Here is a 72,089-nt window from a genome sequence, read left to right on the forward strand (position 1 = left end):
TATTTAGAGAATCTAAGGTTCTAAAACTGATTCATAGTGACTTGGGTGATTTTAAGAATTACATATTTAGAAATGTAAAAAGATACTACATAACATTTATAGATGATTTCTCAAGGTACACTAGGGTATACCTACTAATAAGTAAAGATGAAGCCTTGGAATTCTTTATCAAGTATAAAATAGAAATTGAAAACCAGATAAATAAGAAAATCAAGATAATTAGAACAGATAGGGGAGGTGAATATGAATCGTTACATTTTAAGGAATTTTGTGAAAAGAATGGCATTATACATGAAACCACTACCCCTTATACACCTGAACAAAACGGTATAGCATAACGAAAAAATAGAACTTTAAAAGAAATTATGAATGTAATGTTGAATAATTCTGGTTTACCCTCAAACTTATAAGGAGAAGCCATTCTTTCTACTTGTCACATCCTAAATAGAATACCTTATAAAGTTACAGGTAAGACACCCTATGAACTATAAAAAAAACATCCTACTAGTTATAAATATCTTAAAGTGTGGGGATGCTTAACAAAAGTAGGGTTACCGAAAACTAAGAAAAGAAAATTAGGTCCGAAAACAACATATTGTGTGTTTATCGGATACGCAGAAAATAGAGCAACCTACCAATTATTAGTTTTGAAATTTAATGATAATATCCTAAACTCTAATATTATCATTGAGGCAAGAGATGCAGAATTCTTGAGAATGTTTTTCCAATGAAATCTACATCTAAAGAAATTGAAAATAATGATGCTTTAAATATTGCCTCAAGTAGTAAGAATATAGAAAGAGAAAACGTAGAAGAAATATAACTAAGGAGGAGCATAAGAGTTAGGAAAGAAACTAACCTGCGAGATGGATTTTGTACATTTGTCCTTGAGGATGATCCTTTAACATATACAGAAGCTAACAATTCAGCTAATGCATCCTTCTGAAAAGAAGCTATAAATGATTAATTAGAATCCATTTTGTCTAATAAAACTTGAGAACTAGCAGTCTTGTCACCTGGGAATAAGACAATAGGATGTGTTAATGCGGAAATCTAGCCACCCTCGCTGGATTCCCGAGTACATGCACACGATGGAGACAAAGGAGACACTAGCTATAGCAAGGGGATCCTCTGATGCCTAAGTCAGAATCAAGCAAACTGAGTCCAGTAGAGTTGAGGGTTCACTGGTGCATACCTTTCACTGTAGATGGGACCTCTATTTATAGGCCATAAGTTAATTGTGTAGAGAGAAATGCTTCCTAAATCATAAGCGCTCATTTAACAGACATTTCTCAACCGTTTCGAGAGATCATCTGTGATGATAAGATCAAGTAATCGAGATCTGAAATCACATGGTGGGAGACCGAGACTAAGGTCAAGCAGCCAAGTTGAGCTTCACAACCGTCCCGATAGAGAAGTCCTTGAGCTGGCCCTTTGGCAAACTATAGTCAAACGTCTTGATCAGATCACCAACCTACCCATGAAGGTTGTGTTCGAGCACTGAAGCCGAGCTCCCTTCCTTATTGGATAATAAATGACATCGGGGATCACCATTATATTCATCTTATCGTACGGTGCAAGGACTCCTTTGTAGGTCTCCGATCAGGGTGCGCTTGGTCCTGTCCGAGATCATGCTTCGGAGGCTTCTCTAGGAGATTTGAACAGTAGCTCGGGCATGGATGGGGCCATGGGAGAACTTGGAACCCACCCTTTTCTAAAGGAAGCAGAAGTATTACATCTCCCGGTTAGTAGGGCCGTCGAGTGAACAGATCTCATACAACATATTACTGTTTTATAGCCGTTGAGGAGCTCCTTGGTCATGACTAGCACTAGCCAACCAAGCAACACGCACATATGTTTGAGCTGACCTCATACTCCTGACCAGTTCATTTTTACCAATAACAATAGGTTGGGAACCAAACAGATGCCTTGTCAGCAGACGTCGCCTCAAGCGAGATGTACCATCATTGCATATCCTCCTCAATCTCCGCACCTGCCACCTCTGTCTGCGTTAACGACGAATTGACTTGACCTCCCATGCATAAGATATCATTGGTCGGATATCACTACACCAACTTCCCGACCTTAGACGGTCAGCTCGAAAGTAGGGGCTACTATGATAGTTAGGGGTTGTACGCTAGCGCACTGGAGGAGTATTTCGGATTGCTCATGGTTATGAACTTTGCATTCATGGATGGGAAGTACAATGGGAGTACACTTTCGGTGCTTGGGAGGAACAGCGCAGAATCGATGGCTAGGGAGATGCCAGGGGGAGGGAGTGGCTTGTTTAGGTTCGCCTCAAATGTTCAACCCTGACAATGGAGACGCCACTATAGAGTACAATGTCTTTGTCATGCATTACTGATGCTGGTTTCACTTGAGAGTATAAGCATCAGGTGGGCCACATGCAATAAAGAATTTGAAGCCACTTGTCAATTTATCTTGACCGTTCATTTGTTAGCACAGGGTGTGGCCCAGTGATGAGCAAAGTGGAATTAGCATTTCTCTTTTTTATCGTTCCCAAAGAAAAGATGTTGCTTTTTTTTTTCCTCCTATGTACTTTTTTTTTGGAATGGACCCTGCGAGGTCCACAACCAGTAGTTAGTGTGGTAAGAATAAGATGCGTTCAGTACAGTCTTCACGTGTGTACAGGGTAATCCATCTAGATGACGCTACGGATGCTGTAATCTCACACGGGTTTAAGATGCGAGCCGTCCATCAGGTGGGTCTACTGAGAGAGTATTGCGTCTAAAATCAGAGCAGTCCACTTAAGTCAAGCATAGTTTAGGTGACAAATGGGTGGCTGGAAAAGTTTTTCTTCGCCACCAGCCTTGCACGTTTCTTCTTTGGTACTTTTTTCTTTTTTCTTTTTTCTTTTTTTATTTTTTTTTCATCAGCCTGTTTCTAACACTGGGACCCCCCGGAAAAAATGTAATAACCTGATATTGGACGAAATCATCTACATGATCGGAACCATCTGATTGATAGCTTGGGTCTTGCTCGGATGAGCCAAACAAGCACAGGTATTAGCGTGTGGACAGGATGCCTGGTACAAACATGTTGCCTTTGCAAACCTCACAAAAGAAGTTGGAGGAATCTGCACTCAATGACAAAAATACCATCAACTTAGAAGGTGTTTTTGCCCACTTTACAAACAATGTCCAATCAACTCCACGATATTTGCTTTTTCTTTTTCATGTTATAATTCACCTTGAATATGCTAAAATGAAGTAGAAAGTAATTAATATGAGATGGATTATCATGCTCTCATTTATGGCTGTGCATTATTTTCCCATTATCAACAATGTTAATGTGGTGTTCTCCCCAACTTTCTGGAAAAGTTATTAAAAAAAAGAAAAGAAATTTAAAAAAAAAAAAAGAGAGATAAATTACAATGCTTTCATATATGTCCAACTTGAGTGCACTCACGGAAGAAGCGAGGTCAGACATCTTCATGATCCGCTACCTGATATTCTCGCCTTCATTGTAATTTAAGAAGATAAGTTCGCTGAGATGCATTATCATCTCCACCTTTTCCAATTTAGGACTCGTTTGGCACCTTATATTTGGAATGCATTGGAATCCAAATCACAAATACACTGGAATAGAAGTGATTTGGATTCTTTTCTGGAATAGAATGCATTGGAATCAAAATCACAAATACACTGGAATAAAATTATGTTTAGCGGGTTAGATTTTGGATTAGCCTGAATTTGATTTAATAAATCATACTTAATATTCCAAAGTGGTGCACATGTGCCAAATTATAGATAATCATTCTAATAAGCCCATTGAAATATATACTTTGGGTAAAAATATATGTTCAAGATTATGAAATGGCTCTCCTCTAATGTGATGAATAATATGTTGCTTTTCCTCCAACCCAAATATTATATAAACTTCATAATATAAAATTTTATTATTTTAATATGAGAGTGCATTAGGCTTGCAAATGAAGGTCGGCCACACCATTGGAAAGAGCCCACTCACTCGTGGCCCACCCATTACTGTATAGTGTGCTCGTTATTGTCAATGGGCAGGGCCCAAGCTAGGCAAAATCAAAATTTTCAATAGATCTGGCTCCTCAAGCCTAGTTCAAATGGTTCAAAATCCAACCCTTTACCAACCTAAGCCCAACCCATTGATAACCCTTGTCCTCATTAGCCTTTTCTATAAAAAAAATTTTTTAAAAAAAAAGGGAAAAAAATAAGTAAAAGAACAATGGAGAGGAAAGGTGAGGAAGGAATACCTGAAAGGGCTAGCTGCATCAGAGGATTTTGGAATCAATATCTATGATCACCAGTGAGAGGAAGGTAGAGGTGGGAAATCAATATCTATGTTGCCAAAATTAATTTCTATGCTATCTGAATTAATGGAGTTAGTCACCGATGAGAGGGAGGGCTTTTGAGGGGTCGTGAGAGGGAGATGGGCCATGAGAGGGAGGCACACTGCCAGAATCAATGGAGTCGGTCACTAGTTAGTGAGCTTTCTAGGGGTCATGAGAGAGAGAGAGAGCTGTCCGCTATAAATGAGAGAGGTAATGGTCAAAACAGGAATTGTTGAGGGGGCTTGCATTGAAATCTCAGTGAAATGTTGTGTTTACAAAATCACCGGAATAGGGGATTAGGGGATTCAGATTACCTCTGAATCCACGTACCATCAAATCCAACCTACCAAATGCACTCAAAAGCTTCAAAAACCCATAAATACCGACTCCTCACTGCTAAACGAACTCTTTGGACCCTTTTGTTAAATCTGAAGTCTAAAGACCAAATCTTAAATCTGAAGCCTGAATCTGAAATCTGAAGTAAAAAAACTTGTTTGATAATTATGGCTGAAGTCTAAAAATTAAGTACTGAATCCGAAACATACTATTTGTTAACAAACATCTTAAATGTCTGGAATATGTTGATTTGACACATTTGCCCCTATCTCTCGTTTGGAAATGTTTTATATTATAAAGAAATTAATTTTTATTAAATGAAAATAAAATGATTATATTTAATTCAAATAAACCAAAATACTTAATAAAAAACTAAAATATCATCATAAGGCCCTCAATTCCTCTTTTCGGGAAGATTGTCACTATCTATTGTATAGGATTGAACACCATGAGCAACAAAACCTTCAAATAAGGCCCACCTTATATTTATATGTTATCAAAACCGTTTATAAGATCATTCCCAATTGGATGAAGTGAAAACACCTAAAATATAGCTTGATACAAAACTTTTGTGGCCTATTTAAGTTTATTTTCCATCCAACATGTTTATAAGGTCACAAATACCTATATGAAGAGGGAAAAAAAATCATATTGATTTAAAACTTCTGTGACCCCAAAAAGGGTTTCAATGGTAGACGTTCGATCCCCCGCAACTTTTTGCGGCTTATTTTTCGTCTCAAGCTTTAATACGAGCTCACCAAATGGACGGATGGTTTGGATATAACACATACCTCATGATGGGACCCTCAAAACTTGCTAACGTCAATACATCAGCTATATGGCTGGTGTGACGTACACCAACCAATCCGCATCCTACTTAGACGCAGATTAGCTATTGACAGGTTAAATAGCGAGATTTGCTGCTACCGAAGTGATGTCATCAAGTTCCATGGGCCCACTATGATGTATGTGCTTTATCTACACTGTCCATCTATTTGGAGATTTAATTTTAGAGCATGAGTTAAAGAATGAGGCAAATCCAAATATGTAGTTGAACCCACCATGAAAAATAGTGGCGAGATTGATGCCTACCAGTGAAACCTTCCTAAGGCTCACTATGATTTTTATTTGATGTACGTGTTTCATCCATGTCGTCTATCTATGTTTCTAGATCATTTTATGGTATGGGACCAAAAATGAGGTATATCCTAATCTCAAATGGACGACATTACAGGAAAACAGTGTTCAATGAACGTAGATCATTAAAAACCTTCTGGGGGCCATAAAAGTTTTAGATCAAGCTGATCTTTGTTTTTTCCATTCATCTAGGTCTATATGACCTAATCAACAAATTGGATGTCAAATAAACAGTGTATTGGGCCATAGGAGAATTTTAATGGTGGATATCCAATCAATATTGTTTTCATGTGGTATGGTCCACCTGAGATTTATATTCCTCTCATTTTTGGTATCAGGCCCTAAAATGATCTTAAAAAATGGATGAATGGAATGGATGAAACACATACATCATGGTGGGGCATAAACAAGTTTCACAGGTTAAAATTGATTTTGTACTGCGCAAACAATTTAAAGAGAAAAAATTGTCTTAGTAATGTGAAAAGGGGTAATTTTGGAAGCAAAAATTTTTGTTTAATGAAAAATTCACTAAGCGCATTCTGCATACACCATTAAGCCATACTCCTATCACGGAAAGAATTCAGTGAAAAACCACTTAGTGTTTTCCTTCTTCCGCATTAACTACCCATTAACAAACATAGAGCTGGGCATCGGACCAAGTTGGATCGGATTGGGTCCAACCCGATTCGATCCAAAATGAAAGTAGGCTGATCCGAACCCGATCCGATCCGGGACCGGGTCCGAGAGATCTGACTCGATCCGATCCGTTTCGCGGTTGGACTGACCCGAACCGAGTCCGACTCGATTAGGGAAACCGAGTCGGATCAAGTTGGGCACGATTCAGATCAAAAATTTTAACAGTAAAAATCATTATCCTCACTGCTATTTTCGGTGTGGTCCATTTGATAGATATGATTCAACTTTTTTTCAAATACTCTAAAATGATCACCAAGATTGGATAAACGGTATGGATATAATAAATACATCATTGTGGGGCCCATGTAATTTTCATCTCATTTGAGCCCTTCGTACAATTCAGAGCTCGAGGAGCACACTCCGCTCACCTTTGCACGAAACGTGGTGCAGACGTGCTGTGCACGAAAGCACAGTGGCGGTGGCAAAATCGAATTGCGTACTGAGTTACTCAATACTCTTTTATCGTACTGAGTAAACTCAGTTAGGCTTACTATGAATGTATGAGGGTTAAATTCACACCGTCCATCCGTTTTTCCAGCTCATTTTAGTGGTTGATTCCAAAAAAGAAGTATGCCCAAAGATCAAGTGGAACACACCACAGAAAACATTAGGAATAGTGACTTCCACCGTTGAAACCTTAGTGGGGCCTACAGTGATGTTTATTTGTCATCCAACCTGTTCATAAGATCAGACAAACATGGATGAAGTGAAAACATAGATACCAGCTTAATCGAAAACTTCTGTGGGCCCAAGAAATTTTCAATGGTAGAATTTCAATTCATATTCTTTCCCGTGGTGAGGTCCACTTGAGATTTTGATATACTTAATTTTTGGGCTCAGGTCTTCAAATTATATTTTAAAATGGATGGACGGAGTAGATAAAACATGTAAATCAGGGTAGACCCCATAGAGTATACTCAGCATGCTTAGGGTACTGAGTTACTCAGTACGCAATCCACTTCCGGCGATGGCTTGCTTAGCAAGAAAGCACACAGCGTGCATGGTGCATTGCACTGTATTCACATTAGCAAGTTCTGTGGATTTGATCATGGCCCATGGGGTATGTGTTATATCCAAACCGTTCATGCAGTAGGCGAGCTCGTCTTAAGGCTTGAGACGAAAAATAAGATAGGTCTAACTATCAAGTGAACTACGCAAATTATTTAAGGTGAAAATCATTATCTCTGCTGCTATTTGTGGTGTGGTCCAGGTGATCTTTGGATATTATTCATTTTTTGGATAATGCTCTATAATGATATCTAAAAATATATAAATGGTGTAGATATAATAAATACATCACTATGGGTCCCATATAACTTTGATCTCCTTTGAACCATTCGTACAACCCGGAGTTCGAGGAGCGTCTGACGTCACTTCTTCGCATCGCAGATGCGGATTTCCTGCAAAAGGCTTTCGCAGGAAGCTCTTACGCAAGTATTCTGGGTGGGGCCCATTGCGATGTTCATGAGAAATCAAACCCATCCATTTGTTTTTCGATCTCATTTTAGGACACGTGAGAAAAAATAAGGTGGATCCAAAACTCAAATGGCCCATAAGAGATGAAAAAGTGGGAATTTATTTTTCACCATTGAAATATTTATATGGCCATTAAAGTTTTGTATCGGTATAAGTTTTTGGTTTTCAGTGTTTTCACTTCATTCCAGTAAAAATGACCTTATAAGCAATTTGGATGACATATAAACATCAAGACAGATCCTAGGAAGGTTTCAACGGTAGGAATTCCTTTTCCCACTATTTCATCTTGTATGGCCCAGTCAAGTTTTGGATCCTCCTAATTTTTTGTCACATTTACTAAAAATGAGCTCAAAAAATGGATGGACGGGTTGGACTTATTACAAACATCACAGTGGGACCCACCTAACATCCCAAGCAAGAACGTGAAAGGCTTGCTGTCGTCAGGAGAGCTCTGCTCGAGGCACCTCGAGCCGTGTGAGAAGATGTATTGGCTACTCCCCATCCCACCCGTCAAAGATGGTAACTCGGTGCTCTGTGGGCCCCACCATGATGTATTTACTTCATCCTTGCCGTCCATCTATTTTTCTAGATCATTTTATGGTATTAAAAAAAAAAAGAGGTATATCCCAATCTCAAGTGGACAACATTACAGGAAACAATGGTGAATAAACATTGTGCAGATCGAATCAAATCGGATCCAATCGGATCGGATTCCAAATCAAGTCGGTCCAGGTTGACCATCGATCCGATTAATGGTCGGATCTTGCCGGGCCAACTCGATCCGACCCGATCCTGACCTTTGGTTCGGATCTGTTTGGGTAAGATCGGGTCGGATCGGGTCAGATTGGCCGGATCAGTCCCTTTCTGCCCAGCTCTAAACAAACACCACTTAACACGGAACATTTTCCCAATTCCGCATTAAGTGCAAAAATTCAGCGTTAACAAAAAGGCCCTTAGTGAATCTTTTTCCAATTTTGGTTAGGAATTCTTTCACATTCTTTCTCTAGTATATTTCCACTAATAGATTTGGATATGAAATGCCTTATGATCATTATACTAAACGTATTTGATCATTCGCACTTCTTGTACTTATTAGTATCTTACTTTGTCAATGACGTGAGTTAGAGTATCTTGAGTCAGTTGAACCTCTATAGGAAGACATTGAAGACCAAAGACTTGAAGACTTGAATCATCAAGGTCTGAAGACTCAGGTAAATATAAGGTGCCTTGGTAAACTTATTCTTATACTCCTTAAGTCCCAAAACAAACTACCCCTAGATGTTTCATTCCATAGGCAAACATTTGATACATCTAACCCAACCCGTAGACCTTAAATGAACATGTTTAATTAGGCTTAAAAGAGGTACAAGGCTGTTATGAATCCAAATTATTTTTAAAAAAAAATTCAAGTTTTTTCACTGTCGATCGAATCAAGAGTCCATCGATTAGACTCGATCGATTAAAGGCTCATTACTCGATCAATCGAAAATGGTCAAAAACATCTAACAAGCAAACTGTTTAAATATGGAGTGTCTCAATTGTATCGAAAGTACAGTCGTTCGAAGATCTATCCGTTATATATATATATATATATATATATATATAATCTAGCACCCTCGTGCATTTCAAGCTTTTCTAACACTTCTAAGCTATTACCCAAAGATATCAATGTCTTCCTCATTGTGATTCATTACTCTAAAGAGCATTCCAAGCTTCATTTGAGTAAGAACAGGTATCTTGCATTCTTTAGAAAGTATACATTAACCCATAGGTAAATCTTAATGTCTATCATCCTCTAGAATGCCCATCTAGGTAAATCCTCAATTGGAATAAATTATCCCATAATTGTAGGTGATTCAACCTCTCTTCCATTACCTTGGTATAGCAATAGGAAGATCATTGCCGGTAGCTGATTTAAAGAAGCGGAAGAAGATCGACTTTAAAGATTGAGGGAGTACAAGAGAAACAGATTCAAGTAGAAAAGATGCATCTCAAGAAAGGCGCGTCAACGGGGCTCGAACAAACAAGTAAGGTTGTTGTTTTAGATTCCATTGAGTTTGATATCCAAACTCATATAGGTCCTTGTGTAGGACTATCTCCGATGAGAGTATATGTAGATTCTAATGTAGGACCACCACTGGACATGGGTACTTACATGTTAGTCTCCATAGGAGCCTCCAACGGGAGTATATGTAAGTCCTTGGATTAGGACCATAGTAGATCTTGATTAGTCGATAGAAAACTAGGTCTCCACGAGAGCCACCCGTACAGGTGAAAACATGTTCCACCAACACGGTTGAGTACGTGTAGGTATTTATGTAGAATCATCACTGACTTGGGTATGTACGTGGTCCACCAACATGGGTGCATACGTGTAGGTTTGTGGTGAACTTGTAAAATGATTGTAAAAGTTAGAGGTCGACCTATTAAAAATCTATGATATAGTAAAATTCGATATACTCAAGGAGAGTGCGTCCACCGAGAGTGGAGTAGACAATTAGCCAAACCATTATATATCATTGTGTTTGCAATTATGATTTATGCACATTTTTATTTATGCTTATGAGTTGAATTGTTATATATGAATGCATTACTAAATTGTATGTTTAATATTTAATTCAATTGCACACACGATATATCTATATCACATGGACTAGTTGCTCATATAATTATATTATTTGCAGTCTATGTACTTGAACCAAATTACCTTGGAAGCCTAAGTGTTAATTGCTTTTAATTGGCGTATATTATTAATTGGTCCCCCCCCCCCCCCCCCAATCAATACGATTTAGCCATAATTCTAAGCCCTATAAGCTTCCATATAGCATGTTGTCATATTAGACAACCGATGTAATTTCAATTGGTATCAGAGAAGGTTGTTTTTCAAGACATAACCGTCTATAATAAGATTCATAGGAGCTTTAGAATCATGTTTACTCGTGAGGGAAATGTCGTCACACAATTGCCTTATTTTGGTGGGTCCAACTATGCCTATTAGAAAGTTAGGATGGTGGTATTCTTGAGATCCCCTGACCTTACAATTTGAGCTATGATTGAATAAGGATAGACTATGCCCGTAGAACAAGTTGTGATTGATGGTGTATCCATTATCACTACCAAGGATAAATTCGAATGGAGTGCTAATGAGAGAGCTCGATATGTCTATGATGTCAAAGCTCCGAATACTATTTATTATGTTGTTTCTCCCAATAAATTTAAACATATTTGTACATGTGCAATGGGAAAGGAAGCGTGGGACATTCTAGAAACCACTTACAAGGGAACTAGCAAAGTAAATCATTATAAGCTTCAACTCTAGACCACATAATTCGAGAATATTAAAATAGAAGAGTCTGAAACTTTCATAGACTTTTATAATGAATTGAATGATATTTGTAACTCCATGTGGAGTTTAGGGGAGAGAATTTTGGAGGGCCGTATATATAGAAAAATACTTAGATCCCTCCCGATAGGTTCACCTTCAAAGTAATCTCAATAGAAGAGTATAAAGACATATATGAGATAAAAGTAGAAGAACTTGTAAGGTTCCCTATATACATTTAAACTACACTTTAGAGAAACTCCCTCTAGTAAGAAGAAGCTCGCCGCTTTTAAATCTTCACACAAGCACTCATATGGGCAAAAGAAAATTAAATTTGAATATGATAGTGATGAGGAAGATGAGGAGGAGGAAATGGCTAGAAAATTTAAGAAATTCTTCAAGATCAATAGAAAAAAAGATTGTGACAAAATAGAGAAATCTCTTAAACCTGACCATACAGGTAAACCCTTCAAGAAATCAAGAGAAATTTGATGTCACAACTATAAGGATTATGGACATGTTGCCTCTGAATGCACTAGCAAAATAAGATTAAAAGGTAAGGATATGGCAAAAATATGAGATGATACTGAAAGTCAAACTCAAATTGTGATGACTCCCAAAGTGATGAAGACCTTAGATCTCTTATAGTTCTAATGACCTCCACCACTACTTCTCTCCGTAGAGACTTGGGAGGAGATTTTGACCATAACACCTCGGAACAAGACGAAGATATAGAAGAGTCCTCATCCAATGAAGAAGATGAAGATAGAGGAGACGGGGACTTGCAAGAAGCCTACAACCAACTATACACCAAAAGTCTGGAGATTCTTTAAAAGTTGGGTTAGGTTAAGGCGGAAAAGAATCAATTGGCTAATGATCGAGAAAATGTAAAATATGATCATTTATCCCTAGCGCAAGAAAAGAAAAATCTCAAGTCTGATTTAGATGAGACTTTGGAGAGATGTGTAGGTCTTGAATGTGAGCTTAAAATAGTTAAATCTATAAATCAATGCCTAAGACAAGAGGTTAGCCAATTTGAATATCTTTTTGCCGGTATCAAGGCTAAGGTTAGTTAAAAGGATCAAGTACGTAACTCGGTTAGTATGGGTAAGCCTTTGGGGGAAAGAGAGGTTTTGAACTTAATAGTCACATCTTTGCTACAACCTCTACCCCTCCGGTAATCTAAAAGGACTCGCCTACTTCAAGAAGCAAATTGAGAGCCTCTTATGTGGGTCATGCTTGTGGAGAACCTCTACCCATACGCTCATAGTTATTCAGCTATTGTGACGTATACGCAACCACTTTCTCTTCTTGCATAAGTATACAACCAAGGCCTAAGATTAATGCGTCAGTGTATAAAACAAACTTCACTCCCTCCTTAAGAAGAGTAAGAATATGAGTAAAAGTCAGTAGACTCTTCAACTTAGCGAATACATCTTCACATTTATCACTCCATGTAAACTCTACACCTTTTCGAGCCAAATTGGTTAGTGGACCCAAAATCTTTGAAAAGTCCTTAATAAATCTCCTGTAATACCCAACGAGTCCAAGGAAGCTTCTAATTTTAGTTAAATTCTTGGGTTGTTTCCAATTTATCACCACTTCTATCTTAGCTAGATTAACTGAAACACCATCTTTGATTATTAAACACCCTAAGAATTTAACCTCCTACTTCAAAAATTCACACTTCAAATATTTTGCGTATAGTTAATTTTCCTTCAAAGTTTGCAACGCACCATCTTTGGTTATTAAACACCTTAAGAATTTAACATCTTACTTCAAAAATCCACACTTCAAATATTTTGCGTATAGCTAATTTTTCTTCAAAGTTTGCAACACAACTCTCTAATATGCTTTGTGGTCCTCGCAAGTTCTTGAATAGATCAATATATCATCAATAAATACGATAATAAATTAATTAAAATATAGTTGAAATACCGTGTTCATCAAATCCATGAATATTGTTGGGGCATTTGTTAGTTTAAACAACATAACCAAAAATTCAGAGTACCCATATCATGTCTTGAAAGCTACCTTGTAAACATCCGACTCCTTGATGCGCAATTAATGGTATCTTAACCTTTAATTGATCTTAGAGAATTAACACACTCCGTTCAACTGATCAAATAAATCATCGATGCGTAGAAAAGGATACTTATTCTTAATCGTCACTTCATTCAGCCGACGATAGTCTATACATAGCCACATACTTCCATTTTTCTTCTTCACGAAGAGTTCCGGTGCTTCCCACGATGAAATGTTGGGCCTTATGAAACCATGATTCTTCATTCCTTCTAATTGTCCATCCAACTCATTTAGCTCAATTGGAGGCATCCTATATGGTTGCATAGAAATTAAAGTAGTGCTTGGCAATAAATCGATATTGAAATCCACTTTTCGTCAAGGTGGCAGACTGGGTATGTCCTGAAAAACTTCGTGATACTCTTTCATGACCGGAATTAGCTCCATATCCAATTCTGTTAATTCATTTTCCTTTAGTATCATTATGCGCTCCACATTTATATATTTATGTACCATCAAAATTTGTAAAGGTTCCTTTCAGGGATAGAAAATATAATAGTCTTTGCATAACAATCGATTTTTGCATGGTTAGCGATGAGTCAATCCATTCCAAGGATTACGTCATACCCCTTCATATCTATCACCACCCGATCAACTAGCATTTTCGTACCACAAATATTTACTTCACAGTTTTTACATATTTGGGTCAAAGTAATTGTTTTCCCCACCAATGATTCTACAATGATCAATTTACTAAGGTTCACAAGCTTCAACCTAATTGTTTTACTATGGCGCTTACAATAAATGACATAGTAGCTCCAGAATCAAACAAAGTAGCAATAGGTTTCTGATGTACATCGATTGTACCTTTAATGAAGTTATTATCAATTTTTGATTCTTCCACAGATGTGACGGCATGTACTTTAGCTTGAGTAAGTTGTTGCCTAAAGACTTGCCCTCTTCGATTCTAAGATACTGAAGGTCGCTCTGATGTATGAAGCCGGTTCTGTGGATACTATGATGGCCTAAGAGGCTAAGATCGTGATGCATGCAGATATGTAATTAATAGTGTAAAAGCTTGTGAAGACTAACCAGACTAATGAGACGATGCAGGAAGTTGCACCTTAGGAGGAATCTGTTGTAGCAGCTGAATCTATCCAATCTCTGAGTCGGGTTCTACAGTTTTGGGCTTTATGTCCATTCTTCCCACAATACGTGCAGTTCCCGACAAAGAACTGGTTGTGACTATTAGGCTTACATGACAGCTTAGCAAATTTTTCTTAGTGAATTTTGCTTCATATTTGGCTATTATCATCATACCATGTTATAGCTTTGAAAATGCAACCATCTTCTGATTATGATAAACTTAATATATATATATATATATATATATATATATATATATATATATATATATAAACTTGTCTTGAAATTCATTCCAAGTCCTTACATGACCTGTCGCAGCCATTCATTTGGCCAAGCTCCACCAAACATCCGCTTCACTTTATAAAACAAACAATGTTAAGCAAACCTTCTGATTCTCAATACAATTCATAGCTTCTAATATCTTTTCGACATGTTTCATCCAATCACCCATGATCGTAGAATCCATGACACCTTTAAATATCACAGGATGAAGTTTTGTAAACTTTTCGAGCTAGTCTACCTAATACATCTGTCCGACCCTAACTGACGATGCCTGTGGATAACGTTGTAGTACTTGGTTACGATTTGCCAACAGGTTCCATTGAATCATGAATTGATTATGTTGTTGTTTCATCATAGGCGATATCTGATTTATCAATCCAAACGTGGTGTCCCAAGAGTGCGAGTTAGCTCGTACAAAATTGGCACGCATAGCATTCGGAGACAAAGGCAATTGAGTACTTCGTCCAACCCCACCTTGATCCGCAGCAAAAGGAGTATGCACAAGAAACTGTGGCACCTCTTTGTCCTCATCTTCATTCACTACATTTTTATCTTATTCTCTTTCTGTCAACTCTTCTTCAACCGAAATAGTGATGTCTACCACTGGTTCGAAAGGAATGGTGGCACTAGCAAATGGGATTATATCTCGGATGTTACGCATCTTTTTAGATATCATAATTTTTCTATAAAGAAGTTTAATTAAGATGTAGTAAGATTATAAAATAGGATTTGAATATTAACATTTTGATTCGAAGGAATTTCAGCAAGAGTATTTTACTTAATTAATTTTTTTATAAAGTTCAAACTAAATAGACCAAATCGTTGTCGTTGGTTACTGTTCTAATTAGTAGTTCACCTATTTATAATTTCTGTTTTTGCCCAAAAAAATTCTAGGTACATCTACTTAAGTGTGTAATGCAACGGTAAAATTCTAGCGAGTTTCTCCAACTACAGAAATTCTAAGAATTCCTATATCCGAATCTGCCCAAAATTTGTCAATTTCTGACCAGCCTACATTAACTCCCTGAATTAATATAGTGATTATCAGATCCGATTTTTCCAATCATTTTTATTTTAATTTAGACATATTTATCTTCGATCAGGCTTTTGAATCACCTCGATCTGAGTAGTACTTTTATATTTATAAATTTTACAATCTACTTAATTCTTGCTACCCATCACTGTTGAGCAGGACTTTGTGGACTAAATATTCTTAAAATTTATTTTGGTTCAAACTAAACCATCTCAATCTAAATTGTATTAAAATCAGAGTGCAAGGAACCTAAATCTTAATTTATACGTTCCATAACAATTAATAGGGGATCTAGTTTTTGTTCTTTATGTTCATCATTCTATATATCAATTAAGATGGAGATCTAGATGTCATGTTTCTAATTCCAAGGGCCTATAATTTATGAAATTGAGTGGGATGTATAACCCACAAGTTACTTTAGGTTTTAGAAAAAACCTCTTTCTGATACCATTCTGTCACACCGCATAATTCAGATACAAAGCGTGCACCCTCATACTCGAGTTACGGACTATGACTCATACGTCAAATGTACTAAAATTATATGTTCATATTGTTTTCTAAAGGCTTAGTTTACATATACTCTAAGTCCACAATCTCAAACATTCAAAAAAATATCTCACATTCAATTATTCCAACCATTCACATTTACCAACCACTAAAAATATTTATAGGCATTTAGTCTACATGTTTATAACATTCACAAAACCTAACCATTGTACTAACTAATATATTATCCAATGATTTACATTAGGAGTTTCATTTAATCAAGGTATAATATTTGATTACAAAGTTTAATGGATAAAATTGTTTTCTATTGTGGCACCATAGGAAGTGTGTTTTTTAAATGTTTGAATCTAATAGGATTCTGTTTTGCAAAATCATTCATTTAAAAAAATGAATCACTGAAAAAGTTCACATATTATAATTATATAAGCTAAGTAGGAAAATATTGGAACATATAAGGATTGGCCCATATGACCACACTCTTTGTATTCCAATGATGAGTATTGCACGCCCTTTATTTTCTGAAGATGACAACTTATATTCCGAAGTGAATTTATATTTTGAGGACACATTTCAATAAATGCCTTTTCAAATTCCAACACTCTTCATATACCAAGATGTTTTTTTTTTGTATTCCAAAGGAAATACCTCCACATTCTAAGAATGTCTTTTCACATTCAAAAGATATGACTTTTTTTATTTTTAGAAGATTCCATTTTAAATATAGAAACTTTTGGAATTACATAATACCATTGAATTTTCTAATTAATTGACGAAGACTATGAGTTACATAATTAATTGATTCCTTTGTTGGGTTGAAATTAAATCACCTATATATACTAGGTCTCTTGGTCCCTTTTCTCAATATTGCAGTTGATCTACCATCTCCATTCACACATCATAGCTAGTTGAGGAGAGAAAATCAAAGTCTATTGATGTCAATTGTAAATCGAGCTAGAAGTGCTGCGTAGTTAAGATCTAGACCATTGAAAGCATTCAAACTATGGCTCATCACTATCAAGCTTCATTATCTAATACAATACAATGGTGCAAGGTATGCCATTTAACCTATAAATATTTTAGTTTTTATTGAATAAATCAAGTCAAGATCATATCAGTTTGTCGCTGAGAAAACCGCATAATTACTAACAAGCGGATCCCTCCCTATATATTTCCACATCCATATGGAAAGGAAAACTGTAAGCCAACTTCAACTCTCTTCTCGTGAAGTGAGGTGAGGTACTCAATGGACCTGCGTATTGTACAAAACCACGTCTGTATACGCCCAGCAGTCGCTAGCTCGACAATCCAAATCATCTAAATCCACTATTGGAACACAAGTGACACGTGCGGCCCATCATAATAAAAATGCTAACATATATTATATAAATAAAGTTAAAATAGAAAAACTTTAATTAAAATATTTATAATGCTTATATATGTGAACAATAATGTAATCCTTATGTGAATTATTTTGTCAGTGTTAAAAAATTTCACCGACTACTTATCAATGGATGGTGACCACCCCCATCTCTATTTTTTAGATTACCTCCAAATATTTTTTTTTAATAAAATATGTATTTTTGTCACTTATCAATGGGTGGCGACCACCCATCTCTATTTTTTAGATTACCTCCAAAAGTTTTTTTAATAAAACATGTTTTATTGACAAAAAAATTCGTGTTTAATTCGATTTGCCTAAAGTTTTTTGCGTGTCTTCCGCAATACATTGAATTTAAAACATTTTATTAGAGTTTAGAGTTTAAAATGGAGTTTTGGTAACAAGGATTAGGACTTCATTATTAACCTAGTGAGCTGTGTTTGGAAACCTTTTGTGCATATAGTTGCATTTGGACCCATTGGCATCCACATCACCTATCCAGACCTTTATGTCCAGTGCACTATTCATAGGCTGTCTTGAAAATACCATACTGGTTGGCTGATCCACACCATCCTATCAATGCTATTGGATTTGGGCCTTTTTCAGTTACACGAACCGTTTACTTGATAGGGGTACTCCTGATGAGGAATCCTAAAAGAAATTTGATTATACAAAGGTTACGTTGATCATTCATGTTCAAAGCAAAAGAGCCCAATTACAAAAGGGTCGAAAATTTCCAACTGAGAGTTTTATTTGTTATCTTTCCACCGAACAAAGCTGGACTTGTCATCTAAACAGTTTGAATCACCGGTGACTGACAGAAATTCAATGGCCAAAGTCCCGAGTTGCAATACATCAAGATGTATTCAAGCAAGCCTCAAAGAAAAATTAGTAAATGGTCCAATTCCAATAGTAAAATTAGACGGTTACCATCATCTCATCGATGTCATTTTCGGTTATACTCATTCCAGAGTTGTGTCGGTAATGAATTGCCATACCAACTATGTCATGAATGTGGTTCGCTACATGCACAGGTGAGGGGCTTGCAAGGAGATTTTGTGACCATGAAGCCAAAGGGTTATCGGCAAATCATACAGCCGGTGGATTTGAGCATCAAAGAACCACATTCAATGATTGTTGGCTTTAAGTTTAGCACATGTATCGAGCGGCTTGGTTGTGCATGCACAGGTTGAAAACCTATGGCTATGTGTATGGAAGACTGGCTTCCACAGGGATGCGTCTGGGCAGCACACAGGCCAATAGCTGCAAACACCATAGCCAGTCGCAGCTGGCCCAAACATAAGCCGGTCAGCTCATCAAGTGGACCATGCTTGAATGTTAAAGTTTTGACCATTGGAACAGAGGTGGCTGCTGGTCAGTTGACAGACCCTAGACTAACCAAGGCCGTGTACATTGGCAGCCCCATCCTCCACGAACATTAACCAAGATAATGACCCTTCTGAGGTTCTTAAAAGCATGCCAGAACACTAAATCCAGAGTTTTAACACAATGCAAGTTCATTTCCTCATGCATACAAGGAGTTTGACAATTTCGTCATTGTGAACACACCATACCATTTATCTTTGTATGACATGCCACTCCACGAATGGGTTTGGATAGATAACCAATGATCATGGAATCCCATCTACTTCAGCTCTGTTCTATTGCAGTTTCTTCTTCTAAGTGATTTGGAGTGCGTTTAGAAAACTTCAAATCTGACTTAGAATCCAGTGACTGTTTCTCTGTTTTCTCTGCCCAAAACCTTTGGGCCTGTTCAAGATGTTTTGTAGGAAAAGCAATTTGCTTGTCCCATTTTCTAAGGTAATTCCTACTGCCCCTCTGGAAATTTCATGAGGTCAGGAAATCGAATATAGGATTTGCACCCCAGACTTATTGTAGCATAGGTGGGTTTTTCGGCTTTGACAATCCTGGCCATTGTTGTTCTGTTGCATCCCACTGTTGATGGGCAATGCCCAAAAATCCCCCCAGATTGGAAGATTTTAACCACCAATCTCTGGACCTTTTCACAGTTACAGAGTGCATGATCACAGCCGCCAATCTTTAGACATTTTTCAATTGAATGCAGACGGTGGATAAATTTCACTCATCAACCGTCTATTTGTGGGCCACTAATAAGAAGACTATGATTGCTCTATCAAAGGACACTTTTTGGGCACACCATCCGTGGTGGGAATATTCCTGGGTTGCATGCATATCCTCCAATCCCCCAGGGAAAAAAAAAGTATCTGAGAAAATAGAAAATAGAAAAACCTTTTCTTTTTCTTCTAGTAGGACAGACTATTTAGAAGGTTTGAATCCATCCATCCAGCAGGCCATATCATCAGCAAAAAGTTTGCATTATAATCCCCTCAAATGTCATGAAAATTCACAAGATTGCTTAACATGTCCTAGCGTCATTAACAAATTCACAAGGGTGTTCTGTTAAAAAGACAGTGCCCATTTAGGCAACTGTCATTCACCCGTCAAAATCTAACAGGATGAAACAACAGAGAGACCCTCACAAATCACGGAATTTTCCATCAACAAATTGTCTTCTCTAAACTGAAATTTGTATGACGAGAGATCTGATATGGCCATAAAATCAGAACTAATCCTTGTGAGTCTGAAATGCCATCAGATACTTCGCCATGGGATTTCTCCAATTTCAATGAATTCAATGTTCAACGACTTCACTTTGCTGAATGGCTCCTCCCTTTCTGCTCCAATATTATGAGTATCAGTTGCTCGCTACACCTAGCCGATAGATAATTGATACAAAGGGCGTGCTCCAGTGGTGCCGGGGAGAAGTAAGGCACAGTGATGCATTCACGGTATCCAACCTGTCCACAAGATGCATCACCTCAGAAAACCTAGTCTAAAAAATCAGAACGATCCAAAAATACAGATGGATTGCAGAACAGAACATATTGAGTGGGAATGCCCACCAATGAGAAGCATGGGGAATCCACGGTGCTGTGTATGCATGATCAAACTTGTCCAGATGACGGATCATGCCAAGAATCAGGTTGTTCCGCAACTCAGGTGGGCCCACGTAATCAAGTGTGGGCATTCCCTCATAGCTTGTTCCCTTTTCTGTGGCCCATATTAGTTTTGGATCACGCCAAGTTTTGGGTGTTTTCAGAGGTGACACGTCTGCACAGGCCCTACATCTGCCTGGTACCACCAAAAGCTTCTAGTGGTACCAGTACCACTGGAGCACGCCCTTTGATACAATCATATGTACCCTTGGAAGATAGAGGATTCTTTTCTACTGAGTGCAGTTCATATGTATAAACATAATGCTACTGGTTAGAGCAGATAGTATTTACCAGATTTGAGCTCCAACTCTAGCAATTGGACTTGGAAATGAGTTCTTCCAGTTCATCAACAACGGCGGTATAGCAAAAGAAGAATTGATCCTGGTAATCATCAAACATGGAGAAAGATTGGTAGTAAACAGTTACTGGACGAAGTTCCATTATCCAATTTTTAACATGGACTCTATTCAGTAATAAGTTGTTCAAGCCACAGCAAAAAGAAACATGTGTTGGCTTCTAATCCACAATGACCCAAACACAAGACAGGCATATGGATTCACAACTAATATTAGGACAGCACCGATTGGTACAGGTACCGGATGAATGCAAGAAATCCAATTCATCCAACACGTTGCAGCACATCTTACCCAAGAGCCACCAAAAGACATGCTGATCTGCGACCCAACCACTTGTTCCCTTTGGTGTGCCACACCTCAGTTTTGGATTGGTTTGATGTTTAGAACTAGAGGGAAACATGAGGTCACCCATCTGATGGACAAGTTGGATGTCCTGCATGCATCACATGGGCCCCATATCTGCCCAGTACCACTGTAATCTTATGGTGGTAATGGTACCACTAGAGGGCACCCCTTAATATTAATGCAGTTTGTAGCCAGGCATGTCAATATGTGAACCATTCACAGTTCTTATTGCCATCTTTAGAGAGACAAAAATGAGGTTGCCAATGCTCTTGTTAGAGATGGAGGGCGAGAGAGAGCAAGCATCACCATCAGAGCATTGCTTATCTCCTCTCTTTCTGGTGGCATCCATATCTTTTTTTCATTTTAACAAAGTTTTAGTGATTTGCAAATATTACTGGAAAAAAGGACACAGCTGAGGTGATTTTTCAATTTTGCTTTCTTTCCAAAATGCCTATTCATTGGTCAGTATCTGTTGTAGTAGTTTTCATGAATTAGTATATAGAACATTGTGGAATTATCTGATCGTAAGTATCTACGGCGGCCCTTTGGGTTTTCTGGCCAGACTCAACAAGAGATGGGCTTAGGCCTAGTGACTGGGGTCCTTATCGGTATTACTTGGGCTGTGCATGGACCTAGGCTAGGGCTGCCCATCCTATATTTAGAATACAAAGCTAAATTAAATCCCTTTCTATAAAGGTGAAACTGGCATTAAATGGGCACAAACTTAGGCTCAAGCTCGGGCCTATTAACTGGGGCCCGGGATGATGGGCCCATAAGGGACTCAGGTATGAGCTCATCATACATGTCGGGCTTGGTCAGAACCAGCCCGAATCCATGATGTTGGAAGCCCAAATCCATGGACCTTGAGTCTTTTACAAGTGTGGCCATGGCTCAGTGTTCCTGAACACTGACCTTCATGGATGCTTACTGAAAAATCTCTTGGATTGGAAGATCCTAAATCCTTTCCATGGATTGTGGGCTGTTCTTTTCTTTTCAGAACCATCTATTAGCAGGCCACTGAGCAAAGAGGTAGGGTTTCCATCAAAGGAGATTCGTCAGGCATTATCCAGCAAGGGTGAGATCCAAACTCCAATCAGCAGTCTGGAATCCCAAACTCCAATCAGCAGTCTGGATATAGACCTGTAGGACATACTTGTACAACTCAAGGCCCAGGAAATGCATGCCCTCAGGCCAAGGATCATATAATTTCTAATAAAATCTAACCAACCAAGAAATGAAGCTTAGCTGAAAGGGAAGAAAGATACCATAGTTTGAACCATCCCGATACGCTGAGATCTGAAATCTGTGACCGTATTAACAAGATCTAAAGCTGACATGTCTCCAGTAAGGATTCTTTGGATTGTATGGTGAATTGTACAAAATGCACCAGTCCTCCCAATACCTGCACTGAGAAGAGACAAATGCAGTTTTAGATTTACATGAATAGAGGGTGCTTCTAGGAGGGATTCGGTTACGATTATGAATTAAACCTGCAGTGCACAACTATAGGGCCAAGATCAGGTGGAAGATGATATATCCTTTTCAAAATATCTCGAACAGCGAGAGTATCCTCAGGCACTCCATGATCAGGCCATTCAGGATACTGAATATGGAAAACAGACATGGGCGGCTCCTCTGACTGCAACATAGGGAAATGAAAGTGGGGAAAACATCAGAATTATTTTCCACTGATGAAGCCATCTCAATGTGACCAATCAATATAAGAAAAATGAAATTCTGATGATAACTAAACATCTGCTACATCGAACTAAATGAGAAGGTGAATATCCCAAGTGTGAACCATTTCTAAACATTCAATCCTTATGACAAAGATTTCATTTGGATGCATTGAGAACTCCACTTTAGACAGAGATGTCCAAGGGAGCTGAGGGAGCTTTCCAGCATTTTGATGCAGGCATGCAGCTACCACTTAAGATGGAGGCATCCAATTGGACAGGTTTGCCTGCAAAATTTGAATATTTTGGAATGGATCTGGGAGGCCTGAATGCAGTCGTCCTGGACAAAAGGCTTCCATAATAAATGCCCTCTACTATCATCCCTACTGCAACTATATTCAAGGAGATGCAAGCTAATGGTACATGCCTCATGTTTCGGGAAAGCATGTTCATATTTTATTGCCCAGTTATTATGGGGCCCAGATATCGCGCAAGTGTTCCATGTTGGGACTTGAGGGAGGGAGGGAGGGATGGTGATAACGATGTGAAACAATAGCAAACAGAATCTCTTGTAAAATTGGCCACACATTTTTTTTTTTTTTTGGTTAGCTTGTTAGTACACCCACTGTCAGTTCACACTTCACTCTTAGCCACCCCCTCTAGGGAATCGATACCAAGACCTCGGTGTTGAAACGAGGTATCTTTCACTCAGTCTACCACTTGAGCTATGGATCTGGGTGTAAAATAGTTTGAGATCATCACACGCCATCAACAAGTACAAATAAATAGATCCTTGTCCCAATGAGTTAACATTTTGAACTCAAAGTCTGCACATTTGTGCAAGGGTGCATGTGCAACATTGACGCATTTGACTCTCAAGATTCACGTATATGAATTAAAAAAGACACTCCACTCTGATCCATTAACAGAAGTAAAATGCTCAATTCACCTGACTCCACAGCAGTATAGAATGTTTGGCATGCATTTATAACCAATGGTCGGGCTACAACCATCATAAATTCGAACTTCTGTGCAAGATTTTCATTCCCACCCCTGTTACACATGAGATGCTTTTGATTACATATTTCCTATCAGGCATTCTCAACATAAATAATTAGTTCCCTATAACTGTGATAATAGGATATAAAATGTGTCATTTCCCATTTGCCAATGTGGCACTTTCTGTGGAGTTCAGGGATTAGTTTTATCAGTCAGCAGCATTACCCAAATCCCATGTTATCTATTGCCTTTCCAGTTGTCTTCTTTCTTTCTTTCTTTCTTTCTTTTTCCTTGGTTATCAATAGAAATGAAATTTCCCTGGGGTCTATTGATAACTTCTTGATGTGACATGGCGGGGGCATAGAGAAGATCGAGAGGAAAATTTGGCGTCTAAGTTTGTTAGCAGGAATCTGGGCTCTATGGTTGGGCGAGTAATGATCAATGTTCTAGGAATTGTAAGAGGCAAGTTTTGGAGGTCTTCCGAAGGGCTAAATCTCATGTATTGGAGTGGTCGTGAGCATTAAAGATCATCTCTTGACTGCCAGAATGTTGGCAGAAGGTGTAAATCTGTTTCATTTTTATACTTGCAAATATGTGGCTTCAGCCTTGAGGAATAAAATTGTCAATGTTAAAAAAAAATAGAAATGAAATTTGGCATTTAAGCCCCCCGTTGACTCTTTTTGAATGCAGATTTAAATCCTTTCTATGGAGAGGAAAGAATAAAGCCATTTCCTGAATGGAGAACACAATGAAATAAAAAATAAATAAATAAAATAAAACTGTCTAAAACTCTCAGAGTCACCTCACCTCCTTATATTTCACCTCCAATTTGCGCAAAACTAATGACGTGTCAGTTGTTTTCATGCCCTTACAGGTGAGAAATATTTTTCCAAATTCTCTAGGTCCATCCTCTGCTTGAAAATAATCATCACATTTTACCACCTGCACGAATGCTATGATATAAGAGGACATTCGAACTATTGGAAAACATGAGTACAAGAATTCTCTGTGCCTCAAAAAGATAGAATCTGAACAAATTTCAAGAATATGATGATGAAAGTTTCTCGTGATTAACCTGGGGCTAGAAGCAAAGAACTTCCAAGACTTGTTAGAACAGAAAGCATTAAGCATCAAGATAACCATGAAAGAGGGGGCAGGCAAGAGAATGCACACAAACAGCATTGTTCACATATTCTTCTACAAGATGATTTTAACCAATATCAAATAAAGAAGAAACTCCACGGTCGAGCAACAAATATGGTGCAGAGATGTAAAACAAGAGTAGACACAGGCAGAAATACTTTAAAGAATACTGAGGTGATCACTGTATCAATACTGCAGAAAATTGCCATAGTAGTATGCTAGGTGGGCCCACCTTGGATTGCTTTTGGTTCTCAAGAATCATTTCGCTTAGATGATGCTTACCATTTGTTTCTCTCTTTTTTTCTGTTTTTCTTTTTTTATGACGATAGGGTGTCCCCGCCCCATTAGAGGCGAGACTATTCCCTGCTTACCATTTCATTTATGGCTTCGGAAATGCAAAAAAGGGGCCAGAGGACGATGTTTAGTGTGACTTTTACAAGGTGGCCAATGAATTGGTGAGCCAGATCAATACCTGGACCATCCCCATGTCCAAACACAGTTGTATATGAGTAGTCAAGAGGATAGTCAAAGCTGTTTGTTTTTACTGGGCAAAAAGCTGTCAAATTTGAAAGTTTAAATATCAAAATGCAGGTTGTTTCTATGACAAAGGGCTGGAAAACCCACTACAAATAAACAAACTTTCGCTACTTTTCCAAAATTGAAGTCCAGAGAACACAAAATAGAATTCTTCTCTCCTTGGACTAGGAATCAGGTGATGATGCAGTATAGGAGCCATACTGGTACCTAAAACAGGTCTGACATTCGTACACAACACAAAATATATGCCTGGATAATGTAGCAAGGATCTGTATACTATGAGCAAACAGTGAAGTTTTTATTTTATGTTATTTTCACTTGGCATAATTTAACAAAATTTAATCAAGAACACTAGAAATTTTCCAATGGCAATGAATAAATGAGCTTCTAATGTTATGCCAGTGTGGTATAGATAGTTAGACCTTGTAAGCAAATGTAATGATCTTTCTGTCATTACATTATACATGTAAATATGGAACATCAAAACACAATATTGGTTGTCATGAAATGATGCACAACATTTGCTATATAGAGAACAGTATATCCAATAACTCTTTGATGTAATTGAGAGAGAGGTGGATATTGTACACATCGATGTTCTAATATGCATCAGAAGAAATTTAACTTCAGAAGGAATCGTTTGAACAACCTTTTAAAACAAAGCATCTACCCATCAACAGAACATTTAAAAAGACAGGATGGGAGCAACTTCAGAAGCAGTCTGAAGCATCCTTTACACCACTTGCTCAGGCATTTTAAGAATCGCACTACAAAACTATGGCTATCTAAGGAAAATAACCTTGAATTTCCAACAGTAAAGTACCTTGTAATTGTCAACCAGCCGCGTAAGCATCACAATTGCAGGGCATTGATATTGGATTACCATCTTCCAGAAGTCCTCGATTGTACACGGTAATGGACCTTGGGTGGCTATATACTGAGAAAGGCTTCCAGCGGCAGACTACATTAAAGAACGCATTCCTGAGTAGTCAGAACATCGAAACAGAGTCCCAAAAACCCGACAAATTCCTACATAGAGGTGATAAGTGCTCACAGTAGTTCAACCAATTCTCTAACATTGTCATAATGCATTTTAAAGTAAGTTTGTACCTTAATCAAACTTGCATTGATATAGCCACTGCCGGAAGATTGGCCATCCTTGGTAGAGTCGAGGACAATCCTAGTATTGTCAACTGAAATAAATGATAAGAAAACAATAAATCGATCAATTATTGCCTCTCCTATTTGCAAAAGGGACTAAAAAGAACTACGTTTATTTGGCAGGATAATTATTTTAGCACTCTCAGTTAGAGGAATTTTTGTGTAAATCATACATGGTAAGACATCTGTGAAGCGATTTTTATACAAATTGGTATTTTCAAGAGCCACTCTGCAGCTTCGTGTCGCATCACTCTTTCTTATCCTCTTGGCCTGGAATCAGGGAGCATAAAGATTCAGTACATAAACCAGATATTATGGAGCTAAAACCTTTTTAAAATTTTTTCTTTTTTTCTTCTTTTTTTTTTTTTTTGGTTGAATGATGGAGCTATGACAAGGTTCAAGACAACAAGATACCACCAGCCTGCGTTATGGGGGGGATAAATTAGGAAAATATGAAAATTCCAGCAAATAAATCTGTCATAAGTTCCAGAGCAAATCCTCTCACTGCTTTGATCCCAAAATTAATAATGGAAATAATGCAATAATCATACAGGTGACAAAGCATTACTTTGTTGTTGTTAGTAGCATATGAACCCAAAATGAAAGTTAAGGAACTGATGGGCACTCAAAAAGAACTTCTAGCTAGATACTTGTCTTCTCAAATGCAAACACTGAGGGCAATGAAGGACAGATGAATCAAAGCAATAGACTCTACCACCTTGCAGTTTTAGGTGGAACTTTCAGTTACCACAAAATAATCCAGTCACAAGGGATAAAATAAACATACTGTTTCATACACTACTCATCATCCAGCCATACTGCATCTAAAAATTGTGTATATATGAAGACTCAAGACCCTGATCAAACTGCTGTCATCCATTCAATCTAACCATCTATTTTCATAAAATATTAATAATAACTCAGATGTCCCTCCAATCATAAAATATAGCCATTTCGTAAATCAGTAATACTCATGTCAGAATCGGGCTCATTTGAAAGCCAATTCAGCAAGCTTCAAATGGGACAAATTTCATGTCATTCAAAAGTCTTTTAATACACAAAAAGTGGCCCACAAATAAGGGACAAAAAGTAATCCTTTAAATAGGTCAGAGTGACAGCCACTTTTTGTGTATTAGTGGCCCACTTTTTGTGGCTGAAACACGGAACAAAGAAGCTCCTCCTCAAGTTGGGCCTAGTGCATCAGTAGAAAATGATTCCGATCGAGATGTCCATGATTTCAATTTTATGTCGTTCTTACAAAATGAGAAAGTAATGGAACAGACAACTGAATCGGAATTAGACTTGTATCTTAAAGAGCCACATGTATTAACTCTAATTTAATTTTGATGTACTGTGATGGTGGAAGTAGAAACAAAGTGAGAAGTTATACCAGCAATAACGATGATGGCATGAGATATATTGTCAATTCCAATCTCAATTGGGCCATCAGAAGTTGCTTTCAACACAGGGAGTAAGGTCGTGAGCAAGCATCATAGCTCACTTACACCAAAAAGAATTGAGGCCCTCATATGTTGCCAAGATTGGTTGCATCAGATTCAGGGAGGTAGTAGTTATGATTTTGAGGAGGATGGAAACAAGCACGAGAGTCAAGGCAAGACTGCGTCCAGTGTTCGAGTTGTCGGTATCGCTATAAGTTTCACTGGCCAGAGATAAAGATATAATATCGTTATCGCCAATAATATCGTCGATAACCGGAAATAAGGGGAAAAAGAGAAAAACATGGGGAAAACGATGAAATTTTTCAGTGAAACTTCAGGACATGCCTGAATACACATAGTTACATATTCAGGAATGAAAAAATCATTATTAGAATGCATTAAATAATAAGTTGGGCCCAACGTGAAAATAAGTGGTTTATCCACACCGTCCATACGTTTTTTCAGCTCATTTAAGGAGTTGAGCCCAAAGTTGAACCATATCCAAATCTCAAGTGGATCATACCACAGGAAACAGTGGGAATAATGATTTCCACCGTTGAAACCTTCCTAGGCCCTATAGTGATGTCTATTTGTCATCCAAGCTGTTAATAGATTAACTGTGTAGATATTTCCACCGTTGAAACCTTCGTAGGCCCTACAGTGATGTCATCCTTGGATATGATTCATTTTTTGGATAATGCTCTAAAATGATCTCTAACAATATATTAACAGTGTAGATATAATAAATACATCACTGTGGGGCCCATATAACTTTGATCTCCTTTGAACCGTTCGTACAACTCGGAGTTCAAGGAGCGTCAGTGCTTGTCTTCGCACGAACACGTACAAAAAACAGCAATTATATAGCTGGTGTGAGGTACAATAGCCAATCCGTGGAAGTGACGTCACCAAGCTCTGTGGACCACCATGATGCATGTGATGTATCCATACCGTCCAACCATTTGTAGAGATCGTTTTAAGGCATGAGAAAAAGAATGAGATAGATCTAAAGTTCAAGTGGACCCACCACAGAAAACCGTGGGATCAAACACACCCACCGCTGAAACATTTATAGGGCCCACCATGATGTAATTTTTAAATCCAACGTATTCATAAGTTAACATAGAGATAGATGAAGTGAAAACAAAAATATAAGCTTAATAGGAAACTTCTGTGACCCCTAAGAAGTTTTGAACGGTGGATGTCACTGTCCCCACTGTTTTCTATGGTGGGATCCACTTGAACTTTAAATCTATCTCATTATTTTTCTCAGGCCATAAAATGATCACTCCAAATGGATGGACGGTATGGATACAACACATGCATCATGGTGGGGTCCACAGAGCTTGGTGACGTCACTTCAGTAGCTATTTGGCTACTGACCTTGTCCGTATCTAATCCGCGCCCCTGCTCAACCTGTTACGTAGCTAATCCACTTCCTCATGTTGGGGTCCATGTGGGGTCCACCATTATTTATTTATTTCATCCACTCCGTTCATCTATTTTAACACGTAATTTTATGGCTTTACCACAAAACGGAAGAATATAAAAAACTCAAGTGGACCACACCACAGGAAATGAACAAATGGTTTTAGATCTACCTCATTTTTTGGATCAAGCTCTAAAATAATATTTAAAAATGAATGGGAGGCATGGATATAACAGATGCATCATGGTGGGGCCCACGGAGCACCGACCTGCACCGTCAAAGCCGAGCGCGGATTGAGTAGCGAGACTGGCTATTGAAGTGACGTCACCAAGTCCCATGGGCCCCATCATGATTTATGTTTTGTATCCACACCTTCCATCCATTTGGGGAGATCATTTTAGGGCAATATCCAAAGATTGAGTTAAATCCAAAGTTCCAATGGACCCCAGCACAGAAAACAGTGGGGATAGTGACGCCCACTATTAAAAACTTCGAAAGGCCACAAAAGTTTTATATCAAGCCAATATTTGTGTTTTCTCTTATTTCATGTCTTTTTAAACTTTTGAACAGGTTGGATTTCAAATAAACATTATTGTGGGCCTTCGGATAGTTTCAATGGTGGGAATCACTCTCCCCACTATTTTCCGTGATGGGGTCCATTGCACATTTTTATCTGCCTCGTTCTCTAGCTCATGACTTAAAATGATATCTCAAAATGGATGGACAGTGTGGATATGACACATACATCATAGTGGGCCCCACGGAACTTGGTGATGTAGCCGACTCGCTGCTCAACCTGTCAGTATCTAATCCACGTCCGTCAAAACCAGAGCCTGATCCCCAATTTCAGCTTAAACACCAAAAATCCCTCTCCCTCGACCTAAATTTCAAAAATTCCTCTCCTTCCCACCCATATCTCCGGATTTTCAGCCCTAAAATCCCTCTCCCTCATCTCCAATTTTTTAAAAAAAAAAAACCCTCTAGCATCCGACAAGATCTCGAGATTTTCATCGTCGATAACCAGGTTTACCGAAATCAAAGATTTTTTTTTTTTTTTGTAAACTTTTTTCCAATTTTTACGTATTTATGCAAAGATACAGTCGATATTCTCGGCGAGAATCCAAATTATTGACAATATCAAAAATTTCACCGATATTTCGTCAATATTTCATAGAGAAACGAAAAATTGGGGTTTCGATTTCGCCAGTGCAACGACACCAATATTATCGGCGATATTTCGATAATATCACTGACAATTTAAACACTGACTGTGTCTGTATGAAGGTCCCTTTTTTACCTGCATTGATATGTTCCTTCCAAGTAATTATATTACTTTGGTCATGGCCTTCTGTGATTGGGAACTTTGAGACTCATATATGCTTGTATTTTAAGTCATAACTTTTTGTTCATTGTTATTGTCCTAAAGAGGATATTAAACTTCATCTTTTTTTTTTAATATTGTTACTTTTGTATTAGTCCTTTTTAATGTTATTTTGTAGTGTTATCTTTGTATATAAAAAAAAAAAAGTTCATATTATGTATATTGTTTATTTAACAATGTAAAAATAAAATAAAATAAAAAACAAGTTGGCCCTTGTTCGAAGTCGGCTCGGCTCGGCACGGCTCAAATATTTGGACAAAACTAAACCAAGATCAAGCTAGTATAATTTGGACCAAACCAAGCTCAAACAGCAGGGATAGGCTCGAAGCTCGGCTCGTGTAAAGCTCAAATAGGGGGTGTCACATAAACAAGCCAAACCAAACTTAAGTCAAACTTGATTTGACTCGGCTTGTGTACAACTCTAATCTTAAGGACTTTTTCGACCCAGAAGCCAAACAAAGGCCGCCACTCGAGGGGGGCACCATAGAACCAATGCAGATAAGGGTACAGCAGATCATAAGAGGAAGGCAATAAAGTAATTAATCCATGGAGCAAGCAAACTAAGAAATTGTCAGATCGATGTAACGATCATATCAACGAATCAGCTTCATTAATTGAATGATTATATAGATTGAGGCATCTACATCTTCGGTAAAGCCATTTAGATGTTGGAGCCTAATGGCTAAGTTCCGGAAAAGAAAAGAAAAGAAAAGAAAAGAAAAATTATTATGAGGATGGGGATGCAAATCTCATTGATGTTGGGGTGCAAGGCATAATCCCTCCCCATGAGTTAATTGGCGCTTCCTTTGGACGTTAATCCAAGAGCTTCCTTGATGCAGGACATGAAATTCAAATATGATGTAAAAGATTTTCAGGCTTAAGATCATGTTAGTTCAAAAACAATTACACAAATTTCATATCCCACATAAAAGTTCAACATTCAATCAAGGGGAATCTATGCGGGTCCAGACCTACACATGTTAGGGCTAGATCAATAAAAATTATGAACCAAACGATACTCAAAAGGAAGTAAATTCATCCAAACATGCACAGCAATCTTTCCCTAATCCAATGGATTCACAGGTTTTAGTTCAGAGAACCCTAAGATTAGAAAAAAGGGGCAAACAAATTGAAAATAATGCAATCTAGGGTTAGGGTTATGGAAAACAAGTACGAGAGGGATGAAACAGGTGGGAAATCTGACCCTTGCGACAGTCCACGCGCGCGGACAGTAGGCCAGACCTGATACACGTGCGCAGGGGCCTGGCCGCACATGCGAGGGGACCTCGAATCCGGAAACTGACTCCTTGAGTCTAATCGGCCGGGGGTGGGCTCCAAAACCCCCGAGTTTTGGCTTGTTTTGATGTGCGTTCTGTGCGTGGTGCTCTACCAAAGTTTTAGCCTCCTGCAGAGCCAGATTCTGGAATTCTGGTGTATATAGGAAAATCGCTGCAAGAAAGGACGGATTTGAAGCGTAGATGATTGTAAGAGATGAGAAGTATGGATGGTAGAAGATGGAAGCGAATCGGGATAGATGTGGCTTCGCACCACGGTAGTCAGCCCTTCAAGGAAGGGAGGGTTTCACACCCAATTGGATTTCCACAACTCAGAAGCTCAGACGAATAGAAAACGCGGGAATTTTTATTAATCTTCAATGAGGAAAAAAAACCTACAAGGGGTGCCTATTTATAAGAAAATACTATACTCCAAAACTCGCGCCATGTGTGCAACCTATTACTTGGCGATAAAGTAATCAAAAATAACAACTAATCAAAGTAATCTAAACCGTCCATGATACTCTAAATAACAATAATAAGCAAAACCTAAACTACGAGATTAATGAGACTAGTGGGCCACGATCATGAGAACCCATGGTGGGCTTTACATGGCTATCGGGCCCACTCCAACAAACCAAAACGCAGTCTTCTAAATACGAGGCCCTCCCTGGACGTCGTCATCGATCCAGATTGATGGTGGGGTCCTCCTCCTCCTTCATACGTGCGTAGGGGGCGTGCGTGTGCACGTGATGTCCCCATCAACTCTCCCCGGCTGTGAAGATTTCGCCACTGGCGAAACAAAACTCCTGAACTGCTTCAAGATGTCAGGATCAAGTCTCTGAAGATCCTCCTCAGTGAGTCACGTAATGTCTGAAGCTGGACATGACTTCCACTTAACCAAGTACTTCTGAAACCCGTCGTCCGACGTTGATACTATCTAATGGTCCAGAATATCCTTTATTTCCTCTTTAGGTATGAGAAGGTTAGATATGGGAGGTAGAGGCTAGAAAGAAAGGTCGGGAAGAGGCCAAAGGTTAAGGGACAGATCTAGGAAATCAGGATGGGTGGGCGAAGGGCTGGACAAAGTATCAGTGGTCCCCTGAAAAGTAACTAAATCATCCACATTAAATGTGGAACTAATTCCCATAGAAGGTAGAAGATCTACCACATACGCATTGAGACCGTTTCGTTTTATAATTTTGAAGGGTCCAGCACTGTGCACATGTAATTTACGAACGGCCCCCTGAGGATATCGCTCGGGCTTAATGCGGACCATCACAGAGTCCCCTACATTGAATTCCTTGAAATGTTTATGCTGATCTACAGAAAATTTGTAATGTTCATTACTAGTAATGATCTTTCGCCTAATTTCTTGATGCAATGAATGAATGTGATGCGCAAAAGACTCTGCAGACTCTGACGGCCTATAGGACTGACATAAGGACAAGATCAATAAGCTTCCTAAGCTTATAACCAGTAACGACCTCAAAAGGACTTAGACCTGTGGACCTATTGACAGAACTATTGAACGTAAACTCAGCTATAGGTAGTACAATGTCTCATATCCTGATGTGCTCCCCTACTAAACATCTGAGCAAACTTCCTAGGCTTCTATTGATCACCTCAGTCTAACCATCGATCTGAGGTTGGTAAGCAGAAGAAAATTGGAGCCTAGCGTTCATCATGTGTCATAGTGTCTTCCAAAAGTAACTCATGAATCGCACGTCCCGGTCAGACACTATGGTTTTTGGTAACCCATGCAGTTTGACGACCTCACTATAGAACAGCTTGACAACATGAGATGCGTTGAAGGTCTTAGAACAAGGAATGAGGGCCACTTTAGAAAAACGGTCCATGACAACAAATATGGAATCGTGTTTCCGAATAGTCTTGGGGAGTCCAAGCACAAAGTCCATATTGATGTCCTGCCAAGGGATGAATGGGACTGGTAAAGGAGTGTATAATCTTGTGTTTTGTTTCCTTTGCTTTGCCAGTTGAGAAGTACGACATCACTCTATAATTCTGGCCACGTCTCGCTTGAGGCTTGGCCAATGAAACCTATCCTCCACTAGGGCAATGGTCTTGTCTCAACCAAAATGACCCGCGACCCCTCCTGAATGTAACTCCCAGACAAGAAAATCACAGAGGGAGGTGCGTAGTATGCACAAGCGGTCACTCCTAAACAAATACCCATCTAAAATCAAGTACTCACTGCTAGCTCCCGAGTCCTTACAGACTCTCTAACAACGACACGTACACAACTACAAAATCTAGACACTCAGAATAATCTTCTTTGATGTGCTCGAAGCCCGTGACTTCAATACTCATGGAATTGAGTAACGCGACTCGACGACTCAACGCGTCAGCATGCTTATTCTCTACACCGACCTTGTACTTAAGCACAAAAGTGTACTCTTGAAGGAATTAAACCCACTTGGCGTGCCTAGGGTTTAATTTCTTCTGAGAGTTCAGATATCTCAAGGCCTTATGATCTGAGAATAAGACGAATTCTTGCGGCAATAGGTAATGACGCTAATGGCGCAGTGATTACACTATCGTATAGAACTCTTTGTCATAGGTGGAATATTTTTGCTTCGCCTCATTCAGTTTCTCACTAAAAAAGGCGACAATATGCCCTTCCTAACTAAGTACTCCTTCTATGCCGACTCCTAACGCGTTATAAGCAACTTTAAAAGCTTTTGAAAATTCCGAAAGTCGCGTGACTGGAGCTTCGATCATCTTGACCTTTATCTTCTTAAAGGCCTTCGAGGCTGCCTTTGTCCATTGAAACTTTCCTTTTTTATGCAATCTGTGATTGGAGCCATAATGGAATTAAAACCTCGAATGAACTGCCTATAAAAGGTGGCTAGGCCGTGAAAGTTGCGCACCTCATAAACATTGCGGGGTTCAGGGCAATTGACGATGGCCTTAACCTTCTAAGGATCCGCCGATACGCCCTCAGCTAACACAATAAAACCTAAAAAGATAACACTACTAGACAAAAACGCACACTTCTTTAGGTTGTCATACAATTTCTCGGCTCTAAGGATCCCACAAACCTACCTCAAATGATTGAGGTGTTGTTCCTTGGTTATGCTATAAATCAAGATATCATCAAAGTATACAACCAAGAACTTCCCCATGAAGGGCCTCAACACTTGGGTCATCACACGCATGAAAGTGCTTGTTGCGTTAGTTAACCCAAAAGGCATAACTAGCCACTCGTATAGCCCATCCTTCGTCCTAAAAGCCGTCTTCCACTCATTACCATGGCATACACGGATTTGGTGATAACCACTTTTGAGGTCAATTTTTTAGAAGATAGTAGTATTGACCATCATATCCAACATGTCATCAAGACACAGTATGGGAAACCGATACTTAGACTGTGATTTTGTTGATGGTCCTACTATCAACACACATCCTCCATGTGCCATCCTTCTTAGGTGTAAGAAGGGCAGGCACGACACACGGGCTCATGCTCTCTCGAATGAAACCCTTCTCTAGGAGTTCGTCAATCTGTCTCTTCAACTCAGCATGCTCCTTTGGGTTCATTCTGTAATGCGGGAGGTTTGGTAGAGTCCCCTATATCCCTCATAAGGGGAAGCTTATTTGGTAGATCAGCAGAAAAGACATCATGAAACTCATGCACTACCTGAATGGCCTCAGTGGGTAACTCTACGCTAGCCTCTGGTATACTCTCCCTAGCCATAAGGGCGTATACCATCGAGTACGCCTCCGTTTCTCACTCAAAGTCCTTGGCATTTAGAATATGGAGTGGTTTGGACTTCGACTTCGATTCCTTCAATTCTTTTGAGCCGCTCGCACCACTGTGTGGTGGACTCTTTTCCAAACATCATACCAAAGTGTGTCTTTATATGATCCAAACTGAATAGGAACAAGATAACGGTACGAAACTGAAATGGACGTTTCATCAACCTAGGAGACTCTATAGGGTTAAGGATGGGCTTCCAACTTTCAGCCCAAACGGCTCATAGTGCTAGTTGATTCCATGTTGACGCAAATACCACTATTCACGATCATCTTATAGCTCTTTTCCCCACATTTTGCATAAGTATAGAAGATCATGTTGCGGCGCCAATCATCAGTGTTCTTGGCCTGAACCAAGGCGCAACGTACAATCGCGAGGGTCGCAGACTCTTGCGCTCCCTCTTCCTCATCACTAGGGGTTTCTACTAGCTCATATTCTTCTTCTTCACCGTTACTCTCTGGGAGCACTACTTCTACTTGCCCATCAATAAATAATACTTTGGTGCCCTCTTTCGTGCCGCGCCGGTGGGCAAAGTGACCAAACCCCTGACACCTAAAAGACCTAGTTGCCCCACTTCCACGCGAGCTAGACCCAGTAATTTCTTTACCCTTATCATCTTTAGGCTTGGGCTGAAACTGCTGGAAGGTTTGTTCTGGTACTCAGTGTTAGGTTTAGCCCCAGAGGGGTTGGCCTTAGCACTAGAATCGCGAAAAGCAAACCACCTTCGCACAGATGCTTTGAGGTATTGCTCGACGTCTAACACTATTTGATACAACTGTTCAATAGTGTCTATGTCTTTGGTAAGCAATTCTCTCCTAATATCAGGATGGAAGCCAGTCTTAAAACGAGCAAGGGTGAGTACGGGGTCCTCATCAACCTCGCAACGGGTCAAGTACTCTTCGAACTTTTCAATATATTCAGCAACACTCATGAAACCCTGTCGAAGAGACTATCATTCTTCAATCAATCGTAAGCGATAAGAGAAATGAAGGTATTTCTCCTTAAGTGTTTCTTTCATTTCCCCCCAATGCACTATTGGGAGTTCCTTCGCTCTTTCTTTCTTTCGCTCTACCGTCGCCCAAAACCTCTTTGCTTGGCCCACAAGCTTCATCTTTGCGAATCGGACTCGACGAGCATCCGACATGTCATACCACTCAAAATAGTAGTCCATATCCCAACCAATCTAAAAAGGCTTTAGGGTCCAAGTGGCCATCAAATGTAGGGGCATCTACTCTAACTCCCTTGAAGTGCATCTGGGTCATATTGATCATGATGTCCCTCGTGGGGTGGGGGCACGGGTGCGCGCCCATGACCAATTCCTTAGCCACCTCCATTCCTTGGTCTATCCTCCTGACCACCTGCCTGAGATTGAGCATCTTCCCCAATGGTGGGGTTTGCCCCGAGGAAATGGTCTCTAGTTGGGTAACGCGCACATTAAACTGCTCAAGGCGTTGGTCCATATGTTGTTCCAAGCGCTTACCCAAAGAATCAACCTGCTGGGTCAACTTGTTCACTGATTCTTGCAATTGCTCCATGTTTAGTATAGGGTGCAAGCCAAAACCACGACCCATACATGTGGGCATACAACTACTAACTCAACCTAAGGACTTTCTACTGCGACTATATGAGTATAAATGAAACTAAATGATCCTATGGGACTCTATATGAGGGAAATTACATAACGTCACCGAAATTCAGCAAAATAGTTGTCAAACTAAAGGGATAACAGAAAATTACGACAACGTGAATTGCTAATTTTCTGATAACAGAAATTTCAACAGCTTAAATCAGGATTTATGGACCTCTAAACAGCTATATATGATGAGAATGGATACATAATAGATATAAACAAACTAAACCCTAAACATGTAATGCATTCCCCTATAAGAACCCTAAGCTCTAGTACCAAATTTGATGCAGGACATGAAATTCAAATATGATGTGCAAGATTTTCAGGCTTAAGATCACGTTAGTTCAGAAACAATTACACAAATTTCATATCCCATACAAAAGTTCAACATTCAATCAAGGAGAATCTATGCGGGTCCAGACCTACACATGTTAGGGCTGGATCAATAAAAATTATGAACCAAACGATACTCGAAGGGAAGTAAATTCATCGACACATGCACAGCAATTTGTCCATAATCCAAGGGATTCACAGGTTTCAGTTCAGAGAACCCTAGGACTAGAAAAAATGGACAAACAAATTGAAAATAATGCAATCTAGGGTTAGGGTTATGGAAAACAAGTACGAGAGGGATGAGAGAAGAGGGAAATCTGACCCTGGAGATAGTCCACGCGCGCAAACAGCAAGCCAGACCTGACGCACGTGCGCAGGGGCTTGGCCGCACGTGCGAGGGGGCCACGAATCCGGAAACCGACTTCTTAAGTCTGGTCGGCCAGGGAGAGGCTCCAAAACCCCCGAGTTTCGGCTCAATCCAATGTGCAGTTTGTGCGTGGTGCTCCACCGAAGTTTCAGCCCCTCCTGTAGGGCCAGATTCTGGAATTCTGCTGTACAGAGGAAAATTGCTGCAATGAAGGAAGGATTTGAAACGCAGATGATTGTAAGAAATGAGAAGTATGGATGGTAGAAGATAGAAACGAATCAGGAGTCAGCTCTTCGAGGAAGGGAGGGTTTCACACCCAATTGGATTTCCACAACTCAGAAGCTCAGAGGAGTAGAAAAACGCAGGAATTTCTATTAATCTTTAATGAGGTAAAAAAAACCTACAAGGGGTGCCTATTTATAAGAAAACCCTATACCCCAAAACTCGCGCCATGTGCGCAACCTATTACTTGGCAATTAAGTAATCAAAAATAAAAAATAATCGAAGTAATCTAAACTGTCTATGATACTCTAAATAACAATAATAAGCAAAACCTAAAATACGATATTAATTAGACTAGTGGGCCACGATCATGAGAACCCATGGTGGGCTTTACATGGCTATCAAGCCCTCTCCAACAAACCAAAATGCAGTCTTCTAAGTAGGAGGCCCTCCTTAGACGTCGTCATCGATCCAAATCAATGGTGGGGTCCTCCTCCTTGCAAACGTGCGTAGGGGGGGCGTGCGTGTGCACGTGATGTCCCCATCATTCCTCTATTTAAGAACTAGATGCAAACAGATTTTAGAAGACATACATTTTTTCAAGCGGACACATTATGCTCATGAAATCTCCCTTAATATCTTCCAACCTATCCATCAACACCTTCTCTCCTATTCATCTTCAAACCGATTGCACAATTCAAGATCCCACAAAAGTGTTAAAGAGGTTGGAGAGAATCTAAATACATTATTTTATAGAAAATTAGATTTCTCATGGAAGGGTAGAGGATGGAGTGGTTAGAGGGAGACGTTCTTTCATGTGGAATGCCATGACAAAATTTGGAGATGAATGAAAAGGAGTCGAGGGGGGCTTCCACGGAAGGGATGTAACTTATAGTTGGTAACGAGAAGAAATTCCTCTTTTTTTCTTTTTTTTTTTAAAGCAACAAGTATATTTTATTCAGAGAAGAAAGGCATACAAAAGAACAAAAAGCACCATAGAGAAGACAAACACAAGCATCCCATAAGCCAAAAAGGCAACCAAAACAAAGGGGAAAAAATAATAATTACTTATCTCCAATCCTTAATAGAAAAGTTTCACAAGTTTTACAAGGGCATCTGTCATCTCATGTACTTCTCTAGGGATAAGAGAAAAACTCACATCACGGCTTTCGCACAGATCCGCAGCTTCTTCAAGAAAATCGGCAACTCAACAAGGAAACTCCTCGCCTCTAGCCCATGAGATTACATTGGAGTCTCTTCCATCATTATCAGGGAAAAATGGAAATCATCAACCACTTTGATGGCCGAAAGAAATATCACTGCTTCCATAAATTGGAATCTCTTACCCCAACAAGGCCTTAAAACTCCACCAATACACTGCCATTACTATCCCAAACTACAACCCTAATACCTACAGGACCAAGGTTGCCAAGGGAACACCCATCAAATTTACTTTAGATGAGCCGACAAAGGGAGCTTTCCACTTTGTTGTGGGCTTTGGGGGTTTACAACCGCAATGATAATATCCTCTCAATTACTCACAAAAGCGGATAGAGTCAGCCCTTCAAAATTGTTAGTTGTCTTAGCCCACCCCACTGTAAGATAAGATCTTATTCACAGTAAAATGAAACGGGGATGACTTAACTAGGAAGATCCTTTTATTCTGCTCAAGACATATATAGACCACAGGGCAACTTGAGCCACCATACTCTAAAGCAGTGTTTTAAATATCGACGATATCGGCCGATATATCCCACGATATTTCTTGTATCCCACCTGTGCGATACGAAACGCACAAATAGTGGGATATATCCCACATGTTCGATCCGATGAGCATTTTTTATTTTCGATCCTTTTTTTCCCTGTAAATCATGTTAAATCGGTGTCAAATTGTTACAAATCCATGTTTTTTCATGTTTTGCATGAAAAATCATGGAATGAGAGCTTCGATTTTCAGATTTGGAGTAGAAGGATCAAGTCGTGGAAAATTGAAAAAAATAAAATTTTCCCAATTTCTCGCAAATCGGTTGCATTCTTTGTGTCCAAACATAAAATCAAACATGTATGTAACTTGATTTACTGATTCTTCTTTTGCTTTTAAATGTATTGCTTGTGTTTCCACACATCTTCTTACAATTATAAATTATATGAATATTCTTGCGTCAATTCAGTTAGACAACACATAGATTAGGACCCCATATAAAGAATACCTATTATGTGCATTTGTTTTTTGTAATGTTTTGATTTGTGTGTATTGATGTCTTTTTAAATAATCACTGATATTTCATTGAAAAATTCGACCAATTTCCAATGTTTCCCCATGTTTCAGACAATAGCCATACATTACGCAATACAATCGATGTATCCCATACAATAACCGATACGTATCTGTATCCCGAGGGTGCGATACGTAACACGATACCGATATTTTGAACACTGCTCCAAAGATAGCAACCATTGGGACCCCAAGCCAACAAATGCCCACCCCTAAATCAGCATGGTAACAGTCTTCGGAAACAGTTATGACATATTAAATCTACCAACAATAATTTCTCAAACCCCTCTTGCTTAGGAGCGGGAATGAGTAAATGATCAACTGACTCTTCATTGGAGCAACACATGCTATATCTGTTAGGAACTGTCAGGCCCATGTTTTAAGACTTTGTTGAGCCATGCAAGCAAAACAGAAGCTCGACAAAAGCTGTAACCTTGTATGGCACTGTAGCTTTCCAAGTCTTGGAAAAAGACATCATACTGTTAGGGCTTCTACTCCCCGGCAAAGTCAAGAGTTAACTGAAAAGTACCACTCAGTAATTGAGAGCAACTATTTGAATGCATTTATATTAACAGGAAAATTGATCGTCCATAGTCAGCATGGATTTGGTGGTGGGAGATCCAACTAATCCTCAATATCACACAATGCATGGCATCCCATGTGCACAGATAAGCAAATCATGTCCCGGTCAATCAAGCGAACCCTGCATAGGTCAAAACATAATACTTTATTCTCAAATCATCTTCTCCTTCCCCGGGGAATCGTCTCCAAAACCCAAATATGCCTATCCACTCTGAGGGATATAGACCCGATTTAGGGAATCGGCATCTGCAACAAACTGGCAATTTCGTCATTTTTAAGGTTGTGCATTAACTAAGGGTTCCACATCAAACTACCGGCTCCCCTCTCAAACGTCTCCCCAGAAGCGAACTTATAGTCTTTTGCCTATTCTGAAACACAAGTAACCATTATAAAAGCATGGGCCCAAGAAATAGCTCTCTGTGTACTCCAATCATCCTTCGAGATGCACACTTGATGTCCTAACCATTATCAGCCACACCATATTTTGCAATCGAAATACTCCTAATCAGTGAAGCATCACCAATCTCCACCACCACTTGCATGTGGATCACCAAATACTCCACTGAACCATCCCCGAAGATCAGCTTATTATCTGCATATTGCATGTGGATCACATTTGCTCAAACCTGAAAAGTTTAGGGCCCCATGGCTCCAACCGAGAAGACAAGCAGATAGATATGTGATCAGATTCATCAAACAAATGTTTCACCTAGGCCATCTGACTTTCCTTGAGAAAGCTTCCTCCCATAAAGGGGAAATCAAAAAATTCTTCATCTGGCACATAACAAGGAGCTCTTGAATTTTCAACCGTGTATATTTGGCCCCTTGCAGAGAGAGATTGAGTAAACCCCATTTGTCTTCAAAAGAAACCTATGAGATTGAGAAATACCTGTTTTTTAAAATATCATAAAGGTGTTCTACAACAAGAATGCTTGCAAATGTGATGCGGGTTGGACAGCCTAGCCTAGAATGATCTAATGATATCATCAAGAGATTAACTAGAACAATTTAAAGCACAAAATAATGCCAATCAATCACAAGCTTAATGAATTCAAGTATTTAATTATGCTCAGATTCAAGACTAAATCACAACCCATCAGTTAGATCTTATAAAACATGCTTAGATAGGACCTATGGAAGGCAGGACTTCCATCTAGCATAGATACTAATCATCATTCAAGGGGATTATTTGTCTTTGCTAGGGTTGATAGGCTAGGGCTGATTTAGAGGTTTAAGGAATTGGAAAATAGGTTCAGATTTTCATATTTGGGGAAAATAACGCTTGGGGATTTGGGAATTTTGGATTTAGAAATTAGGCATTGAGATTTTAGGAATTTGGTTAGGGTTTTAGGGTTTTAGGGATTTAGGGTTTTTAGGAAACTGGTTTGGGATTTGGGAATTTAGGGGTTTGGGTTTGAATAGAGTAAACAAAGGATGAAATGAAGGGGGAGGCTAACCGTACGTACAGCCCTACAAGTCTGTCTGTAGGGTTGTAGGGACATGTGGGTACGGCCGGGTATGGCCATACAGGTGTATGGTCAGGTGAGATGGGTTGGATGGGAGTTTGAGACAGGTTAGGTTACTGGTGTATGGATTGGGAGAAAGAAGAACAATGATAGATGAGAAGATTGTTTGTTGATGAGGAAAGAAGAGAAGAAAACTGAAAAGTAAGAGAGAGAAGAGAGAAGAAATACCTATTGATGGAAGAGAATGAAAGAGAAGGATAACCACGAATCACTCTATGGCATCACACCAAATTGCTCCAATCACATGAGGTTTTACTTCATCACAAAGCAAACAAAAAGAGAATTTTTTCTATTTCATATGCAATAATGGCTAGGGTGGGGGACGTTCAACCCTTATATAGTCTCAGGAAAGACGTTTTACAAAAAGACGCTCTTAAATAAAAAGTTTCACATAAAGACGCTCCATAAAATAAAATTTGTTCCTAACTCCCTAAACTCAACAAAAATATAAACTAAACCAAAAATAACAAACATATAAACAACTAAATAAACTAAACTATTTCATGGCCCACAATCAAGATGTCCAATGACGATGATCCAACATTCGGAATGGTCCAACTAAGTATCTCACATGCATCTTCCTAGTGTGGGGCCTTCAAAGATGCATAATCATGCATGTAGAGCCATCAAAGGGCTATGCACTCGAATTGGGCCCACATGGCCCCATGTATGCATCACCTAGCTATAAAGAAACGGGAGCTCTCCTCCTCTAGTATACTCTGACTGGTGCTCGGATGTCCTCATCAACTCCCATCGGCTGAGAAGGGTTCGCCACTAGCAAAATAAAGTTGCGGTAATGCTCAAGGAAATCTGGGTCTAACCTTTGAAGCTCTACATCTGTGATCCACGTATAATCTGACTCTGGCATATTCCTCCACTTGACGAGATACTTCGGGAAACCTCCACGTCGTGTCGAAAAAAACTATGTAGGTCAATGTGAGGATCAGAACAAGGGCTAGAGGGTAAAAGTCGTTGGGCCCTTAAAGGACACAAGATCTTCCACAATAAATATAGAGTTAATACCCATATCAGGTGTAAGTTTTACAACATACGCATTAGAGCCCAATTTTCTCGATATCTTATAAGGACCAACACTAAGGGCTTGTAAGTTCCTAATAGCCCCTTGCGGAAACCATTTTGGCTTTATAATGAACCATCACATAGTCACCTACTTGAAATTCTTTAAACTTGAGATGAGAGTCAGCAAATATCTTGTACTTTTCATTAAACATATTAATCTGTTTTCTAATCTCATTATGCAAATCATGGATATGGCATGCGAATGCATCTACGGACTCTGAAGGTCTATGGGAGACTGACATGGGAATAAGATCTATAGGTTTCCTGGGCTTGTAACCATGTACTACCTCAAAAGGACTCATGCTTATCAACCTATTGATGGGACTATTATATGCAAACTCTGCGATGGGTAGAACTGTATCACAGGTCCTAGAATGATCACCCACAAGACATCGCAACAAGCTTCCTAGGCTTCGATTGACCACTTCTATTTGACCGTCAGTTTGAGGATGGTATGCCGACGAGAACTGAAGTCTCGTACCCATCATGTGCCAAGGTATCTTCCAAAAATAACTCATGAATCGCACATCTCTATCAGACAAAACGGTTTTTGGCAAACCATGAAGCAAGTCACCTCTCTAAAGAAAATCTTGGCAATGTTGGAGGCATCAAACGGATTGGAACATGGGAGAAAATACGTCATTTTTGAAAAATAGTCCACCACCACAAAAGATGGAATCGTGCTTTCTGATCGTCTTGGGTAGCCCAAGCACGAAATCTACACCGATATCTTGCCACAAAGCGTGTGACACTGGCAAAGGCGTATATATTTATATGTTCTACCTTTTTCTCATTTGCTAGCTAACAAGTCCTACATTGCCCAATAATTTTGGCAACGTCTCGCTTGAGACTAGGCCAATAAAATATATCCTCAATAAGGGCAATACTCTTGTCTCGACCAAAATGATCGACTACTCCTCTAGCATGAAGCTTCCAAGCAAGGAAATCCTGTAGGGAGAGGAGGGGAATGCAAATTCTATCACCCTTAAATATAAATTCATCATTTAGCACGAACACACTATCACTCTTCAACTGATCATCCAAAAGTGACATGTACACCTTTCCAAAATCTGGGCACACAGAATATTCTCCCTTCAATTGTTTGAACCCAGTGACTTCTACGCTTATAAATTGGAGTAACGCCACTCAACGACTAAGGGCAACGGCGATTTTGTTTTCGAACCCAGCCTTGTGTTTCAGAACAACGATGTACTCCTGGAGAAACACTACCCACTTGGTATGCCTTAGGTTTAGCTTCTTCTAGGAGTTAAGGTATCTCAGAGCCTCATGGTCGGAAAACAAGATGAAGTCTTAAGATAGTAAATAATGATACTAATGTCGTAAGGATTGAACTACCGTGTAGAATTCCTTGTCATAGGTAGAATACCGTTGTTTTGCCTCATTCTTTCACTAAAATAGGCGACAAGGTGCCCTTCCTAGCTAAGTACTCCACGTATACCTACACCATATGTATCACATATAACCTCGAAGATTTTTAAAAAGTTAGAAAGGCGCATGACAAGGGCCTCAATCATCTTGCCCTTAATCTCCTTGAACGCCTTGGAAGCAGCATTAGTCCATTTGAACTCCCCCTTTTAATGCAATCCATGATAGGAGCCATAATGGAACTAAATACTTGAATTAACTGCCTATAAAAAGTAGCTAACCCTACACACCTAATGAGTGTTCAACAGTTCAGGCCAACTTACTATGGCCTTCACTTTCTCGAAGTCTACAAACATGCCCTCAAATGAAACAATGAACCCTAAGAAGATAACTTTGTCCTACATGAAAAAACACTTCTTCTGGTTGGCATATAATTTATTTGTCCGAAGGACCCCACAAACTTGCCTCAAATAGGGGAGATGTTGTTCCTTGGAGGTACTATAAATGAGAATATCGTCAAAATACATAAAGGGCCACCACCTCGATCATCACTCTCATAAACGTATTCGAAGCATTGGTCAAGCCAAAAGAGATTACTAACCACTCGTATAGCCCATCCTTCGTTTTGAAGGTTGTCTTCCATTCATCTCCTGGGCGAATATGTATCTGATGACACCCATTTTTTAGGTCAATCTTGGAAAAGATTGTAGCATTGGCCATCACATCCAACATGTCGTCAAGACACAATATAGGAAAATGATCTTGTTGATGGCCCGACTGTCCACGCACATGCGCCAAGTGTCGTCTTTCTTAGGCGTGAAGAGGGCTGGCATGGCACATGGACTCAAACTCTCTTAAATGAACAATTTCATAAGAAGTTCATCAACTTGTTCCACATGCTCCGTGGGGCTCATTCGGTATTGAGGAAAGTTTGGTAAAGTCGAGCCGAGAACAAGATCGATGGCATGCTGAATGTCCTATATGGGTGAAAGCTCATCCAGTAGGTCCTTAGGGAAAACATCTATAAACTCCTCCAATGCCAAAATCACTTCGAGTGACAACTCTATGCAAACCTCGGGTGTGACCTCTCTTGCCATAGGGGCATACACCATCGAATCAACTTTAGTCTCTCCTTCAAACTCTTTAATGTTTATTATGTGGAGAGACTTAGGCAGGGACTTCCTCGTATCTTTAAGATCACCCTTCTTGACATCTTCTTTCTTCTCCAGAGTGCTCTTATGCGGAAGAGGATTTAACTTTATCCATTTACCTTCATACATAAATAAACACGTATTCGAGCAACCGAATAGTATCACGTCACGATTGTATAACCAAGGTCTGCCCAAAATGATGTTGCCTATATCCATAGGCAAAACACAACACCATAGTGTGTCTTAGTAGAAGGCAAACTAAATGGGAATAAGACATCACTGAGAAATCGGTATCAAGGACGCATCAACCTATAAAACTCAATAGGACTAAAGGTGGGGAACGGGCTTTAAACCCAAATGATTTACAGTGCTAGCGAAGATCACATTAGTGCAACTACCACTATCAATTATCACCTTGCAGTTTTTGTCGACACACTTAACGTGTGAAAATTTAAGTTTTCGCACCAATCATCACTCTCTTTAACCCCAGCTAAGGCGCATCTAACAACTACAAGTTGCACGGTCTCAACTCCTTTAACTTCGTCACCACTAGCACCGATTTTGGGCTAATATTCTTCTTTTTCGCAATCGGCCTGATCATTCGCATCCTCATTAAACTCACCAATTACAAGGGCCTTACCTCGCTCTTTCATAGGGCACTAGTATGGGAAATGACCATACCCTTGGCAATTATGACACCTCGTATGCTCACCTCCCCTCAAACCAATACTAGCTACTAAACCTTTGTCTCTCGCATCTCTATTGTTGGGTTGAGTACCGGTTGGGGCTTTGGATTTGACTCCCAAAACTAGGCTTAGCTCCTTGGGGAGTGGCCTTGACGTTGATATCACAGGAGTCAAATCGCCTCATGAATTGCGGTTTCAAATGCCGCTCAAGTTCTTGCACCACTTGATAGGCATGCTTTAGAGTATTGACGTCATGAGGAATGAGCTCATGCTGAAGCTCAGGTCGGAGGCCCATCCTGAAATTGTCCTCCTAGATGTTACAATGCATCATATATTCATCAAACTTGGTGATGTAATCAATCACAGGCATTGATCCCTAACAAAAGGATTACTACTAATACAAAAGCTTTTGGTGGTAAGAGAGAGGAAAGCGCTTCTCCTTTAAAATCTCTTTCATCTTGGCCCATAGTGAGACTGGGTCATCTCCAGACCTCTCATCTTATGCTTGATATTTGTCTAAAACAATTTGGCACGGCCCAATAACTTCATGTTGGTGAACCAAACCCGACAGTAATCGGACATATGATACCGCTCAAAATAATGATCCATGTCCACAAGCCAATCGAGGAAGGCCTTGGGGTCCAAACAACCATCATAGTTTAGGGCCTCAATCTTCACTCTTCATTACCCAATCATCCGGATCATGGTAGTCTAGATACTCTCCACGAGGTGGCTAGGTACGCACCCCATCACAGCCTCTTCCACGTCCTCCAACTTCACTTCTCGCTTGGGATTAGCCATCTCCCCCATTATTGGAGTTTTCCTAGAGGGAAGCTTCTAATTGGATCATGTAAGCATGGGTCTCATTCCTAAGGGCTGCTAGTTGGTGACTTGTCGTTCTACTTCAGGCCTCGATGGCCGCGAGACAGTTATTGATGGCATTGATAGCATTGGCAAGCTGTTCGGAATCCATTGTGGGGTGTAGACCAAAACCATGCCCAGTACGAGTAGGCATAAACAGGGAATCTAATGGGACCCTAAGAACTAAAGACTCCAATTGCAATGTTATGAGAATGAGAAGACTACTAATCATAGACATGGCAATGTAAAAACCTAACCTAAATGCAACATGAAAGTCCTAGCCTAGAATGACGCAATGAGATCATCAACAGATTAACTAGAACAATTTAAAGCACAAAATAATGCTAATCAAGCACAATCTTAATGGATTCAAGTATTTAATTATGCTAATATTCAAGAATAAATCACAACCCGTCAGTTAGATCTTACAAAACATGATTATATAGGATCTATGGAAGGTAGGACTTCCATCTAGCACGGGTACTAATCATCATTCAAGGAAAGTATTTGTCTGTGTTAGGGCTGATTTAGAGGTTTAAGGAATTGGAAAATAGGTTCAGATTTTCATATTTGGGGAAAGTAACGCTTGGGGATTTGGGGATTTTGGATTTGGGAATTAGGGTTTGAAGTTTTAAGGATTTGGGTTCAGGTTTTAGGGATTTAGGGTTTTTAGGAACCTAGGTTTGGGATTTGGGACTTTAGGGATTTGGTTTTGAATAGAGTAAACAAACGATGAAATGGAGGGGGAGGCTAATTGTACGAACAGCCATACAAGTTTGTTTGTACGGTTATACGAATAGGTGGGTACAATCGGCTATGGCCATACGGGTATACGGTCAGGTGAGGTGGGTTGGATGGGAGTTTGGTATAGATTAGGTTGCGGGTGTATGGGTTAGGAGAAAGAAGAATAAGGATAGATGTGGAGATTGTTTGGAAAGAAGAGAAAAAAAAAAAACTATAAAGAAAGAGAAAGAGAAAAGAGAAGAAATACCTTTTGATGGAAGAGAATGAAAGAGAAAGATAACTAGGAATCACTCCATGGCATCGCACCAAATTGCTCCAATCACGAGAGATTTTATTTCATCACAAAGCAAAGAGAAGGAAAAATTTGTTATTTCATATGCAATAATGGCTAGGGTGGGGACGCCCAAACCTTATATAGTCTCAAGAAAGACCTTTTACAAAAAGACGCTCTCAGATAAAAAGTTTCGCATAAAGACACTTAATAAAATATAATGTGTTCCCAACTCCCTAAACTCAGCAAAAATATAAACTAAACCAAAAATAACAAACATATAAACAACTAAATAAACTAAACTATTTCATGGCCCACGATCAAGATGTCCAATGACAATAATCCAACGGTCGAAATGGTCCAACCAAGTAGCCCACATGCATCTTCCCAGTGTGGAGCCCTCAAATATGCAAAATCATGCATGTGGAGCCTTCAACCGGCTAGGCACTCGAATTTGGCCCACGGAATCCTATGTATGCATCATCTAGCTATAAAGAAACGAGAGCTCTCCTCCTCCTCTGGTATACTCTGACTAGTGCTCAGATGTCCTCATCAAAAAGGCCAAAGGAAGGGTAATTAGTTAGGCAAAGGAGTCTAGCTTGTTCAAAGGGGAGTAACTGGAAATAAATTATGGAATATTGGTGTAATGATTTTGTATCTAGTAAGTGAGACAAGCACCCATCATCCCCCTTGATATATTGTAGCTTTCTTTCCTTCTTTTAATAAAATATAAATACCATTTAAAAGAATATAAAAGAATGGAAAATCTCATTAAGGTGTTAGAGGAACCACCTCCCACTCAATGGAGAAGATAGTAGCATTTAAGCTTGGTCCTTGATCGGTATGTTCTCTTCCAAGGAACCACCTCCCACTCAATGGAGAAGATAGTAGCATTTAAGCTTGGTCCTCGATCGGTATGTTCTCTTCCAAGGATTTTATGTTAGATCTAGCAACGATAAACTGCAATTCTCTTTGGTCTTGAGCTACCACCACTAGCACAATCCAAGCCCTAGCAAATGTTCTTAGGCATGTCGCATGACATAGGCCATTGCTGGGCTTTGGCCTCTGTTCCACTCACATGCTAGGCTTGGTCAGAACTTAGTAGCCTGACCTAAGCCTGGTGCATTTACGGCCCTACTAATAAGGTCCTAACTTTTGCTCATCTTCAAAGTAAGAATGTGTCTCTTCCAAACATATGTTTTATTTATTGGAAGAACACAAAATCGATTGATTATCTATTCCCCAATTTCAAGGAGGCTTGAATTATTTGGTCCTACTTTTAGTTGTTAGATATATCTTGGATTCTTCTTCTTCGGTGGCCAAATTTATGAAACTTTGGCACTCAGCCCTTTAAACAAAGAGAACAGCTCTTGTAAACATAAACAACACTTCCACATGTCACCTTATGGGGTACTTCGAATGAGAGAAAACGCATGATCTTTAGCAATCTATCTTCTCCTTGGCTCAAGGTGAAGGATAGATTATGTTTCTTTTAAGGGTCCTTACATCTCTCAAACTTAGAGGTGTCATAGTAGTGGATCTTGATATTAGTCAGGCTTCAATTATTCAAGATATTATCAAGATCCTATGAAGGTTGATTACTGGAAATCTCTTGTCCAGAGGGTGGAAGTTGGAATGCCAACAATAGCTTTATGGGGAATCCGCTCAATTGTGGAATTCGAGTATATTGGGTCGCCAAAAGCCCATTCAGCTTCCTTTTAGTGGGGATGGTAGCTTCAATGGAGTCAAGCATCCGTTTTACTCTAGGGACTCCTTTATTTCATGGTGCATTAATTATGGAAAATGTGTAGCTCTGTGGAAATGGGCTTCTGGTGCAGATGAGATGTTAGTGTTCGCATAATGATAAAGCTTTAGCATGTGTCTAGAAAGGATAACCTCTTAGCAAACGCCGTAGGTAAGGGATTTCTAGATCCAAGCTTTGTATTGATAATCAATATCTATTACCTTAAAGGAGCTTTAGTCATGTATCTCCAGACACTAACCTCTTAGCAAATGCCCAAGCTTGGGGATTTCGAGATCCAAGCTTTGTATTGCTAATTATTATCCATCTTAATGAATTTCAGCAATTGATAAAACAAGAATGAGTTTTAAAGGTCAATCACAAAATTACTGGCTATAGCTTGCAATAACCCTAGGGTGTGGATGCATGTAAAGTTTTAAGTTGGAAACACTTTAAGTCGTTTGGACCCTGACTTATTGACAGTGGGTTTCACAGTTTGAGGTCATGTACGCCACGTGTACAAGTTGTGACTTGTGAGTACCTTCCAAGCATCATACTACGGCAGAGTATCAAATAACTCCCCCTTTTCTCACGGACCCATTTGAAAGTCCTGATACAGACTAACAAAGGGTTCTTCATAGTGTCTTCTGTTAGAAATGGAGAGCAATAGATGCCTTTGTCGCTATCATTGAAGGCAATTGATAAATCTGTAAGTACCTTCTCATTACTTCTCTAAAATCTCTTTCATGTCAACCAATGATTCAAGTGATCCCCTGCAGAAGAAAACTCCAACAAATCACAACCAACCCCATAGATTCAACACCTCATTCTTTCTTTCTTCTTCTCCAACAACACCCATCTTCTCTAAAATCAATATCCAACATCTCCAACAACAATCCCACTGAAACCCAAACAGAGAGAGAGAAAGTGACATAGAGAGAGAGAGAGAGTCGTTGGGGGAGGGAGATGGTGGAGAAGACTACTGCAATACTCCTGTTGTATAGAGAAATAGTTACAGCTGTTATCTGTAAACTGAAACATGGCATTTTGCCAGGTTTCATATTGCAGCCGAAAGTTGTAACAACTTCACAGGCTGTAAAGTCTTTACCAGCAATTGCAGGCATCCAAACAGCCCCCATAATTTGATTACACCCTTTACAACTTGAGAATTTTACAGGCATCCAAACGGCCCCTAAAGGTTTTTCTTGCCAATCAAAAAAATAATAACCACAAAAGTTTTTTGTTTCTTCAGGATAATTAAGTGTTCAGATTTACTAATAGTTCCTGACAAGCCCAAGTTGGTGTTTTAAATAGCGAATAGCATGTAGCGTAGTGCTCGCCCCGCCAAAGCGTGAGGCATAGTCTACATGGCGTGTAGCATAAGCCACACGCTATTTCTATATTTTATTTTTTTTTATCAAGGTTGCACTTGGTTGCACCAATTTCATACCATTCTTCACGAAATTAGACTAATTAATAATGAAATCTAAGCATCTAACAAAATTTCATGATATTTGGTGCAACCAAACACAACATAAAGTAATAGGAAAGCACAATGATTTAATATAAAGGAAAAGAAAGAGCAACAAAATTGCTTTAATATTGTTGCTTACATTATTTTACTAAAAGCATTGAAAAGATTAACTAATTTTTATTGAAAATAGAAAAATATAACAAATCATTGAAAACATTAATTGATTTTAATGTTGTAGTAAAAATAACTTGTAATGTGAGCTACATAGCACGTAACGTGGTCTATGTAATGAGTAGCATATGCAAATTATCATGTACTATAGGCTACACATGATGAAAGCTATTTTCATGAGCTATGTAGCATTAAGGCTAAGGTACGCTATGTAGCGTAAGCTACACGCCACATAGCGTAGCTATTTAAAACACTAGTCGAAGCCAAAGCCTATACGATTCTCTCTACTGTAAGTTAGGTATGGGGGCAGCACAGATCCTCACAAACAGTGTTCAAAGTATCGGTATTGCTACAAGTTTAATTGGGCGGGATACTGAAACAATATCAATATCAATGATAACCAGAAATGTAGGAAACCATTGGGAAAACATGGGGAGAACGGTGGAATTTTTCAGTGAAACTTCAAGAGATGCTAAAATAGATATATTTAAATATTTATGAATCAAAAATTTGCAAAAAGAATACATAGATAATAAGTTTTCATTTAATAGGGGCCTAAAAGTATGTGGCGTCTCATGATCGAGTGGGCCTCAAATGTCAAGGACCTTTACGGTCACGATTTCTTTTTCCTTGGGGTGTAATGGTCGGCTGCCTCCTCAGCAGCTGTTTTTTGTTTTTTGCCTTTCCCTTTTAATGAAATTCTTCACCTTTCAAAAAAAAAGTATGTGTTATCGTAAGAAATCAGGCTAACCATCCCATCAATCCTATCCAACCATCCAAACATCTATCGATATTTCAAAATATGGACTGGCGACAGCACACGATATTTTGCAAAGAAATTGTTGACAACTTGAAAGGAAACGAAAGATTGTGGTCTTGATATTGCCCATGTTGCGATAGCGATAATATCACGATATTATTGATATTATCGTCGACAATTTAAGCACTATATACAAACATGTGCCCATAAAAAATGTAATGAAAAAATTTTTAATAAACAGATTTTTAACAATATCGATATATTGGCAATATTGTAGAAATATTGCTGATACACAAGTGATACAAGCGACACCTGGAATTTATACAGTTAAAAATATTGATGATAAACATTGGCGATACAAGCAGCACCTGAAATTTACAGAGTTCGAAAATATTGATGATATCGATACATTGGTGATACACCGCCGATACCTGGAATTTCTGAAAGTACCAGTGCTATTGGTATCGTGGAGCAAGAGATATGAATAATATTGAGGATATTTTGATAATATCGGGGATACTCCAAACAATGCACAAACCTAAAGTCAAGCTGCTTCCCTCCCACTGCATGAGGATCCAGACCAAAAAGCTTCAACGAATTCAAAGCCCTAATGAGGCAAGTAGCTTCATGAGACCACCAATAACTGATTCAAATCAAGATTCCACAAAACAGCCCTTCCCTTGCATTGTTGGACTGATTTCTTGGGTTTCCAAAACCCCAATACATAGAGAAAGATTGTAACTCTTTTCTCCCTTAATTGCATCTAGAGACCCTTAAACCACCTCCTTTGATCTACAGGCCTTCACAGAGATGATGCGAACAGACCACTCATCTAGAAGGCCCCATCGCATATAAGCCACGTGGCAAATATCTCACCAATCAGAGATCCCCCACCAGTGTACGGACGTTGAGATCTCCAATGGAAAAGACCGCCATTACGTTACATTTGAATGGCCCGGATCGAAGCGTGGTAAGGCAGACACGTGGGAGAATGAGTTGATGGCGGATTACAGATGCTTGACATTCTTTATACATAAAGATCGACCTAAAGGGGATCCAGGGAGTTCTATTGATTGGATTGAAACAAGAGGGAATATATGTAGTGGTTCAGGGAGTTACAAAGAAAAATCTTAAAATATATATTTTAATCAATTAATTTCAAAAAGTCATTCATTTTTACTACAGATCTTATATATATATATATATATATATATATATATATATTGAAGATACAGAATCCAATACACTTCTTCCTTTTAAAAAAAAAATAAAAATGCGCTTTTTTTGGGGTGAAAAATGAATTGATGGGAAAAATAAAATTTGGCACCTGAAGGTCTTCGAATTCAAGGGCTATGATGCTCGGACTCTGGACCTTCTTCTTGAGGAATGCGAGCGCTTCGGAGCAGTGCTTTAGCTGATCAGGTGAGAGACGGAAGACTGGTGGAGGATCCAACGCGACGGACGAATGGAAAGAGGAGGAGGAGGAGGAGAGAGAAGGAGGGATTGGAGAGTTCCCAGAAGATGCCGCTGCCATTGCAGATCTGCTGCTGCCGCTGCGAGGACTGCGAAGGCTCGCCGAGTTCCCCGTTGCTCCGAGTTCGTTTCCCGGTTTTTTCCGTAATTTCTGCCGAAGGGATGTCCCGGGAACTCTACGTTAGGAAGACTGATATCGGATGGGGAGTTATTTGATACGCGAAAAGCTTTGATACTCCGCCAAAGTGTGACGGATGATGACCATTTAATTAGTAATTGCATATTTTTATCTAATTAACTTAAATTTAACTGTCCAAATTATTTTTTTCGTCTTATATGTGTCATTAAACCAAAATTTATACTCATTTGATTACTTGCCTAACCGATCCGTTGACATCTAATAGACGGTTAAAAATGAATAATATCTAATGTTTCTGTTTTCACAAGTTTCAATGAATCTGATGTGAGTATTTTTCAACTAATGAATTACTAACAGTGGATTTCACGATTTGGCCAGTTTAACATGTGGTAAAAAGTATGTCAGGTTGAATAATTTCTCAGTACCTATGTATCAAGCGTCGTGTACAGTCTGAGTATTATACGACACACCGTCTGCTGCGCAGCCTAGCCGCGGAAGATGGTTGAGAGCGAGGATTGCTTACTGAGTAACTCAGCACGCTACGGCGCATGAAGAAAAGTTTATGGGGGCCACCATGTTGTATGTGTCTTATCCACGCCATCCGTATTCTCAGCTCACTTTAAGGCTTAAGATTAAAATTAAAGCATATCTAAAACCTTAAGTGTACCGTACCATAAGTAATTAAGCAGACCACACTGCAGGAAACAGTGGGGATGATAACGTTTCATACTGCTTCCAAATTTAAAACACAGAGTATGGAAGCACTGTCACACGGATGGTACGCTAACCCTGCTGGTGGTGACATGCTATTAGAGGGTGCTTGTGGGCCTCCCTTCATTTTTGCAAATCATTTTAGAGCATGATTCAAAAAATGAGAATGAACTAAATATCACGTGGACCATAGCATGCGAAACCGGTGGTGATTGAATGTACACCGTCAATAACTTCTTAGTGCCTATTGTAATGTTTATTTGTCATGTTTATTTGTCATCCAACCCGTTGATTGAGTTACAAAGAAACATATATATAAGCTTGAGTCAAAATTTTTGTGCCCCCAAAAAGTATTTAATAGTTAGCGTTCAATTATTGGAGTTTCATGTGGTGTGGGCCACCTAAGATTTGGATTTACCTCAATTTTGGGCTAACACCATAAAATAAGCTGGCAAAATGAATGGATGGCATGGATAGAAACACGTATATCATGGTGGAGCCCACAAAGCATCAACCAATGGCAAGTCGCTAGTAGCGGGGTCAGTACGCAATCTGTATCCGATGCACTGTTACCAAGTCACACTCCCAGATTGGTTTGGCAATCTTAACCCATGATTTATGGTAACTTGAATGTGAATTAGTTATGGTTAACGTTGGATTACAGGGAACACGCTCCCGAGCCTTTTCAGGCTCTTGCTTGTGCGACTGCGTAGATTAACTTGGCGCGTTGGACATTGACTTGGAGTTGCTATTAGCCAGTAAACTCATACTTCTGTAGTCGGCTGGATCCCACACAATCCTTATAAATTGAAGAAGTTGAGGATTTTATGATTTATAATGACTCCTAATCCACAACCTAAGATTTTAAGGAATGCTAGTGACAAAGAAGAAAGGGTTAGGTAACTTCTCTGCTCGCATTCGAGTGCAGTCTCTTCTATATAAGACTTAGTGAATTTCAATTGGTTTGATTAGTCTAGTGTTAAACTATATAACTGATGAATGATATGAAATGTAGTAGTGCAATGTCCAACTTAAGAGTGGGAGTGGGGGATCGAAACATCAATGATCCGCCATGACCCATTTACCTAAGAGAGGCGATAAATAAATGAAAAAATATCACGATCAATATAATCTTTTTGTATGGCGGGATCCAGAGAACCGACAAACCCCGAAGAAGCAGAGAGGTTAAGGAGATATATGGTGATGCAAATACTAAAATGCAATAATAATGAAAACGAAATGGGTGAATATCCAACTCGGGAGTGGGAGTGACGGATTGAAACATAAGCAATTCGCCAGAACCCGTTTACCCGAGAGTGATGGTAAATAAAAAGAAAAATACTAATGTCTACCCGATTTTTGATGTGGCATAGTCCAAAGAGTCGGCAAGCCTTAGAGCATAAACTCGAATAAACTACAGAAATGAGGGGGTTGAGGAGAGATGAGATGTTACGAATGCTAGATGCAATGATGATGTGGATGAATGCAGTTGATATATGATTTGAATAATTGAGAGAGAGAGTTGGAATTGTCGCAAGGATTGACTGAGGGAGGCAGATCGGTCTTTTAATGACGGAGATGGCTAAGGCCTAGATCTCTCTCTCTCTCTCTCTCTCTCTCTCGGTGGATGGATAAGAGGGTTATAGCTCTTCCTTTCTCTCCTCTCCCCTTATTAAGGATACTTAATGTGTAGAAATAGGTGAAGCCAATGATATTATAGGTACAATGGACGATCTTTTGTAGTTTAGGTGAAGTTTAGGGGCAAGGGATGGCTTGAATGACTTTGATTGGTCGAGGTAATGAGAGCATCATGTGGCATCCTTTCATTGATTAAGGGGTGGTATAGAGTATAAAAAGATGGAAAACCAAGGGTTAGTTAATCATTCAAACCTGAGCACAACACTCAAGGTGAGGGTATAATTCTCTATCCTCTACCTTGATAGACCTCAGGTTGCAAAATCATCCACGTGGCAAGTGACTTATGATGAGCTGCTCACATCTTGGTTTGCACCTAGTTTCTACTGGGAGCTCCTAAGTACCTCCTTGGACTTCCTATTTTAAAGCTATCTTGGATTTATGATTGTCTGGGCTTAGGTTTTGGGCCTTGAATCATGCTTGATATGGGCTTTGAACCGGGTCTAAATTTTAGGGTTTTATATGGGTTTTAGACATGTATAGATCAGCTACATTGACCTAGGTGGATTGTCTATGACTATCAATTTATATTTTTCTTCTTCTTCTTCTTTTACCCTTTCATTTATTTTACACATGTAACCATCCAATAAATGTCCACAAATCCAGTCAAATAATCAAATCAATGTGAGCTTGCAAGGCCCATTGGGCCCACCCCAATTCAAACCTCTCCATATGCTTTCACTCTCTATTACTTTCTTATGGAAATTCAAGTCCGATGAGGAGAATTATTAGGTCTCTTGAAATTCAAACTAGAAGAGGAAAGTTATCATGAGAAATGCTTTATCCATTGTGAAATGGTAATCAGTTAATTTATAATTTTCTATATTTCATTAATCTTATAAAAGAATATATATATATATATATGTATATATATGTATAATCAATTTCCACTGTAGGAATCCTTACAAATAAAATACCAATCTTTACAGGTTCACTGGCGAATCTACTACACTGGTAAAATCCTTGTGATTGAGGAGGAGAAATTTACACAGAATATAAACATATTTAACCTAGTAAAACATTTTTAATATTGTCATATGCCTTCAATCTGATTGGAACGGAGATTAGTCGATGCCATCGACAGACCATTCGATCCCATCGAGCACCTGTCGATCTCATCAACGAACCACTCGATTGTATTGAGAAAATCTTGATTTTTCCCCTATGGTTGTTAGACAATTTGTTAGGCATTTTTTATCTTATCGGGGATAACTTCGAACATACCGATAGGTCGTCGATGCCACTCAGTAGGATCAAAGGTCTTGTCAATAAATCTGCGCAATTTTGCGAAAGTGCGGATTTTGTTTCCTATTTTTCTTATAACTCTATATAAGGGGATGTAATTAGGATTAGGGTATTCTGAGACATTTCCAAGGTGTTATAGGGTAAAGCTAGGGTTTTGTAAAGAGATTGTGAGGTTTTTTGGATCGGTAAATACATCAATTGCTTGTAATTCATTTTTCATAGTGGACTTGTTATTGCTTTGTACTGTTGTTTTTTCCCACAAGGGTTTTTCCACATAAACTTGTGTTTTCTCAGTGTGTTTTGTCTGCATTTGATTTTCTCTTATTCAATTCGAATTCGGGTTTGCTTCCGCGATTCTGCAACAAGTGGTATCAAAGCTAAGGTTAGGTTTGGGTTTGAATAGAAAACATGTCATCAAAAGATCAAACATGAAGTTCGAAACAGAGAAGTTCTGTAAGACCCGCATCTTAGTCCATACTATTTCGCAGGTTTCCGCGATCCTCCCTGTCGAATTTCGGCAACCCGCGACCTATAATCGGTGTTTGCGCACGACCCTGAATTATACACCGTCAACCCGAGTCGACTCAACCCGAGACTTGTACCCTAGAGACCGCACCATCGCCGCGGTTTCGATGCCACGTCTCACGCGCCGAGGCGATACCCAGGCCAGGAGATATGGGCCCGCGTTCAATTCAAGGAAAACACGGCGCATTGCAAAACCTAAGAGAATCTCTACCGAATGTCACATCCATCAATTAATCAATCCCATTAAGTATCAAGTATATGTCAAGTACACATCAAGTCACACCCATCCTCAAGCAACTCCAAAAGTCAAAAAGTTCTTACACACCCCATACCTTTCTTACACCATCTACCCCTAAAGACAAAAAAACTTTTACATGCCCATCACTCACCACATCCATCACACATCTCTCTCTCTCTCTCTCTTTATAACACTTTCTTTGTCATTGTCAAACCACTTTCCAAGCAACCCAAAAAAAATCCATACGTCCAAGCCTCTCCAAGCTCTCCCAAGCAACAAGTGTGGCCCACTTTCCCACTCTCTCATCTCCCATCTCAACCATCAAAACTCCATCTCTTCCGTTGGGATCGAAGCTAATGAGCAAGGAAGCCAAGGGAGCAAGAAGAAGGCGGTGGGTGATCTTGGATTTTTATTTTTCATTCATTTCTTTTCAGTTAAGGGTCCATATATGTGGGACCCACTTTGATGTATGCTTGTATCCAAGAGGGGCCTATAGTGGCGGGGCCCCTTCGTTATCTCTCTCTCTCTCTCTCTCTCTCTCTCTCTCTCTCTCTCTCTCTCTTTCCCTCTTTCTATGATCATGGCCCACCTATGATGTGTGTATTCTACCCATGTCATCTAACTAGTGGGCCATCTTGATCCCTATTTGGGGCCTGCATGACCAAAGGGTCACATAGGCCCAGATGAAAGGGAAACACAAATATTAGATGGATCCAAAATTAGGTGGGCCACATCCATGTGGGACCCACCATGATGCTTATGTTGTATCCACACTATCCAATGTCCAGGGACGCTGGACGTGGGCTATCAGTGGAGTGTGGACTGACGTAGGGTGGGGCTAACAGTGGAGTGTAGACTGACAGTGGGTGTACTAACAGTGGAGTGTGGGTGAAAGTGGGGTCCATGGGACCCATCCATGCCCTCTAGCCCTTTCTATGGGCCACACCATGGTGTATGGGCTTTATCCAGACCGTCTGCTGCCTTTGGACAATGGGACCCACGTCTGTGTGGGGCCCTCCTTGATGCGTTTGTCCACACCCAGATCCATAACTCCAGTGGTAAGCTAAGTGAAAAACACCTTGTTTCAATGCTAGGGCCCAGATCCCTAGCTCCAGTGGTAGGCGGAGTGAAAGATACCTCGTTTTAACGCTGAGGTCCTGGCATTGATTCCCTACTGGGAGTGGCTAGCAGTGAAGTGTGATCTGACGTGGGACCCATCCACGTTGTCCATCCATTGGGGTGGGCCACACCATCATGTATGTGTAGTGTCCACCGTCCTTGGACGGTGTGGGGCCCTCCTTGATGCATGTGACTATCCAGGCTGTCCAAGGCCTGGACGTCAGTACACTCATATATATTATATATATTGTATATATATTATATATTTTATATTATATATATATATATATATATATATATTATTATTATATCATATATATATATCTAAGATGGTGGGCCCTACGTGGGACCCACCCACGTGTGAGGTATGTATTGGTGTATTAATTATAATATTAGTATATTATATTATATTATATTAATATATAATATAATATATTATATATTATATTATAACTATATCTGGAATGTTGTGGTGGGCCCTACGTGGGACGCACCTCTCCCTTTAATGCATAAAGTTGCATTGGCAGCAGCTATACTTTAAATATATATTATATAATATGCATAAGGGTAGGCCCTACATGGGACCCACCTCTGCCTTGCTTTAAGGCAGCAATATAGCTGTCATGTTGTCGTGCAACCTGTTGTTGTACACGGTAGCAAGCTCCCTGGGTCCTACCATTCCATCCACGCCGTTTATCTATGGGACCCATCATGACGCATGTGTTGTATACAAACCATCCAACCATTTGAGATATCATTTTATGGCATGAGGCAAAAATGAGACAGATCTACTTATCAGGTGGGCCACTGCTAAATACGGTGGAGTATTGGACATCTACCATTGAAATCCTCTTGGTATCACAGAGAATCTGGATTAACATGAAATTGTTTTTTTTTTTTTAAGGTCTGTGTGACCTTATGATCAGATTAGATGGAAAATGAGCACTATGGTGGGCCATGGGGATTTCAATGGTGGAAATCATTATCACCACTGTTATTTGGAGTGCGGTCCAGATAATCTTGAGTTATGATTTATTTGAAATGCTCTTAAATGATCCCTAAGGTTAAATGAATGGGGAGATGGTGCGACTCACTTGATGTATGTTAGGCCCCTCTTTATGAGGTGTATTCGGCCCATTTGATTAGGCCCATTTGATTTGGCTTATTTGATCAGCCCATTCAATTCGGCCCATTTGCTTAGGCCCATCTGATTCGGCTCATTTGATTAGGCCCATTTGAATCGGCCCATTCGATTCAGTCATGCCTTGGGAGCAATGATGGTTTGACGTCCACATTGTAGAGCAATGGTGGTTAAATGTCCACATTGTAACTCTCCTGAAGGCCCACTGTTAGGCCTGTACTTGTAGTGTGTAGGCCTTCTAGGCCCATCTTCATTATGAGCAAGAATTCATCGCCATATAACATGTTTAATATAGTTCCATGATTCATAATCATACACATCATGTGTATGCTTGATATGAGAAATGACTGATCATAATATATGTCTTTGGGCAGATTGTTTAGGGCCCGTTTGGGCGGGCGGATTGAATGGTATTGAATGGAATTAGGGTGGATTGCACATGTTTTAAGGTAATGATGCGGCGTCAGTGGATTAGTTCCAATCCTATGGTATTCAGAGATCCCATGGCGAAAAATGTGGCATGTTTGGGAAGCCTGCCGTACCTAGGGATGCCAAGGAAATCCATTGCATCCCTCGTCTTCACCAAAGGTATGTGGAAAGCCTCCGACCATGAGAACTGCCTCAGACTCGTCGCTGTCGGCGTCCCCCATTGGTAATAGTCCACCGAGAAATCCAGCACCTTCTCTGTCGCCTTCTTCTCGAAGGGTGGCAGGAAAAGCTTATTTTGCTCGCGTCGGATCTTCAACAGAATCTCTTGTGAAATACCGTGGTTCTTCACTTAGAAGAAGCCCCACTCGATTGAAGCGTCTACTATCTGCCGCTTACTCGCTTCCTTCTCTCCATCCGACATGCTTAGACGGCTGAGATCGATTTGCGGAAGGTGTCTCCTACATCGGACCTTTTGTTGCTGTCGTTATTCTCTTCTTCGTTTGGTTGGGAGGTCTGGAAGAGGGTCTTGTAGGCGTTTTGAAATGGTTGGTTGGATTCCATGTGGAGCGACTGAAAACAGAGTCGAAAGAGAGGTTTGAATAGCGTTTTGACCAAATGCGGGATTTGAGAATCCATCGTCTATCCTCTCGAATCCAGCGACCTACCGGATCCAAATAAATCCTTCGCCACCCAAACAGGCTGGCATATGGACGGCGCTGGATTTGACAATCCAATCCCGTGTAATACCTCATAATACTTTGGAATCCGCCCGTCCAAACGGCCCCTTATGGGCTCCCGGATAGGCGGTGTTGCCCTACATGAGCGCATGATACGCGCAGGATTGTTGTATGACTGAATAGTGTGATTCATACATTTAGCATTGTGTGACATGGTTACTGTACGCCCTAACGACATCAGGGTCGTAGCCTCCACAGGAGTATCATGGTTGGTAGGATTGGATACCGAAAATCTTATTCTACATGGGGTGTTATAGATATCCCTGGGTGAAAGTCACTAAACCCTTAGGTACCAGGTAGTTGCTCCAACGTCTAGACCGGGAGGATGTATGAGCGTCGAGTACTGATTACCAGAAGGTCGCGCTTTCCACTATGTCGTGGTCTATTGGAAGGGGGTGCGGCCTTACCCGCCCGAGAGGAGGGGGCAAAGCTAGGCTGAGTATGACCAGCTCGAGGAATGGGTCCGCTATCAACGACCCGAGTCCGATATTGGTAGGCGGATAGTGAGGTCTTTTCCACTCACCTTGTTACGCACGATGGGGCGACAATCTGGTTAGAGTGTACTAAATCCCGATGATATTCCAGAGTTGAGTTGTATTGATATATGGACTTAGATGAGTATTCGTATGCTTAAGTTGCATCTAGCATCACATGGCCTTGGTATGGCCGACATCATTCATACCTTGCATCGCATAGCCTTAGTACGGCTAATAGTATTCATGGATTCATCAGCATATTTTGCATTACTCTGATACTGCATAATTGTATTACTACCTTGTGCACACACTTTCACCACCCTCTAAGCTTTCCATAAGCTTATGCATGACCGTTGCATGCAAGTGACATTGGATCGTAGCAGCGCTGAGGCTAGAGCGCGTGGCAAATCATTTTGGAGTTTTTGTCTATTATCATTGTATTTCCCTTTATGCGCACTGTACTTATAAAATTTTAATCATAGTGAAAATGTGATGGAGTTTTTGGTTGTTGTTTGTGGGTTATGCCTTGGGTTATGCTTATTACGAATCAAACTGATGTTGAAAATCCCCCTCGTAGCATCCCAGGATCGGAACCTGGCGAATGGGCACTGGGAGCCGAGAATGGGATACTACGGAGGCTGTCGGCGCTGGATTTGGCGATCAGAAATTTTATGAGCCCAGTTTCCGAGTTTGGGGGGTGACAGAAGTTCACTAGTAGAAATAACATTGAACTATGGAAGGTGAAGATGAGAAGCATTCTAGTTCAATAAGGATTATAACATGCTCTCCTTGGTAAGGAAAAGCATCTTACGTCTATGAGCAATGAAAAGTGGGATGAACTTGATGAGAGGGCTGCTACATTGAACCAATTGTGTCTAGCGGGTAATGTTCTTTATAATATGCTGGATCAAAATACTGTCGCAGGGGTATAAACGAAACTTATCTATATATGAAGAAATCGCTAAGCAATCACATGTATCTTAAGAAATAGTTCTACAATCTTAAGATAGTGTAAGGGTCTAATACCAATGAACACATTAACATATTCGGTGAATTGCTATACAAATTAACAATTGTAGATGTGAAGATTGAAAATGAATATCAAGCCTTAATCTTGTTGAACTCTCTCCCATCATCTTATAATAATCTCGTAGACACTATGTCCCACGGTAGGGAGACAATATACATCGAAACTGTTATTTCAGAACTAGGGGAAGAAATTCTGATCAGAAAGATCGTAAAGGCAAGATGAAGTGCTGAAACTGTGGGACGATGAAAGATATAAAGAAGGATTATTGAAATTCTAAAGCTCAGAAATAGAGACCGCATATTGTGCGGGCGAAAAATGATGCTAAATTCTTTCATTTTTTTTGTCATCGAGGCCCTTACTCTGAATTTATAGTCACGGACCAATTGCGGGAGTCACTTTAGTTAGGGAATCATAAGATTTTCACGACCCCTAATTGATTCTACAGTTTCTAGCCGACCGTAGATTTTAAGATTCATTTGACTAGTGGCGATTCCAGATCAAATGCATTTTCACACCTGAGTCAATAACATACTTTGACTACACTAACGAAGGATTCCACCACAATGTATGGGTTGTAATCCACTCCGTCCATCCGTTTGGGACGTGGATCCCACCCTGATGTTGTGAGACGTCTAAATCGCCCATCCTTTTGGCAAGCCCGTCTCAAAGCTTGAGATTAAAAATAAGACAGATCCAGTTATCAGGTGGACCACACTACAGAAAACAGTGGGTTTGAACGTCGACCATTGAAACCCTTTTTGGGTGTACAGAAGCTTTAGATCAATATTGATATTTGTCTTTCCACTAAATTTCGGTCTTTGTGACCATATACACAGATTAGATGGAAAAAAAATTTTGTGGTGGGCCCTGTGCATTTTAACGGGAGATCATTATCACCACTGTTATTTGTGGTATGGTCCAGATGATCATCCGATATGATTCTTTTTTTGGTAATGTTCTAAAATGATCTCAAAGAGCAGATGAATAGTGTAGATAGTTCACCTAGAACGGTGGGCCCACCTTGATGTATTTGTGGTCCATCTGTTAAGGCCCACTTGACGTGTATGAGGCCCATTAGTGCGGCCCACTTGATTTATATGAGGCCCATTGGTGAGGCCCGTTGATACAACCCACTTGACGTGTATGAGGCCCATTGGTGTGGCCTCATACATGTGCGTGCACGCAAGGGGGAGGTGTTCATAAATGATTATCCCCAGGCTGATGTGCATGTCATGCATCCACGCATTTAAATAAGAATATATTATGAATTATTTTATATGTTTTCTTGTTTAAAACTATACTGGACTAATGCGATAGCGTGTAATTTTGAAGAAAATTCCCACTAAGCTGGCTACTCGTGTTGTGAATTATACAAATGTACAGATTATGTGGGTATAGAATTAGATGGTGGAGTTTACGAAGCAAACCCTAAAGTTGATCCTGCTACGGAGAGAGAGGAGCATGTCGAGGAAGAGCCCTATCAGAATGTGGCTGAGTTTTATGAGTTCAACCAATATCTTCTTAGTATTTTTCATTTCAATAGTTTTGTTATGACATTTGATACTTTGGGCTTATATCAAGTCCCTAACCAAGTGACTTGTACTCTATAGTATTTTGCGTGAACCATGGTACTTTATATTATATCATGATTGGTTTATTCTTTCTTATTTTTGATACTCACTTATATGAATCATATGTACATTATATTCCCCTATGTTAATGCTTGGGTTTTTCATGGGTAAAATTCTATATTCAAGTTACAAAAACTAGGGTGTTACACTTTCTTACTGTATATTCAACAATTAATAAAATCAGTCTCTAAGCCATATTGTTTTGTTTCCTCGGTTGTCTTTTACTTGGCATTTTCTTTTACTTTTGCTATACATAAATGATTTGATGATGTGGCATATGAAAAATGAGGACTTGCGCATTGCCTTAGCTGAAATAAATGACACGATAGCTACACGTTCTAACTTCCCAGGAATACAATATGTCATTGCATGTCATAATTGTCTATAATGCATCGAACATGGGGGAATGCGTAATTGGCTATATAAATTGTACTCTACCCAATATTGTAACTTACTGAACACCCATATATTTTTCAAAAGTTCTTATATTTGATTTGTGAAATATGGCTTCAAACCAACCCTCTTCTTATTTCCTTAGTCAAGCTAACACCTACCTTAAAGAGATTCTCGATCTTAGCCTTGTTGATTATGGCCAATCTTTTCTCTTGTCTAACACCGCTATCTTCATTAGTGATGCCTTTGATGATGCTGATACTGACGTACTTTTAGAAGAAATTTTGGAGGTACTAAAGAAATTCCACTACCATAGAGATAGATACTTCCAACTTGAGTTTGAGTTACAGAGGGTTGCTCAATATAAGAAACATCAAACCTCTGCCTAGGAGGAATCTGATTTCATGGGCGATGCTTATGGGAGAGCATGGAATGACCACCTCTATTGGAACAAGGTCCACCAATTCAACATGACTCTACTGTGAGAACTTCAAGCTCAACGCACTAAGCTCATGGACAACATCAAGGAGGAACGTACTTATACCACAAAGGATCTTGCCATCCCAGAGGATCTCATTTTCTTCTTGGACTCACAGATTGCTCACTACCAGGCTTGGTCACACGTGAGCCTTACTGGCAAGACATAGGCAGAAAGTAGAGTTTCCTCGATCAGCAGCTGTGTCGATCATCACTTGCACTTCCTAAACATCTTCATGGATAAGGGATCTCAGTATAAGGGCTAGAAGAATACTCTAGAGGCCAATAAGTTGTGTGTTGCCCAAGAGTTTGAGTAAATAAAGGCAACACATGCCAAAACAACTTTTCTCGGCCGATGGTCGTTCCTCTTTTCTTTTTTTTTTTCTTTTTTTGCGTAACTCGGCTTGTGGCCATATTTTCTTCAATAAAATAGCTTTTTGTTATAATTTGCACATCACATATATATTACTACTCACTTGGTTGTATTATTCCCACATAGAACAATATTGTTATTGTTACAATACTAGTCTTTGGCGTTTCAGAACACATACATCAAATAATGGTATTGCCATTGTCACCAACCACATTCAATCCATGATACTTAGCAAATGATAATCTTTCGGTTGTATGCACTATCAAATGAATGTAAAAAAAAAAAAAGAAAAAAAAAAAAGAAGGACCAAGATCACTACGCTTATTAAGATTTACCTTGTTGGCCAGTTCATACAAAGAAATGTTATCATTGACTGGGCTATTGACAATTATGCACTTAATAAAATCGACCGATGCAATGCCACATTCCGAACTCAGCCACCATTAACACTTAGTAGTTTCCTCTTTCTTTTCTCATAACTACCCAGCTGATAGGGCATATGAAAATGGTGAGATGTGTGCATCGATTTTCAAGGAGTCAACATTTATTACAGTTGTGCGCTCCAACTTTCTAAGAATATGATTCGGTTGCAAACCTTAATTCGGTTATTACAACTAACACGTCTTTCAAATGTGGTCATTAAATGGCTCCAATGACGCTTATAAAAGCATTATTCTTTTCTGTTCTGTATCATACACCTCCCTATTGCTTCCTTTACCTCTAAATTGTCCATAGACTCAGCTTCAGGTCTTTCTCCATCTTTTAGGAACAATCCCTAACCTTTCTTAAGGAGATTCTCATTGTGGGGATTGAGTATTTCTCTTAGTCTACTCTCCTCCACGATTTCTATCTTTTTCGTCAGAGATTCTACAGAGGCTTCTCACACTGACTCACCTCTGAATGAACTTCTAGAGGTTCTGACCAAGTTGCGGTGTCCCAGGGATGTTTAGTTCAAGGTAGGCTTGGATGTCCAAAAGTACATTGACCTAATGAGGGAGCGTGTTGTTGTTCACACGGAGTCTAAAACCCTTTATGCCTTCTATGACGCGGTATGAAACTATCTTCTACACTAGAACCATCAACATAACTTCAACAAGGTAGGGTTGTTGTAAACAAAGCAAAAACAATGAAGGCTTTGAGGAAAATGATTCTCCTTTTCTTTTTCTGTATTTGAGACAACCCTGAAGGGTTGAATTTATAGAGTTCTACAACGACTATACAAGGTAAAATGATAAATATAAAATCTTCTATTTATACATTGTCTAGCTATAGAATCGGCTATACAAGGTAAGGCATGTGGCCTGTCTAATAGTTGCAAACGTTCCAAGTCCAGCGCCAAGAACTAGCCAATGATCTCAATTAGACTGAATATCTCTATCCTAGGAGAGATCACCCTGACTCTTGGGAGCTCATGACCTTTGTGGAATCTCATATCGACCTTTGCCAAGCTTGATCGTAAGAGAGCGCTGCCTGAGATAAGGAAGCTGAAAGCAAGGTTACTGCAACCGGTCATAGCACCGATGAAGCCCGGGCTTTCCTTAACCGCATTGTAGTTGGGTTGCAATTTTGGAGGAGTCAGAAGAAGCAAGTCGAGAATACTATAACATCCTCGCTGAAGGAGTTTGAGGAGATTAAAGCAGCTTATAATTGAGTTACTTGAAGCCATTACCTTTTCTTATCACAATTTATTTTATTTTTACGACCGATAGCATAAATTCCTTCTTGTAGTAATAAAATCATTTTTTCTTTCTATGATTAGCAATAAGACATTTATTGGTTACCCCTTTTTATTACTCGGCCCGACCCCGCACTACCTCCCTTAAAGAAAGGTGATAAATTTTCAAGAATTGGCCATTAATTGGAGTTCTTACAACTTTTTCATCCTTATCGCACAAGACATAGGCTACACCCTTTAAGAACTTAGGTGATAATATAGGGCCAATCCCAAGTAGGTGACCATTTATTGCCCAATGTTTGGTCCTTGTGCCCTATTAGTAACACTACCTTCCAAACCGTATATCCTTCCTCGAATGACTTCCCTTTCACTTTTTTATTATATGCATGCTCGAGAGAATTTCGCCTTGTTGGCGATGATAGAGTCAAGGCTCTTATGCGAGTCTTGTATAACCTTTCGAGATGGACCAACATGGCTTCTGTGAATTCATAAGTCAACCTAACTTGATGTGTGACCCTTAATGATGGCACAGTGACTTCCAGGGGTACCACTGCATCATGTTCATATATTAACACAAACGGACCCATTCCAGTACTAGCGCGGGGTGAATTCTTGTATGCCCAAAGTGTTTTAGACAATTTTGTATGCCATTCGCAGGAATTCTCTTCGACCATCTTCCTCGATATGTTCTTTATCATTTTGTTACTAGCCTCGGCCCGACCATTTGCCTACGCATAATATGGCGTTGAGTGTAAGATTTTGATTTTGTGTCGGTTGGCCATGGCCTTGACTTATTCTGATGAAAATGCCGCACCTTGATTAGTAGTGATTGATATAGAATTCCAAACCCATAAATGATATGAGTTTTGATAAATCGATGATCTCCTTGTGGTTGACTCCATCCATTGGCTTCACTTCTACACACTTGGTAAAATAATCAATAGCCACAATTATGAAATAATTCATGCATGATGAGGGTGGATGAATTTGGCTTATTAAATTGATTGCCCATCTTAAAAAGGTATGGCTTTATAATCGGATGAATCTTGACCATGGGCACTTGTTGTATCGGTCCATTTTTCTGGCATGCCTTACATCTTTTGGCATACTAAATGTAATTGTCGATCATTATTGGCCATAAATATTTGTAACCCCTGAGCATAAGCCTCATTTTCCTCCCAGTCTGATGAGCTCCACACAACCCTTCATGGACTTCTCCCATAGACATCGTAGCTTCTCCTTTAGATAAGCATCTCAATAGCATGCTATTGGCCCCCTTCTAATACAATTCATTGTCAATCATGACATAATTGATCACCGATCTTCTTAGATCTCTACTAGCCTTAATATGTGGGCTTTGAAGATAAACTATAAGGGGAGCTCTCCAGTTATCCTCGTCTATCTCGACTTGGCATATTTCCATAATTATGCCCATCTCAAAGACTGAGGGTAAGGATTTCTTTTGCACATTGACCATCCTTTCAGGATGTCTAGTCGTGCTGCCATCTATGCCATTTCATTGGCATCCATGTTGTGATATTGAGTTATGTGCATTAATTATACCTCATTACAATCGTCCATCATTTAGGATGCCAATGTAAGTATGGTAAAAGTGTCAGGCTGATGTACTTGAATAGTCCCACCATTTGATTTATCACCAATTGCGAATTATCCACCACTGTTACATTTCGCATGCCTATTTCCATCAGTAATTCTAAAGCAATTATCATAACCTTGTACTCACCTAATTTTTGGTGTATTCAAATTCTGATTGCAACGCGAATTCTTGGTTGTTTTTGTTTGGAGCAATTTTGATATCTCAGCTCCTAAGGCTTTATGGATTTTCAAGCCGTAAAAAACCAACTTTTAGGGTGTCAAATACACTGAATGCATATCTAAAACCTCTGATGAAAGTTGGCCTTACAAGTCATGTGGATGGTCGGCCAGGAAATTGGCTATAACCTAACCTTTTATTGCCTTTCAAGGTAAATACCCAATATCAAACTCAAACAGAGCCAAAACCCATTTATAGATTCATCTACTCAAAATCGGTTGGTTCAATATATATTTCATCAAATCAGCCAATGCCATCACATTAACTCTTTTGGCTAACAAATAATGCCTTAATTTGGTGGCTGCAAAATACAGAGATAAACATGACTTCTCTATTGCAGAGTAATGTCTCTCAGTATCGAGCAACATTCGACTTAGATAAGTAAACTGCACGCTCTTTTCGATATTCATTATCTTGGGCTACTAGTACTCTGATTAACTTTGTTGATGCCAGGGCATATAACTTGAGCGGTCGACCTTTGACTGGTGGCATTAGCACTGACGGCTTCATCAAATACTCTTTAATCTTTCCAAAAGCCAGCTGATATTTTACCTCTCATTTAAACTCAACTCCCTGCTTTAGTTTTATAAATGGAGAAAACACATTAGTTTTTTTGCACAATTAGTGTTGAGATTTGTGCTACGGAATCACACAGATATGGATCTATGATAACAATCCAAGAGCACCAAGCAATCACAAGAGAACACAAGGATTTAACGTGGAAAATCCTTTCGGAAAAAACCACGGCACAAAGTGACAGAAATCCACTATGACCTCGAATCTCACCCTTGTTACACCCTCTACAAACCCTATAACCCATTTAAGAACCCTTAGAATACCTTTAGAAAACCTTATGATACTTTAGAATAGCCCTAGAGACTCCTATTTATAGTTTAGGAAACCCCACTTACACACTGACTTTGGAATAGTCCGAAAACCGCCTCAAATTTACGCAGTCCACATGCAGTCTGCGTAACCTTCGACTACTTGAGCCTGTCCCAAGACTAGTCGAAGATGACAGGAATTCCTTGCAGGAATTCGAGTCAAACTTTCCTTAGGTTAGTCAAACTTCGTAGATTTAAGACATCTTTTTAAAAACAATTTTCGCCATGTCTTCAATCTTCAACCGTGTAGCTTCTTGATCTCTTCTCTTATCTTTGCATCACATCACAACTTCAATCACTGGTTCTCATGTACACTGTCCTTCTTTTACGCCATTGCCAAGCCCAGAAAAGTTGCATAGAAATTGAACTTCTCTATAGGAACGACCTTA

General features: G+C 39.5%; 1 protein-coding gene across 5 annotated transcripts; it reads right to left on the reverse strand.

Annotated features, from left to right (window-relative positions):
* Positions 1-20,003: 20,003 nt before the first annotated feature.
* Positions 20,004-55,158, reverse strand: LOC131237474 (protein-tyrosine-phosphatase PTP1). 5 transcript variants are annotated; one of them, XM_058235264.1, is made up of 10 exons: positions 54,803-54,942; positions 41,476-42,216; positions 27,091-27,187; positions 26,867-26,949; positions 26,580-26,717; positions 24,884-25,018; positions 22,892-23,040; positions 22,667-22,808; positions 20,992-21,081; positions 20,004-20,379 (listed from the first exon to the last, which is right to left on the reverse strand). In XM_058235264.1, exons 2-9 carry the CDS (start codon positions 41,518-41,520, stop codon positions 21,010-21,012), a joined length of 861 nt encoding a protein of 286 aa, XP_058091247.1. In that variant the 5' UTR covers positions 41,521-42,216; positions 54,803-54,942; the 3' UTR covers positions 20,004-20,379; positions 20,992-21,009. The 5 variants fall into 5 exon arrangements, with proteins under 5 accessions (XP_058091247.1, XP_058091244.1, XP_058091243.1 ...); XM_058235261.1 differs by lacking the exon at positions 41,476-42,216 and having other exon boundaries at positions 20,004-20,537; positions 54,803-55,158; XM_058235260.1 differs by lacking the exon at positions 41,476-42,216 and having other exon boundaries at positions 20,004-20,502; positions 54,803-55,157.
* Between the last annotated feature and the right edge of the window lie 16,931 nt (positions 55,159-72,089).

The sequence above is a fragment of the Magnolia sinica genome, chromosome 2 (assembly GCF_029962835.1).
Source record: "Magnolia sinica isolate HGM2019 chromosome 2, MsV1, whole genome shotgun sequence".
In the NCBI taxonomy this organism is placed as follows: Eukaryota; Viridiplantae; Streptophyta; class Magnoliopsida; order Magnoliales; family Magnoliaceae; genus Magnolia; species Magnolia sinica.

What these genes read in the sequence shown, in the direction of transcription:
- LOC131237474 (XM_058235261.1), bottom strand. Translation starts at nt 55,009, where the DNA reads ATGGCAGCGGCATCTTCTGGGAACTCTCCAATCCCTCCTTCTCTCTCC. An exon ending in TGGAGGTGAAATATAAGGAG is followed by an intron (nt 23,041 to 24,883) that starts GTGAGGTGACTC and finishes CCTATGTTGCAG; the next exon opens with TCAGAGGAGCCGCCCATGTC. An exon ending in TCGGGATGGTTCAAACTATG is followed by an intron (nt 21,082 to 22,666) that starts GTATCTTTCTTC and finishes GATGATTACCAG; the next exon opens with GATCAATTCTTCTTTTGCTA.